The 72089-nt window shown below is 36.0% G+C and overlaps 1 protein-coding gene and 1 pseudogene across 2 annotated transcripts; both read right to left on the bottom strand.

The window, feature by feature from the left end:
- Positions 1–15210: 15210 nt before the first annotated feature.
- LOC142636846 (protein DETOXIFICATION 40-like) lies at positions 15211–44874 on the bottom strand (annotated as a pseudogene).
- Positions 44875–53697: 8823 nt separating this feature from the next.
- Positions 53698–59900, bottom strand: LOC142633366 (putative GPI-anchored protein At1g61900). 2 transcript variants are annotated; one of them, XM_075807590.1, is made up of 8 exons: positions 59672–59900; positions 57119–57298; positions 56377–56982; positions 55652–55897; positions 55498–55509; positions 55115–55258; positions 54919–54963; positions 53698–54209 (listed from the first exon to the last, which is right to left on the bottom strand). In XM_075807590.1, the coding sequence occupies exons 1-8, from the start codon at positions 59739–59741 to the stop codon at positions 54139–54141; spliced, it is 1374 nt and encodes a 457-aa protein (XP_075663705.1). In that variant the 5' UTR covers positions 59742–59900; the 3' UTR covers positions 53698–54138. The 2 variants fall into 2 exon arrangements, with proteins under 2 accessions (XP_075663705.1, XP_075663706.1); XM_075807591.1 differs by lacking the exon at positions 55498–55509.
- Positions 59901–72089: the final 12189 nt, after the last annotated feature.

Genomic DNA, 72089 nt, shown 5'->3' with positions numbered 1-72089 from the left:
TGGTAATGGTCAAAAAGTCAAATGGGAAGTGGAGAATGTGCGTTGATTTCACGGATCTAAATAAAGCGTGCCCTAAAGACAGCTACCCGCTCCCACGGATTGACGCTTTAGTCGACTCCACTGCAAAACATGAGTTGTTGAGCTTCATGGACGCCTTCTCGGGGTACAACCCAGTTAAGTTGGAAGACGAGATCGAGAAGACATCATTTGTGACGAGTCAAGGGCTTTTTTGCTACAAGGTGATGCCATTCGGGCTTAAGAATGCAGGAGCCACGTACCAACGATTAATGAACAAGATGTTCGAGCACCAGATTGGCCGGAACGTCCAAGTCTACGTAGATGACATGTTGGTAAAAAGCGTAAAGGCGTCGGATCATCTGAGGGACCTCCAGGAGACTTTCGACACTCTTCGAACGTACAGAATGAAGGCGAACCCAAGCAAATGCGCATTCGAATGTAACTACGGAAAGTTCTTATGTTTAATGGTGTCCCAGCGGGGCATTGAGGTCAACCCCGAGAAAGTTAAAGCAATTATGGATCTATCTCCTCCAAGGACGGTGAAGGAAGTGCAAAGCCTTACGGGAAAGATAGCGCATTAAATAGGTTCGTATCAAGAGCAACCGACAGAGTGTCTCCCTTTCTTTAGAACGCTAAGGAAATCTTTTGAGTGGACGGACGAATGCCAAAGGGCATTTGAAGAGTTGAAGGCATATCTGTACGCCCCGCCATTACTTAGCCCGTCTTACGGGGAGGAATTATTCCTATATCTTCTGTCTCGTCGGCGGCGGTAAGTGCGGCTCTCATTAGAGAGGAAGGGAAGGTCCGGGCCTGTGTACTTTGTAAGCCGGGCGCTACGAGGCGGGGAGAGGTACCCACGGATAGAGAAACTCACCTTCGCACTTGTAACTGACTCGGAAAACGAAGCCGTATTTTCAAGCACACACGATAACAATCCTGACGGATCGGCCATTGCGGAGAGCAATGCACAATCCAAAACTAGGACAAATGGCTTTGTGGGCTATCGAGCTAAGCGAGTACGATATCCAATACCAGCCACGAACAGCTGTGAAAGGACAAATATTGGCAGACTTCATTGCGGAATTCACTACACATGAGGAGCCGGGGGCAGAAGAGACGCCTACATGGAGAATTCACATAGACGGATCCTCCAATAAACATGCGGGAGGAATCAGGGTTGTACTCCATACCCCGGAAGGAGATAAGATTGAATGTATGATCCGTCTGGAGTTCCCTGCTACGAATAATGAAGCGGAGTATGAGGCCCTGGCGGCGGGATTGGAGCTTGCAATAGCAGCTGGGGCTAGGAAGGCAATGGTCTACTCCGATTCCCAAATCGTAGCTAGCCAAGTTAATGGGAGTTATAATTGTAGGAATGAACGAATGAGAAGGTACCTCGAAGAAGTAAAGGGTCGGACAAGTGCCCTCAAATTCACGATAACTCAGATACCGAGAGAAGAGAATCAAGAAGCGGATCAACTCGCAAAGGCTGCTTCGGCCGAACCTATGGTCGTCCCAGAGCAGGTATTGTCCTTCGTCCAATATTCATCGTTACTAGATAATGTTCAGGTGCAGGAACTAATCACTAGAGATGATTGGACGGTTCCAATTGTGGCGTACCTCAAGGACGGCAAGCTTCCAGACGCGAAGGAGGACGCAAGAAAATTGAAGGTTAGGGCTGCCCGATTCATGCTGATCAAAGGCATCCTCTACAAAAGAGGATTCTCCCGCCCTTATCTAAGATGCCTGGGCCATGACGAAGCAAACTACGTAATGAGGGAAGTTCATGAAGGGATCTGTGGGAACCACTCAGGATCAAGGTCTCTGGTACACAAGCTAATCAGAGCTGGGTATTACTGGCCGACAATGCAGAAGGATGCCCATGTATACGTGAGAGCCTGCGATAAGTGTCAACGGTTCGGCAATCTTATTAAGCAGCCAACGGAGGAACTAACACCTATGACGGCCCTATGGCCGTTCGCACAATGGGGATTGGACATCATGGGTCCATTTCCAATGGCGGCAAGACAACTGAAGTTCCTGGTAGTAGGAATCGACTACTTCACCAAGTGGGTGGAAGCGGAAGCTCTTGCTACTATCACGGAGAAAAATATTCGCAACTTTGTATGGAGAAATATTATCTGCCGATATGGGATTAAAAGTACTCGTGTCGGACAACGGGAAGCAATTCGACAACGATGCATTCGAGACTTTTGTTCTCGGCTAGGAATCAAGAATCACTACTCGTCGCCCGCTCATCCACGGGGCGCGGACAAGTTGAAGTCACGAACCGGTTCTTATTAAAGATCATCAAGACCCGGCTCGAGGGGGCAAAGGGCATATGGCCAGACGAACTACCAAGTGTCCTATGGGCGTACAGAACAACGGCAAGAACGCCAACGGGAGAGACACCGTTTCGATTAGCGTTTGGTGCCGAAGCCCTCATACCGGCAGAAGTTGGGTTGACGAGCTACCGTGTGGAAAGCTATGACGAGAGTAAGAATGCTGAAGCATTACGCCTACAGCTTGACCTTGTTGATGAAGTCAGGGCAACAGCGGCTCAAAGACTGGCTCGGTATCAGGACATGATGGCAAAACATTACAACTCTAAGGTTCGGCACCGGGACTTCAAAGTTGGAGATCTAGTGTTACGAAAAGTGCTTGGCGCTACGAAAGATGCATCCCTGGGAAAGCTGGGTCCCAACTGGGAAGGCCCGTACCGAATCATTTCATGGCACAGGAAGGGAACGTACTACTTGGAGACACTAGACGGAAGGAAGCTAAGCCATCCCTGGAACACGGAGCACCTGAAGAAGTACTACCAATAAGTGCAGCAGTCACAATACCAACTGCCTTACTTTCCAGTTTAATTTTAGACAGTTATAGCTTTTACTTTTTAGAGCTCAGTTTTTTCTTTTTCATAAACAATTTGGTTTATTGAACTTATGAGAGGAATTTTTTCTAAAAAATGCATGCTGATGAAAATCTACAAGTCCAGGAGTGAACGGTCTACGAGTCCATATAGTGGACGGATCACCCAAAGGGTGAAGAACCTACAAGTCCACATAGTGGACGGATCACCCAAAGGGTGAAAAACCTGCAAGTCCACATAGTGGACGGATCACCCAAAGGGTGAAGAACCTACAAGTCCACATAGTGGACGGATCACCCAAAGGGTGAAAAACCTGCAAGTCCACATAGTGGACGGATCACCCAAAGGGTAAAAAGCCTACGAGTCCACATAGTGGACGGATCACCCAAAGGGTAGGCTTTATAGTGGACGGATCACCCAAAGGGTAAAAAGTCTACAAGTCCATATAGTGGACGGATCACCCAAAGGGTAAAAAACCTACAAGTCCACATAGTGGACGGATCAACCAAAGGGTAAAAAAACCTAAGAGTCCACAAAGTGGACGGATAACCCAAAGGGTAAAAAAAACCTTAAGTCTAAAAAGTGGACGGATTATCCCATATTACAACTCCATAAAATAAGGCAGACTACACAAAAAGATTAGAAAATCTAGTTCATAAAGTGGACGGTTAGTAAAAAAAAAAAACTCATTTGAAAGTCCGTTCACAAATGGACGGGTTATCTGAATATACGACGGATAATAAGCAAGCAACATGCCATTTAAGATTTGATAAGTCAAGTTTAAAAATTACAAATGACGGTTCAAACAAAAGTTCACTAAACAGTGATAAATTTTTACAAAAGGGAAAGTGTTCTATTCGTTCTTCGGAGATGAGTTCCCGTCCAATGGACCGTCGTCTTGCTGAGTAGGAGGTTGAGCTTCACCTTCATCGGCTGGGCTTGATGACGGCGAACACTTCATCTGTACTCTCGGCGGACGGATTGCGCGAGTGTTTGCCCTTGAGCATCAATGTTGATGTGAGATACGTCGACTCGGGGTACGACGACTTAACGACGGATAGCGTCGTCGAACCCGTCTGCAAAGGAGTTTCCAAGCTCCGTTTATAAGATTCTCGAATCACGGTATTCTTGGACGGCTATCTCCTTGGCATTGTCAAGCTTCGACACCGTCTCCGTCAATGGCTTATCTTTATTATTCAAAAGTTCACGAAGATGCCCGTTCTCTTTCTCCACTTCGCCTCTAACTTGCTCCAGGAGCACTTGAGCTTTCTGTCCATATTAATCTTATAGGTCTTCAGCTCATGTAACTCCTCCTCCATCGTCTTGTTTTTCTGTCTCAGACGGTCCATGGATGTCTCGTGATTAAGGCAACGGCCAAAAAGCCCCTTCATCATCACCATAGCCTGGAAGCAAAAGAAAAATGATGTCATGATAATGACGGGCGTAAAGGAACTTAGCAACAATACTAGACGGATCCAAAATTACCTGAGCAAGGGTGAAGAGTCCCGTTTCACCCATCGCTTCCGTCGAGTGGTTTCCAAGGTCTGCGTAGTCGTCAGCAGTCAGCATGGATGACATCTTCTCGAGAGCATAGCTCGAGTCTTCCCGGAAGAGGACGGGTGGTTTCTCCCCTGGAGGTGTTGGACCCTTCATTAAGCCTTTGCCTTTCCCGTGTTTGACGGGCGTTTTCTCAGCTTGTAAGGCTACGACGGGTTCGACGGTAGTCCTCTGTTTCTTCTGAGGACGGTCCGTCTTCTCATGTTGAATTCGTTTTGACGGTACCGTATGGGTCGTCCCCTTTGCTTGACCCCCGTCCTGCTTTTTCTTTGCTGCTTGCTGTTTAATAAGGGCTCTCCTCCTGGCGGCGTCCATTTCTGCAAATCATAGACGGATGAGAGAGGAAAGGTAAAGTAAAGCAAAAGAAAAAATGAAAGACGGGTATAGTTTTGACGAACTTACGTTTTCGAACTTTGTTATCGTACGACGGGCGGCGGATGAAGGTTCGGGTCCGTCACAATACCAATTCGGAAGTATCAAGCGTGACGAGTTGAGCCCAAGTTCTTTCCTGAGTTTTGTCTTGTTAAAAATTCTCTCCAAAAAACTCCTTGCTCCAAGTCAACCTGAGGACGGTCCCGAGCTGCAATAAAGGACGGTTAGACCTAGAAAATAAATTAAATTGACTTCAAAGATCGGACGGAAGCAAAAAAGGGTACACATACCCAACGGAGGCATTATGCCCCATGTTGTGTCGACGGGCATGTTAGTTACATCTCCTGGACGGCACATCCATTCGTCCCCTTCTAAAAAGAAGTAACGACTCTTCCAGTCTCTATTTGAGTCTGAGGTGTCCGCGACGAGCCTCGATAAGGGACTTCTAGCTACAAAGCTATACATCCCCTTGGACTTGACGATCTCTGTTGGACGGTAACAATGGAAAAATTCTTCCACCGTCAACCTTCTGGCACCTTCAGACATCGCCCCATACAAAACCTCAACCCCAATGAACACTCTCCAGGCATTTGGGGAGATTTGGGTGACGGACAGACCAAGGTATTGAAGAAGTCGACGGTGAAGAGAACTCAAGGGAAATGCGAGCCCCGCCTTTAAAGCTTGCTCGTAGATCCCAACACCGTCTACCCCACTTGTAGTAGCATTTCTCGGATTTGTTGGGAAGACGTAGACGGATGTTATGCAGTATTTGGTACTTTGTCCTAAGTGTGTTGAGTTGAGATTCGGTCATGGACGACCTAAAATCGTTTACCGTCCGAGAGAGGCGGCATGACGAACTCCCTAAGGCCATCTGGGCCAATTCCGATTGGACGGGAGGATCCACACCGTCCAAGCTACTACTGGACGATTCTGAATTCTCCGTCTCTAGACCACCATCAAGGGAAGAAGAGGTACTTGACGGATCCCTCTCTTCACTTGAAGTGTCAAGATCTCTTGGACCTGACGGAAACTTTTCATCGTAGCCCGCCCCCTCGCGGACAAACGACTGGTTACTTGACGCACTAGACATTACCTACATTTATGACGGTACAACCTAAGACACCGACGGTTCTAAAGAAAATACATATACTAAAACAGCGAAATTCAAAGAAAGACGGAGAAAGGTTTGGAATACGTACCAGATCGAAATGGTTTCTGACGAGAATCTACGGACGGATCTGCTGAAATGACGGGAAGGCACGATAGTTGTGACGGTTGTGCTCTGCTCACAAGTTTTTGATATGAAGGAGAAATGAGGGGAGAAAAATTTGGCTTTTTATAGAGCAGAGGGCGCGGAATACGAAGCGACGCCTCGGTTTGGGTAAATAGCCAATCCATGAGGGCCACGTGCTCTTCGCCAGAAATGTAGGCCACGTGTCATCCGTCATGGTATGCCCAGACCGTCCCCATTTAATACATTGCTTTTAGTCATTCCATGGATCCGTCAGATTATAAGGACGGGTCCAAGGAATGAAGGGGGCAACTGAAGGGGATAAAAATAGTAAATGGACGGAAACAGTGAGGACGGATCGACACCATGATTGACCCAGCTATGACGGTTAGGTGTTCTTTGAATATCCATTCGGTATAAATTAATTATGGATGCCACGTGGCATGTCGTTTGATATGTTTCAGATAAGCTTCTGCTTTATCCCCACGCAAACGTGTATATTTAGACTTCTTGCGGCACACGTTTAAGAAGACTCCTATATGGAAAGGAACTTGAGAAGGAAGTTGTATCCTCAAAGAAAGGTAATTCTACCCACTATAAATACCCCAGAAACCCTAAGTATGAAGGTACGCATAATATTCTTAACTCTAGCACTCTAGGGTTAAAGGAACAAGACTCTAACTTGACCTTCGGAGGGGATTCGGCCGACACCACACCGGTGCTCTCTTCTAGGTCCTTTGTTTTCTTTTTGCAGGTGTTGCTTTCGTTTGAGGAGCGCTTACAACTCACTGGTGATATTTTCGGCATCATCAAAACAGAGGGTTGAAACTTAATTGAATTGACAGCCCTAGACTCATGATAAGAAAGAGCCCTTTAAATTTTGATGGACCAGCACAAAATTGTGAAGGGAAAGTTTGTTTGGAAGCACATGTGGAGTGCCAAAAACATTGGTGGAAGACACCCATGCACCTCTCTCTTTCTCAACATATTTTTGTTTTGTTTTCCCTATAAAATAAAAATATAATAAAATAAAATATTTTTTGTTTTTGCTTTTAACAATAGTATTGTGCAAACTAGAAGTGTATATATAAAATCTCTACCTTCTAATAATAATAATAATAATAATAAGATTAAGGGAGGATTTTATTCCTCACTTAGAAAAGGGCAACCAGTTGCAACAAAACGATGCTGTTTTGGTGTAATAGGTACTCTCCTACTAGATATGTTGCTCCGTTACTGTTTTTTAACAAATATGGGCAGAATGTTTACATTATCATAACTTATAAAATCTAGTATGGCAGAATCTTTAGATTATCATAACTTATAAAATCTAGTATTTGATATTAATATATATATATATATATATATATAAAAGGATTGAATTTGTGAAAACAAACATACATCTATTCAACATTAGTTTCTTATGATCATAACTATACTACTTTGATTAATTTTTAATTATTTAAGTTACATGTCTCGTGTGTACTAGTATTTATGATAATTTTTTAAAGAAGTAGGATTTTAATTACATGTATAATTAAAATTAAATCCTAACATGGGGAAATTGAAAAAGAAAAAGAAAAATAAGAAGCTGCTATTTCAAGTCTAAAAATTGTTATTTAGGCACCATTCTATCATACTTCCACAAGCATTTGCATTCCCTCAAAATATTTGTAACAAGTAATGAGAATGCTTGGGAATTTTCTAAGTCCCTAAAAGATTATCCTAAGCCAAACGACTAATAACCCAATAACACTTTTTTCTTCTTCTTCTTCTTCTTCTTCTTCTTCTTCTTCTTCTTCTTCTCTTGCTGAATAACCCAATAACATATATTTAATTAAAAATTAATACTTTTTCCTCATTACATGCGCTTCACGCATGCGATGAGACTCATTTTTGTTTAGTTTTCAATTTTTTATATATTTTTAAATAGGAACTTGGGGTAGTTTTTATATATATAGAACATGTGGCAGTTTTGGTTGTGTTCATAGGGTAGTTTTATAGAACATGGAGTAGGTTTTTTGTTTTTAATTTTTGTTGATTTACAGTTTTAACCTATTTTTTATATTTTAAGAATAATTATAAATTAATTAAATTAGAGGCATTTTTTAAAGTAAAAAAAAAACTAAAATTTTGAATCCTTTTAATATATAGAGATAACATCTATCTAATTTAATTATAAATTAATATTTTCTTCTCGTCGGTTTGGGAATCCAATTTTTTGACCAAAATATGAAACACCTTTAAGATCCCATTAATCCATAAACGTTATTGTTTTTCTCATCCAATGAAACAAATATATATCAAGATATATATTCAATTAGCTATTATTTATGTTATTGACAAAACACACCAAGAATATGTATATAAAATTTGCATAAAAGATGCACAATAGCCAATTTTCATTGATAATATGACTAAAACTTTGGTTTATTTTTAATTATTAATGTATGATATAAAATCAAACCAATTGGAAGAAAACATGACTCTCAAAAAAAAAAACTGGAAGAAAACACAGATTACACCAAATTTATGCTTTTGAAATCACTCTTTATAATCCGTTTGACTTTGATCGTTTCTATGTGCCTAATAAATATTAAATAAAACATAATTTGGCTGTTCTCTACTTCTCGTCTCCATTTCTCACCCATACAATCAAATCCATTATCCATATATTCTTGTCTTCTTATTCTCTTAGACAGATTCTTGGTTTCTTCTTATATTTCCTTTTTTCCCTGTCAAGATGGGATTCCAAAAGCTAGAACCCATCATTTTAATCTGCAAGGGTATTTCTAGTAGTTCACTCAAAATTTCAATCAAATTTAGTTTAAAAATTTGTTTTTTCTAGACTTCATTTTTTTAAATAAATTCTTCAACAACCTTTCCTATTCTCTCTATTTCAGATCTTTGCTTATTCCTTTTTTTCTCATTTCTAAGAACTTTTCCTTTGTCTCTTTAAGTTTTTTTTTTTTTTTTATAAAAAATATCTCTTACCTATATACACAGATTGGTTCATATAGCTCTTTGTCATTATTCATATTTCTTTCTTTTTTAACCCTGCTCACACTTTGTTGCTTTTCAGCTTTCGAGTTGGACAAATTATGATACAAATTATGATTACCCTAGTAATAACTGGGAAATCATGACTGCAAACGCCAACAAAAAAGGACCACCACCACCACCCCTCTCTTCTCTCTTGCAGTAATATGACAACAAGACATGTTATCCAAAATGACATAAAAGAAACATTGAATTAGAATGAAAAATATAAGAGATAGAAGGCATGCTATCAACTAAACAATTAATTGGACCAGCCAAGCGTCAGCACTGATGACATATTAAGGATTATAAACCCTTTCTTCTTAACTTGATTAAAGTTATTAAATTGGAAGTCAAAATGTAAATTACTTACTAGGCATGCCAATTTTGCTGTCAAGTCTATGTAAGCGTTGGGAAAATTTTACAAAACCTTTCACGATCTATAGTGACGAAATAAATATGACCAAAATACCCTCTGAAACTTAAAAATGACAAAAATACGTCATAAACCTAAAATGGCCAAAATACTTCCCAAAACCAAAAAATTACCAAAACTCATGAAATCTAAAAATGACCAAAATACCCTCGAAATATGAAAACTACAAAAATACCCCCCTAAACCTAAAAAATAACCGAAAATACCCTCGAAACCTTAAAAAATGACCAAAATACCCCTGAAACTTATAAAATAACCAAAATACTCCCTAAACCTAAAAAATGACCAAAATAGCCCGAAATTATAAAAATGAGTATTTTGGTCATTTAGGGGTATTTTGGTCATTTTTAGGTTTGAGGGTATTTCGATCATCTTTTAGGTTTAGGGTGTATTTGTATCATCATATAGGTTTAAGGGCCATTTTTGTCATTTTATAGGTTTCAGTGGTATTTTGGTTATTTTTAAGGTTTTGGGGGTATTTTGGTCTTTTTTTTAGGATTAGGTGTATTTTTGTAATTTTCAAGCATCAAGTCTATTTCGTTCAGTTTTTAGGTTCCGGAGGTATTTCAATTATTTTTTAGGTTTTAGGGATATTTTGGTAATTTTATGTTTTGGGGTATTTTTGCCAAATTTTAGGTTTCGGGGGTATTTTGGTCATTTTTTAAGTTTCGTGTGTACTTTGGTCATTTTTTAGGAGTTTTGGGGTTTTGGTCATTTATTAGGTTTAGGGTTATTTTGGTAATTTTTAATGGTGTTTTTAGCATATTTGGTGATTTTGGGGGCATTTTGGTCATTTTTAGGTTATTTCATGGGTATTTTGCTCATTTTAGAGATTTTGAGATATTTCGGTCATTTTAGTGATTTTTTAGCATAATTGGTGATTTTAGAGGTTGTACGAGTATTCTGGTCATTTTAAAGGTTTCATGGGTATTTTGCTTATTTTAGAGAGTTTGAGGATATATTGGCCATTTTAGTAGTTTTTGAGCATATTTGATGATTTTATAAAAATCAGCATTGGGTGGGGTATGGATATCTATGGATAAATAGACCAAGTAATAATTGGATATGGATACTAATTGGGTAAGGTAATCGAATATCCATGGATAAATTAATTGGGTCGGATATATATGAGTATACCCTGCCCATGACCATCCTTAATTATTTGTAAACAATAGGTGACGAACACTTATTTCATCACCAAAAACACCTCCATCTTAATATTGGATGATTAATTTGGAATTTCGTCACCTCTAGTTAATCTTTGGTTAAACAATAGGTGACGAAATAAATTTTCGTCACCAAAAACACCTACATCTTAATATTGGGTGACGAATTTAGAATTTCGTCACTTTTGGTGAGTCTTTGGTGATGCGAATATTTCGTCACCCTAGGTTTGTTTTTTTTTTCATGATCTATAGTGACGAAATAAATATTTCGTCACCAATTTGTACATCTTTGGTGACGAAATATTTATTTCGTCACCAATTTTAAAATTTTTATAATATTTGGTGACGAATTCTTCTCTTCCTCATTAAATGTTATCATTTTGTGACGAAATTGTTTATTCTCACTAGATTTCGTCACCATAGCCCACTTTTGTTGTAGTGAATAATAATAATAATAAGTAGATTAAGGGAGGATTTTATTCCTCACTTAGAAAAGGGCAACTAGTTGCTACAAAACGATGTCGTTTTGGTGTAATAGGTACTCTCTCACTAGATATGTTGCTCCGTTACTGTTTTTTAACAAATATGGGCAGAATGTTTAGACTATCATAACTTATAAAATCTAGTATTTAATATATATATATATATATATATATATATATATATATATATATGTATATATTATAAGGATTGAATTTGTGAAAACAAACATACATCTATTTAACATTAGTTTCTTATGATCATTACTATACTACTTTGATTAATTTTTAATTATTTAAGTTACATGTCTCGTGTGTACTAGCATTTATGATAATTTTTTAAAGAAGTAGGATTTTAATTACATGTATAATTAAAATTAAATCCTAACATGGGGAAATTAATAAAGAAAAAGAAAAATAAGAAGCTGCTATTTCAAGTCTAAAAATTGTTATTTAGGCACCATTCTATCATACTTCCACAAGCATTTGCATTGCCTCAAACTATTTGTAACGAGTAATAAGAATGCTTGGGAATTTTCTAAGTCCCTAAAAGATTATCCTAAGAAGAATTTTCTTCTTCTTCTTCTTCTTTTGAATAACCCAATAATATATATTTAATTAAAAATTAATACTTTTTCCTCATCACATGCGCTTTACGCATGCGATGAGACTCTTTTTTGTTTAGTTTTCAATTTAAAAAAAAAAAAAAAAGGAACTTGGGGTAGTTTATATATATATAGAACATGTGGCAGTTTTGGTTGCGTTCATAGGGTAGTTTTATAGAACATGGAGTAGGTTTTTTGTTTTTAATTTTTGTTGATTTATAGTTTTAACCTCATTTTTTATATTTTAAGAATAATTATAAATTAATTAAATTAGGGGCATTTTTTAAAGTTAAAAAAAAAAACTAACTTTTTGAATCCTTTTAATATATAGAGATAACATCTATCTAATTTAATTATAAATTAATATTTTCTCCTCGTCGCTTTGGGAATCCAATTTTTTGACCAAAATATGAAACACCTTTAAAATCCCATTAATCCATAAACTTTATTGTTTTTCTCATCCAATGAAACAAATTAGTATCAAGATAAATATTCAATTAGCTATTATTTATGTTATTAACAAAACACACCAAGAATATGTATATAAAATTTGCACAAAAGATGCACAATAGCCAATTTTCATTGATAATATGACTAAAACTTTGGTTTATTTTTAATTATTAATGTATGATATAAAATCAAACCAACTGGAAGAAAACATGATTCTCAAAAAATAAATAAAAAATAAAAAATAAAAACTGGAAGAAAACACAGATTACACCAAATTTATGCTTTTGAAATCACTCTTTATAATCCGTTTGACTTTGATCGTTTCTATGTGCCTAATAAATATTAAATAAAACATAATTTGGCTGTTCTCTACTTCTCGTCTCCATTCCTCTCCCATACAATCAAATCCATTATCCATATATTCTTGTCTTCTTATCCTCTTAGACAGATTCTTAGTTTCTTCTCATATGTCCTTTTTTCCCTGTCAGGATGGGATTCCAAAAGCTAGAACCCATCATTGTAATCTGCAAGGGTATTTCTAGTAGTTCACTCAAAATTTCAATCAAATTTAGTTTAAAAAATTGTTTTTTCTAGACTTCATTTTTTAAAATAAATTCTTCAACCTTTCTTATTCTCTCTATTTCAGGTCTTTGTTTATTCCTTTTTTCTTCTCTCTAAGAACTTTTCCTTTTTGTCTCTTTAAGTTTTTTTTTTATTTATAAAAAATATCTCTTACCTATATACACAGATTGGTTCATATAGCTCTCTATCATTATTCATATTTCTTTCTTTTTTAACCCTGCTCACACTTTCTTGCTTTTCAGCTTTGGAGTTGGACAGTGGACACCCATCAAGGGCCATTTGGTTAAACTGAGCTCAGGCTTTCTCTATTTTGTCTGTGGGGTTTAAAAAGAGAGGAGAAAAGCTAGCTTTGGAGTTAAGACACCCATCAAAGGCCACTTGTTCATATTGAACTCAGGCTTTCTATTTTTCTGTGGGGTAGTGAGAAAAAGAAAGGAGAAATGAAAGAGAATAAGAATAATTGTGTCAAAAATATCAAATATAGTTTGGAGATGCCTTGAGAGTCTCTGTAGCAATTACAAATTTTTCTAGCCATAGGTTTATAAGTTTATTGGAGCCTATTTTTTAACTCACCTTGTTGGAAGAGTAATTATATAATATTGCGGGTGTTCAAATGATGTCGTATTTCCTTCTTATACGACATGACTATATTTTGAGTAAGGCTATAAATGAACAACACAGTTAATTTTTTTTTTTTTCTTTGTATGCTTGTTGAAATAATATATATTTGTAATTTTTTTATACATATGTTATCGTTATAAAATATCAATACCTTAATTCATTCTTATAAAATTTATACAGCATATATAGAGACTGTAAGTGCACAATTGTACCCGGATCCAAAAACAAGTGTTGGACTCAGGCCCAATGAGCCTTATACAATAAAATTTGTAGAGTATGGATTTGAAATCTAGGTTCGGGATGTTGGAAGTTTGATTAATAGGCTAGAGTGTCACAATCTGTGTACATGATAAACGAATATGACAAAGAGACCTCCTCGGACGTAAGCCGATGACGATTTGTATATATATTCTCTTTCTATGCCAAAGTTTACAATTCTTAGTTCCTACTTTTCTCAGCAGAAAATGCAGATCCCTCTCTCTTTCCTCTCTCGTCTTCTTATATACTTCTTCTTCTTCACTGGTTCATCTACGTGTCATACAAATCTTCCCCTTAGATACTTGTCACATCTACCACATTCTTGAAGTCTTCAAATAATAACAGGAAGGCTGAATTCTACTATTTAGAGGTCATTTCCCCATTAATGCGGCCAGGGAGGTAGATGCAGGGCTTTTAATGTGGCGGTAGCAACTTTTTCCTTAAATATTTCTCACATGTCCCTGCTTCTAAAGGGTGCTTGGATCACCCTCTTACCCATCAGTTCTTGCAGGATTCTGCCTCTAACCCATTTAGCAAGTCCCAAGGTCACCGCTGGACATGTCCGAGGAGACACTCCTCCTCGGAAAACTCTTCGGACTACTACAGTGCGGATTGACTTGTGGGCCTAGAGGCCCTGATCAAAACAGACTGGTACCAACCGATCAGGCCCAAAACCCAAACGTTTATTCAATAGTTTTTACCCCCCACAGAGACTATGGTAAACAATGTAATATATATAATATTTTTAAATCGTTTTTCAAAGTAATGGGAAAAATATATTGTCATGAAAGCTTTAAATTTAAATATGACGTTTTATATATATATATATATATATATATATATATATATATATATATATATATATATATATATATATATATATTGATGAACAATATGATGTTTTATGACAATGTTAAAGATATTAGATTTATATATAATGACCTAAAAGACAGATTTATTTCATTCAGCCAATATATCTCTAATCCTAATCATAATCCCTATATATATATAGATTCATTGTAACATACGAATTGAGATTATAACTCCTAATTTTTTTATTCTCTCCTGATGGCATATTTTTTTTATGTTCGGGGTGGTGGTTGGGATTCTGTTCTTTTGTGATTTTAGTTGTATAGTATAAAAATTGGACTGTGGATGTTGTGGCCGATATATTCGGGAAGGTTTGATGTAGCTGGGTTGTTAATTAGAGCCTATTTTAAGTTAGTCGGACACAATAAACGCCATTTCCTTTTTCGGATGGACATTTGCCTTAATGACTGGCCTCTTTGTCCTTCAAATTCTCAGCACGAATAAATGACTAATAATGAGGCAAATTCAAATTCAAGAACAAAAAATTAGAAATTGAAATTCAATGCAGTGTTAATAATCTGACTAAGCCAGTGGCACCAAATTTGGTTAGGCTGATTGAAAATTGAACACTTTGACGGTTATTGCCTTATTGGTTGGAAAATATCTCATTTTCCATGCACGCAAAGGCTTGTTACTTGACACAAAAAGAGTTGGTTAATCCGTCAAAAGAGGTTCCTTCTTGTCTTCCCACTTATCCAAACGCATCTTTGCTTTTTCAACCTGAAAGGTTTTAGAGTTCAATATACAAATGATCACCAATTTGGAAAATTGAATCACCTACTTGTCAAAAATACATATAATTAATCGGCATCACAATAAATATTTTCTTGCTAATTTTAATAATTCAATAACAACAACAATATAGAGGAAATTTACAAATATTTTTATTAGAATATTAAAAAATGTCAGCTGAATTACAAAGTCTTAGTTTTTTACCAAGATTTGAGCAACTAACAAAATAGTCAAAATTAGAATGTTAGTTAAGTCTTTATCTTTCATTTTATATTTTTTTTGAAGTCATCATCATAATTATTCCATTAAGCAAATCATTGATTTTTTCCCCCCTTTGATTGATAAGTAAATCATTGTTAGTCCTTGTCATTATGAGTCCGCCGAAATTTGGACTGGTCTTAGAATTTCTTGTCATTATCACTTGTAGACCTGTAGTAAAACCCAAGTTGTTTTAATTATTATATAAAAGAAAGAGTTAAAAGTTAATATTGTATTATGTTAATGTGATTATTACTAAATTTGGTTGTTGAATTTACCTCTTTAGTCCAATCTGTCCGAAATGTGAACCAAATTAAAATGAGAGTCTGTATAAAAGTGCCTCCTATCATCCCAGACCAAATGCCCTACACCAAAAACATAATTGAGAAAACAAAGGAACTGTGAACTCAAAAATAAAGGTAAAAGGAAGAGTAAAAAATTGGTCATACCTTAGCTCCGAGGTCGAAATAAAAGCCAAGTACTGCACCCAATGGGATACCAATAATGTAGTAACACCCCACGTTAACGTACGCAACAAATGCTTGCCATCCACAGCCCACAGCCACTCCTTGAAAAATATGAAAAATGCTATTTACATTTCCATTTTCTACATTTTTTTTAGTTTATCTAATAGTTGCTGACATACCCAATTTGTGTGGATATATAATAATAAAGATTAATTATATAACAATTTATGGGTAAGTTGTAAGATTATTTAAATGTTAAAAATATTATAAATTTTACTATATAAGTCTTACAAGTTAATGTATCACTAATCACCAAAAAAAAACAATTCAAACAATTATTTAATATGTTAGAATGGCACCTATTGCCTCCATTATCATATATATCTTTAAAAAATTTCTGACATCTATATGTTATGCACATTTGACAAGCAAAGTATGCAGCAATATACCTTTTAAATGCATGTCATTGTCTCAATTTCTCAATGAGTCTTGTAACTCAATTGATATTTTTTAATGTTTCTATCGGAGACGTTCACAGTTCAAAACTTTAAGTCTCTCCTCCCTAGTTATCAAATTAAATATATATATATATATATATATATATGATACACAAAACATTCCGTGTGGCATGCACTTCTATAGTCCTATGTTCTGCATATCCATCCAGCTCATGTGCAGCTCGATTACCTTCCTCTTTACATGAATTACTTATTTCACAACATTTGGAGTCACTTATTTCTTTTAGTCTCATCAATGATGCCTCCTTGCTTATCAATAAAGTTTTGTTTAATGATTGTTTAGCATTACTCTTAGGAATAATATTAGTAATAATAACCATCTTTCATTAAAAGATAACTTCCAGCAATGTGAGAGAGATGTTCAACAACTAGTCCATCACTACCATTAAAAGGCTTGACAGTAAGATTTCTTCATTATCTGTGTTAGTTTAATGAGTATTTTTGTCTGTTTACTAGTAAAATGTAGATCACTCAGTCGAGAAAAGGACAGACAATAGAGTACAAGAACATGTTCATCGAATAGCAAAGATAGCATACTTCTTTTCAAGAATTTGTACAGCTTGTTGGTCAGTGCAAGTTTCGGTTCAGCAAAAAGCCAAATTTTTTCATGACAAATATTGTTATGAAGTAATAGATAGACTGGGTGCATTGCATCCTAGAATCATTTCTAAAGCTAAATGACTCTTAATAACCTGAGAAAGCTGTCATGCATGCAGGCTTTACATTATCAATCTCATCGGAATTTGTTTTGGATGAGTTTATATATTTTAATAAACTTGTTACATTATCAATCTCATCGGAATTTGTTTTGGAGGAGTTATATATATTTATAAACTTGTTTTATTTATGTTCAACTTTAAATAAAAAAAAACAAAAACAAAAACAAAATAAACTGATAAAAATATGCTCATGCATGCAAGCAAACACATAATCTCGTATTTTAGTCACTTACTCAAATTTTTTTTATTAGTTAGATAAAAGTAAGATAGAACAAACATACTTGCTGCCTGGCTACTAGCTACGTACTGCTTCCAATTGAACTCACTGATTTGTCTGCTTGTGGTGATCCAATTGTATGAATTGCAAACATCACTGTCTTGCTGAGTAAAAATAAACTTGAACTCTGTAAAGTTGTGATTTACAACTATATTTTATGTTGGTTTTAATTTGTTCCTTGTATTTTGTGGAATTTTATTGTATTGGGTTTAGTATTAAGTTGGTGAAGAATCGAGCATAAAATGAAGAATCAACGGATTTCGCGAGTGTCTCGCTAGAAGCTAACCCGCGAAAGAGCCACGTGAGAAGCACATGCTGGAAGCTGAAGAGTCGTGCTACCCTGGAGGATTTCACTAGTGTCTTGCGGGTAAGGGCTTCTCGCGAGATACCCGCAAAACTCTCTACTTGAAAGATTTTTTAAGTGTGACTTTCTTACCTTTCACCCATACTATATATACTCTCATTACCCACAAAAGTAAAGGAGGTCATTCAAAGAGAAAAACCCTAGATAGGTTTTCTACAACACACACACCCATCTATTAAAGAGAGAACTACCCATCCTTAGTGAGAAATCATTATAGCCTCTTCTCATTCCCTCTCTCATTGTCACACCTTGAGAGGAGACTTGTTTCCAAACACAATTCACACCTATTTAGAGTGTAGAGAGTGTTTTGGAGCTTAAGAAGCTTTGGGAATTTGCTAAAATAAGCCAGTGAGGCTTGGCAGATGCAATCGGGCGTATTGCGGGATCTAAAAAGCTAAACAAAACACAGTTCCAAGAAGCCTTGTTGGAGTAGGAGCTTGGAGGGCTTTGATGCATTGGGTAAATTAGGCATGGAGGGTCTCTTACTATTTGTGTATCCCAACTTATTGTCTAGTGGATCAATTTACAGCTTGGAGGGCGGCGGAGAGGTTTTTCGCCGAGTTCTTCGGTTTCCTCTTCGATAACACATCGGCGTGTTATCTTGTGTTTGCATCTCTCTTCCCTACTCTTTTAGCTTTCATTTTACTGCTGTGTTGTGATGAATATGGCTTTAAGTTAGAGTAAAATTAATCGAGCCGTAATTTAATTTTTTGGGGTCTAAACAACTCTTGTATTTTTAACACAAATCCGAGCTTTCAATTGGCATTAGAGCGGGTACACTTGTTTTGGTTTCATTACCTAAGTGTGATCCTTGACCCCTTTGTGTGTATTGTCATGGATAATGTTTTGTATGCTTCTATGGATGTTGTTGATTGTAACATGCCATGTGTTTGTGAAAATGCCTCTATGAGTGTTAATCCTCATTATTGTGAAGACATGTTACATGAATCTATGGGTCTTATTGTTAATATTCCAAATGTCAAACTCTTGAAAAAAAAGGCTAAGAAGGTTCATGAGAATTTGAGCAAGTTTATATGTGAAAAGGATGATTTGATTGCTAATCTCAATGAATCCAACAAATTGGTTGAAAACTATAAGAAACTTGTTGAACATTCTCTTGAAAAACTAAAGGAGTTTGAATATTTGAATATGAACTTGGATGCTAAACTTGTTTTGTCTAACAAACTAGTTGATGGGCTAAAATGTGAAAATGAATCTCTTAAGATGCATGTCAAGTGTTTAATTGCTGAACCTATTACTAAAAAGAATGAAAATATTTGTTACAATTATGTTTTAGTACCCCATTTTGTGCCTATTGTGTGTTCTACCTCAAATGACAAATTGGTGTACATTCCTCCACACAAAATAAATCAAAAGGTAGAGAGAAAGGCTCTTAAGCCAAAGCCTTCGTTTAGGTCTCAACCTAAGGTTTTGGATGAATATAAGTTTGTTCCAACTTGCCACCATTGCGGTGTGATCGGTCATATAAGACCTCAATGTCCTAAGTTGAAGAGAGAACAAAACCTTGTTGCTAGATCCCTCCTTAAAAAGCCTAGTGGACCTAAACCCATTGTTTTTCACCATTGTAGTACCTTTGGTCATCTTAGACCTCATTGCTCTAAGTTTCAAGCTCTTAAAATAATCAAAAGAAAAGAGAAACTTAAGCTTTTTGGAAGTTGTGCTATGAAAGCAAAACCGGTTTTAGGAGAAAATGGTAAATTGTTGAATAAAGTTTTTGATATTCTTACCTCCTTGTTTATGTGCATCTCCAATTCTCATTCTTCCAACCCTCGTCTCACTTCTCATAAGACACTCATTCCAAACAATCGTTCCGTTTGGATGAGGAAGGGTTCCTATGGTTGAATTTTTACTCTTTTGGTCCTTGATCTAATTCTTTCAATTTTTGCCGGACTCTTCATGCATTAAATGCTTCATTATCATACATTTGTGCATCATACATCTCTTTATATGCTTTTTTTTTTTTTTTTTGCATTTGATCTTACTTTTATGCTTTTGTTTTGTGTGTGTAAAAATCAAAAAACACATAAAAAGTGAAAAATTCAAAAAGTTTGATCGTATATGTTTGAGCACATATCACATATGAGTTTGGCCTAGTACCTTCATACGTAGTGCATTTACAAGCTTAGTTTGTTTTGTATGCACATCTATCTTTGTGGGAAAAATCTTGAAATCTATGTGTGATTATTGTAAATCGATCTTCAAGCTTGTCATGAATAATTAGTCAATTGTCTTGTTAGTCTTGATACATGTATAGACTTGTGCCTATATCTTTTTCCACGTTTTTATGTTTTTTGTTTATAGCTCATCAAATGTCAAATATCGAAAAGAGATATTGAACTGCAAAAGCCATCGCACATACTAGTATTTGACTAGGAAAAAAAGAAAGCGACTTGTATTGAAATGTATAGTGTCTCAAAAAGCCAAAGGCTCGCTCTTAAAATTGATATATCAAAAATTTCAGGCATCGATCTCAAAATGAGATGTATTGTTCAAAAATGATCAAATGTTATGATTTTTAAAAAAGTCAAATGAAAAGCTTCAAAGAGATGTAATCATTTTCTTGTGGGAGATCATATATGTTCATTTCTATAATTGAGATAGACCACTTGACTTAGTACTAGTTGTGTATGATTTGATTGAATTGATCATTGAAGTTTCACTCTAGACTAAGGACTTTTCCACATTTGATACACACACATAACACACAAGTTTAATGTTCAATGAATGCCTATTTCATTTGTGTGTTTGTACATGTTCAAATGTGATGTATATATGCTCAACTATATGTGGATCAAACCAAAAAGATTTTTGTTCTTTTTGTTTGCTTTTGGAAGTGATTTGTATCACCCATGTTTTTCAAAGTTTTTCAAGTTTTTTTGTGTGAAAAACATGTTTTCTGGGTGTTTTCGTGACTTATTTCATGTGTAAGCTCAGTCATGAGTTAAAGGGTCCAATTTTCAAGTTTTTCAGCTTTGAACAAAGAGTTTGACGACTGTTTTGCAAGTAAAGCTTACCAGCGAAATACTAGAGAAAATTCGTGGGATGCTAACCAGTGAAAATTTCCAGCTTCTCACGAAAATCTCCAGACCAGCTTTTTAAAGGGCATTTCGTGGGACATTTGTTTAAACTTATCACATCTTCTTCCAAACCCCTATTTTCATATTTCTACATCAAAACCCAACTATATTAAAGTGTTTTTCATTCCATTAACATCTCTAAGGTAATCTTTAACTCCTTTCATTGATTTTGATCCTTAGATTATGTTTTTGGGGGTTTTATGTTCATAGTTGGAATTTTCTCAAATGAGGGTTGAAAAACTTAATTTTTATCAATCTTTTTTATTGGGTTTTGTTTTAAATGATAATTTGCTCTGGATGTTGGCCCATTGTGGCAAAAATAACAAGTATTTAGGTAAGATTTCATATGTTCATGCATTGTTTAACATACATGTGTAGTGTGTGCACTCTATGTGTTTGATAAAATGCCCAAAAGACATTTTCTCGCTATTTTGGACTTCGATGAGTACCAATTTTTGGAGATCACCATAATTATTCATGTTTATCATATTTTGATCATTGGTGATGTGTTTTATACATTTTACCCCGTGAGTGCTTATTCATGCATTAGTCATGCATCTCACATGCACAATAGATGCCCACTAGATGCACATTTGCTGCACACACTCTAACACTTAACATGTTTTGCATTCACTGATGCTAGTTAAGTATTTTTAGACCCTTTTAGCACATATAACATGTTCTTGTGTCTATGTCATGCCTTGGTCTATATCATATTTCATCATCCTTAGCATGTCATGTTTACTTTATGCTTTATAGCATTGTGTGTTTAAGATGTTTTATTTTTTTAGCTTCATTTTGTCATTCATCTTGCACCCTTCATGCATTATCTTACCCTTGTTCATATCTTTTTTCTTTCCCTCCTTCCTCCTTATTCTTTTGTCTATTTGTGACAAAAAAAGGGAGAGTATACCGGAGTGTATTGTTATGTCTATATGACTCATGTGCACATTCTTAGGGGGAGAAATTCTACCTCGTGTACATTCATAGTGTGAGAAAGTCATAGGGAAGATGCATATACCAAGGGGAGAAAACAATTTTTTTGAGAAAACCTAGTTTTGTTTGCTTTACTTTATGCTTGTTTTCTCGTTACTTTCTAGTGCTTTGAGTTACATTATGTATCTTTTCTTGTTGCTCTCATTGCATTGTATTTATGTGTTGGAACACACTTGTGCCCTTGTTGGATCTTGTATCCTTGATGCAATTCCTTTTGTGTTTTGCATTGGTTGTGTGTTGGATATGCATAAATCCTTATGCCATTGTGCTTTATTGGTTGCATGTTCGGATGATCATTTGCTTTACTATGTGATCATTGTAATCATTTCTATGACTGTTTTGGTGTATGATCAAGTTACTCATATGTTTCACATCATATTAACTTGATCGCAATTTACTTGTTACATTATATTTGTCATTTTATCACTTGATTTACCTTGAGGGTCTAATGTGTTTTGTGCAAGTGTTTCAAGTTACAGATATATATGTTCCAAGTTCATCACAACTTCTAGATTTAGGTGTGAGTGAGTTTTGTCATTGTTCCCAAACTCACATTTAATTCTAGAGTCTGTTATAGGGTGTTTTGTCACGGAATAGCCAAAGGGGGAGATTGTAAAGTTATGATTTACAACTATGTTTTATGTTGGCTTTATTCCATGACAAAAATTGTTGTATTTGTTTTAATTTGTTCCTTGTATTTTGTGGGATTTTATTGTATTGGGTTTAATATTAAGTTGGTGAAGAATCGAGCATAAAATGAAGAATTAGTAGATTTCACGAGTGTCTCACTAGAAGCTAACCCGCAAAAAAGTCACGTGAGAAGCACAAGCTGGAAGCTGAAGAGTTGTGCCAGCTTAGAGGATTTCGCGAGTGTCTCGCGGGTAAGGGCTTCTCGCGAGATACCCACAAAACTCTCTGCCTGAAGGATTTTTTATGTGTGACTTTCTTACCTTTCACCCATACTATATATACCCTCATTACCCACAAAAGTAAAGGAGGTCATTCAGAGAGAAAAACCCTAGATAGGTTTTCTACAACACACACCCATCTTTTAGAGAGAGAGCTATCCATCCTTAGTGAGAAATCATTGTAGCTTCTTCTTCTTCCATCTCCCATTGTCACACCTTGAGAGGACACTACAACAAAATGTATTTTTAGTGACGAATTTTAGTGAGGAAAAATTTTTCGTCACTGAAAACCACCATTTAGAGACGAAATTTGAATTTTGTCACAAAAAATAATAACCTTTAGCGACGACATTTGAATTTCGTCGTTAAAAATGAAAAACTAATGACCTTTTGCGACGAAATTCAAATTTCGTCACTATTTATTGATTTGGAACAAGGGCGCCAAAAGGGAAAAAATTGGCGCTAGTTTAATAAGTCTACAGTGATGAAATTTTTCGTCACTGAAACTCTAAGTTTTTAGCGACGAAATCATTTCGTCGCTGTAGATTTTACAGGGAGATTATCAGCGACGAAATTTGTTTCGTCGCTAAAAGAAACTAACAGCGACGAAACTATTTCGTCGCTAAAAAATCAGGCCTATTATCTTCAGACATTTTACTAACGAAATTTGAATTCTTCACTAAAAATATTTACAAAATCTGAGTTTTTTAGTGACGAATTTGATTTTCGTAGCTAAAAACTGAAAATCCAAGCAATAGAGACAAAATAATCCATCACTAAAGAGTTAACTATAAATACTCCCAAAGAGTTCCCATTTCAATACCCATTTTAGTACCCAAGCTCATTTTGGTCACCAAAAAAAAAAAAACCCATGCTCATTTCAGTACCTGAGCTCATTGTCGTCGTTTGAAGCAAACCCGTTGCCGATAGTTTTGTGACCATCGCTAGTAAAGCAAGCTCACCGTCACCGTTTGAAGAAAGGTCCAACCGTCGCCGAAAAGGTCCAACTGTCGCCGATAATGTTGTGACCGTCGCTGGTAAAGAAAGCTCATCCTCGCTGATTTGAAGAAAGCCAACGGTTGTCGTTTGAAGAAAGCTCACCGTTGACGATTTAAAGGAAGCGAACCGTCGCCGATTTGAAGCGAACCGTTGCTATTCCAGCCACCATCGCCGATACATACCCATTCGCGATGGTTGTGTGTAAGCCCCCTAACTTCTCTGTTTCTTTTTATTTTATTTATTTTAATTTTCAAAAATAAAATACGGGAACTATGAAAAATAAACAAGTTGTTGGCAAATGTTTCTTATATAGATTTAATAAGAAACCCATTAAGCTTCAAATCTGGGATAAATGCGAGTTTGATGAGTATTACGAAATGGGTTGCTTATTTATCAAGTGTATTTCCTTAGATTTCTGTGAGTTTGTGATGGAATTCTATTTTGTACCTTAAGTGACTAAAGTTGTAGATGCTAAAGTTTCCTTGGAAATATTCCAGGCGGGTCAAGAATCCTTCAGATTACGAGGTCCTATTACAGAGGGGCTGCTAGTGCATTGCTTGTCTATAATATAACTAGGTATTGTTTTCATTTGAATTTGATCATTTGTTTGCTTATAGTCTTATACAGAAAAAATTAATTGTTTTAAGTTTGTTCTACAATGTGGGCTTTCACTCATACCCAGTGAATTTAAATATTTTTTAAACCTTACCATCAATAGGAAATTCATCATTGTGTGGTGCCCATATAACATTCCAATAATCATTTTTGATCTAGTGAATCATCAGAACTTGTTTCTTTACTAGTGAATCATTAAAAAAATTTCTTTACTACATAAAATTCATGAAATTTTTTTATATAGATTTAATGTTTATAAAAAATGTATTAAATATAGGAGATGTTTTTAATAAAATTTGTGTAATATATTTATAATTTTGTTTCATTACATTGTTGTGTCCGTGCTACTCATATTGATATTCATTTTGTACGCTGTAGTTGGAGTATTTGGTGGCTTTGGTAGCAAGGAGTGGGAATTGTATATGTGTGTTTCTATGAATAGTGGGTGGCTATTAGAATAACCAAAACATATGGCTCATTTATGGGTTCGAGCCATTTCAGTCCCGAAAAGGAAATGTGGTCTTGTTGGTTTACTTCATAGAAGCACTTCTCTACACAACTGTGTGATTTACCCAATCCCATATATTTATAATTTAAGATTAATGCATCATTTTATAGATACAAAATTATATCTTTTTTATTTATTAGTTTGAGTATTATTAGAAATTTAATGGTTTTTGGTTGAATGTGATGACAAGGTTAGTGATTGTTTGGGTTGCTGTGGGGGAATAGAAAGAGGCTTAGACTTATGAAAATCAAAGACCAAAGCTTAGCCAACAAATCAGACGTGTACTCTTAGCTTGATCACCGTAAGTAAAATCTGTTCATATATCTATAAAACTCTATACTTGTGATGTTTGTGATTGGTTGTGGTGGGTTATTGTGTTGTAGCAAGCAGGTGGCTTGCATAGTGTTATAAGGTGATTTAAATTCATATTGGGAGTGTTTTTAGTTTCTTGCAAATGTGAATAGACTTTGTTGGTTAGATGTGATGAATAGTACTTTAATTGATTTCATTACTTGTAAAAACTCTATACTTGTGATGTTTGTGATTGGTTGTGGTGGGTTATTGTGTTGGAGCAAGCGGGTGGCTTGTATGGTGTTATAAGGTGATTTAAATTCATATTGGGAGTGTTTTTAGTTTCTTGCAAATGTGAATAGACCTTGTTGGTTAGATGTGATGAATAGTACTTTAATTGATTTCATTACTTGTAACAACTCTATATTTGTGGTGTTTGTGATTGGTTGTGGTGGGTTGTTGTGTTGGAGCAAGCGGGTGGCTTGTATGGTGTTATAAGGTGGTTTAAATTCATATTGGGAGTGTTTTTAGTTTCTTGCAAATGTGAATAGGCCTTGTTGGTTAGATGTGATGAATAGTACTTTAATTGATTTCATTACTTGTAACAACTCTATATTTGTGATGTTTGTGATTGGTTGTGGTGGGTTGTTATGTTAGAGCAAGCGGGTGGCTTGCATGGTGTTATAAGGTGGTTTAAATTCATATTGGGAGTATTTTTAATTTCTTCTAAATATGAATGAAACTTGTTAATTAGTAGCAATTGTATTCTTTTATTCTATTTCAATACTTGTAAGCATCGGACTGTGATGTTTATGATTGGTTTTGTGGTGGGTTGTTGTGTTGGTGCAAGCGGGTGGCTTGCATGGTGTTATAAGGTGGTTTAAATTCATACTTGTGATGAATAGTACTTTAATTGATTTCAATACTTATAAACACTCTATACTTTTGATGTTTGTGATTGGTTTTCTGGTGGGTTATTGTGTTGGAATACATTATGCATGAGTTGTCCTTATTTTACTAAAGTAGCATTTACCTTATTGTAGTTAAACATGGATAAAAGTTGGATGCCAATGGGTAAGAAACCTGATGGCAGATTAAGTCGTCCATATATTGAAGGGGTCAATACATTTATTAATTTTACAAGACCGGTTGTGGACTTGAGTGGTAATATTCTATGCCCGTGTATTCACTTGAGTGGTATGTATATCATTTCATCCCTATCATGTTTGTGAAGCTATAACATATGTAGTATTAATGTTGTGATTGTTTGTTTCTTTCTCTTTCAAATGATAGGAAACTATTTTCAAAGTGCAAGAGGATTTTCTTATAACATAGTTACTAGTTTTACTTTACGATTTTAATGTAGTATTGTTTTTATATTTGTGCAGATTTCTTATTGGTGGCCTTTAAGGGATTTACTTTTCGCATTACTTGAAGACATATGATGACATCTTCCGTTAGTTCTGATTATATTATGCTACACTTTTTATATTGTTATAAAACATCTTGAGTTATTGTATGTGTTGCAAACAATTATTGTATAGAAAGAGTTTGAATTGGTTACTTCTTTTATTTTTTTACTTGTGGAATGTATAAATCTTTTTTTTATAAATGTGTTGTTGAAATAAATGTGTTATTCAAATTCGAGATTTTAATAATGTAATGACAAGTTACATGTTAATATCAAAGTTATGAAAAAAAATAAAAACAAAAAATATGTTTTAGCGACGAATTTTTTCGTCACAAATATAGCAACAAAAAATTGTTTTAGTGACGAAGTATTTCGTCGCTAAATGTAGCAAAATTTTGTAAGAAATGGTTTTAGTGACGAAAATTTTTGTCGCTATATGTGCCTGCATTTCTTAAAATTAGTTTTAGTGACGAATATTTTCATCACTGAATAGTGTTTTTAACAAGGAAAATATTTAGCGACGAAACGTTTTCGTCGCTAAAAGTTTTTTCTTTTTAAAACAAATTGGACTTTTAGTGACGAAATTTTTCGTCGCTAGGACTTTCAACGACGGGGTTTCAGCGACGAAATGATTTTCGTCGCTAAAAGTCCAATTTCGTTGCTAAAGGTTCTTAGTGACGAAAAATTGGACTTTTAGTGACGAATTTTTTCCTCACTGAAAATACATTTTTTTGTAGTGAGAGATTTGTACCAAAACACAACCCACACATTTTTAGAGTGTAGAGAGTGTTTTAGAGCTTGGGAAGTTTTGGGAATTTGCCAAAAAAAATTGGTGAGGCTTAGCAGATACAATCGGGCGTATTGCAGATTCGAAAAGCTAAACAAGACACGGTTCTGAGAAGCCTTGTTGGAGTAAGAGTTTGGAGGGCTTAGGTGCATAGGATAGATTAGGCTTAGAGGGTCTCTTGCTATTCGTGTATCTCAACTTATTGTCTAGTGGATCGATTTACCGCTTGGATGGTGGCAGAGAGGTTTTTCGCTGAGTTCTTCAGTTTCCTCTTCGATAACACATCGGCGTGTTATCTTATGTTTACATCTCTCTTCCCTACTCCTTTAGCTTTCATTTTACTGCTGTGTTGTGATAAATATGGCTTAGAGTAGTTGTATTGTTTGTTCGCTCGCATTTACTCTATTCCGCACTTAGTTTAAATTAAAGTAAAATCAATTGAGCCATAATTTTTTTTTGTTTTTTTGTTGGTCTAAACAGCTCTTGTATTTTTAACACAAATCTGAGCTTTCAAGCTCTAATTTTCTTTTCCCAATATTTTATTGCTTTGAAAACTACCATACCTAATTAATTTTGCCTAGATAGCTCTAACTTGGTTATTTAATTCCTTATAGCAGTGACAAAGTGACTAAATCAGATTGGAAAAGTCAAGACAAGATCGTACATACATGACCTTAATGGGTTGATCTATTGGGTTTCAGTTCTTCTTTTGTTTTTTCTTTTTTTCCTTTTTTTTTTTCTTGGAAATAGGGTTTTAGCCTTTTAGGTCTTAGTCAATGAAAGTATTCTTGTGTGCATGTGGAACAAAGGAACTACACTCACCCAAAAGTCACTATATAGATCATAAAATTGTTTCAATTATTAGGGTTTCCAATTAGGCATGATCTGCGTGGTGACTCACAAAAGTCAGGTGTTACTGCATGTGTTACGTACACATTTGATTAGAGGGTGCTCGGCTTTTGTGCTTACACTATATATCTTAATGGACCACATGAAGTAATATCAAAATTTGTATTGCATGTGCATTTTTCAACAGTGCAATGATTTAGCAAAGTGGTAGCTAGAAAAATTCTGTTTCCTTTATGGTGTATCGTACTATTGGTTGTCACACTTTAATGTGCCGTCTAGCTAGATAATAACAAGTACAAGAAAATAATTACCTAAAACAAATAGAGAATCACATCATTACCAAACACAAGAAAGTCAAGAATGATAAACTAGTTACAAGCAATTTATTATTGGAGAGACCAAAATTCTTACCAGACAAAACGGGTTGGATTCCATTGAGTATAATAGATATGGCAAGGAAGGGAGAGAGTTCTGAGACAGCTTCGGCCACAGTTGAACCACTCGTGAATGCATAGCTCATGACATGCCTCAAAACAAGAACAAGGATGGCGCAGATCACCGCGATGACGGAAGAACTTAGTGTTACTATCACCACAGAAAATGCTGCTGATTTTGGATGTCCAGCCCCTAGCTCATTACTCACCCTTACACTAGTAGATTGTTTATATATTTTGCAGTAAACGTACAGTTAGATATCAATTTTTTCATTAATTTTGTTAGTTGTTACTATGCATACAATAATATTTGTCACAAAAAACACATCTAAATTAATAAGAACCACATAAATACTAACCTTGCAGCAGCATTGAAACCCACTGATATCATGAAGAACAATCCTGAAACGATCATGTTGCAGCCACAAAATCATGCTACTCATTAGTTCCTATCATATTCTTCTTCTTTCTTCTTTTCTTTTTTACTTCTTTTTTTCTTTTTATTGACCTCACAGTAAAACTTCTTTTTGTTGAAATTGCGTATTTGTTACAGTCAAAACTCAAAAGCCTTCATGTTTTAGATTTCCACTATCCCATTCAATTAGCACTTTTCACCATCTTTTTCACCTTTCTTGTATAGTATATACTTTTTTGATCATCTAAACCATAAGTATATACATTATAATACATATGTCAAATTTGATAGAGTAAGGTGATAAGTAGTTATTAGTATATAATAAAAATGGAAAAAAAAAATACTAAAATACTATAAGTTTTATTACATAAAACTTATAAACTGATGTAGTAATGAATATAATTGGTGAATTTCAATTATCTCATAATTGAATTTCAAATTGTTTTTTCTAACTGATGACACATTATTTTGTAAAACCAATGTGGCAAAATTTATAGTACTTATAATACTACTTGTAAGTGCACAATTGCGCCTGGACCCAAAAACACACGTGGGCTCAGGCCCAATGAGCCTTAAACAATGAAATTTGTAGAGTGTGGGCTCGCAATCTAGTTTAGTGATATTTGAAACTTGATGAACAAGCTAAAATATTACAGTATTTGCAAATAATAGACAAACGGGGCAAAATAAACCTCCTCGGACGTAAGCCGATGACAACTTATATATTATTTCTCTTTTTTCTCTCAAAGGTCACAGTTCTTAATCTTTTTCCCCCCCTTTCTTTACTCTCTTTCCTCCTTAAATACTTCTTCTTCTTCCCTCTTTATCCACGTGTAACACAAATCACCCTATTAGACACCTGTCCCATCCACCACTCTCTGGAAGTCTTTAAATGATAGTAAGAAGGCTGACTTCTACTATTCAAGAGTCACTCCCCCATTAATGCGGCCAGGGAGGTAGGTGCAAGGTCTTTAATGTGGAGGTAGCAGCCTTTTTCTAAGATATTCCTCTCACACCGTTGCGTCTGAAGGGTGCTTAAATCCCCCTCTTAACCAACGGTTTTTCCAGAACTCTGCCTTGATTTTTTTGGAGAATCCCAGGGTCATCATGGATCTGTCCGAGGAGATATTCGTCCTCGGACGAATCCTCGGACTCTTGACTCATGGGCCGACCTACAGTTCTAGGAGGCTTTTAGTCTAAAACAAACTAGCACCCATCAACAAAGCCCGAGGCCCAAATACTTACTCAGATCCTTTTAGTCCCCACAATAGCCCCTCAAAACTTTATTTTTGCTCATCCGAGGAGAAAAATAGGGTTTTGATCCAAACAGAGCTCCCTTCACACGTTTCGTACATCACCATGCGTGTGGGGGTCGTTTCATTCCTGGAAAATGCCGTTTGGCGCTTCGATTTCCAGAACGCGCGCATTTATGACTGCAAGTTACACCATGTTCCCCACGTTCAACGGTGAGATGAACATCCAACGGTCCTCATCACCTCCTGAAAATTTGGGCGGGAAGAATCCAATTTCAAGGCCGCCTCCCGCACGTCATGACGTTTGGAAATCTGCGCCCTCATTCATTTCTTCAAAATTCAATCACATCAGAGCGTCAATCATCATCTTTTCTCTCCAGAAACCCGTGGAAACTCGCATAACTACAAACTCGTAAGTCCTTACTTTCTCTACTTTTTTCTCCTCGGATTCTGTCCTCGGCTTCCTTCTTAACCACATTCCTTCTTAAAGCTTGCCCTTTCATTTCTCTTAGATGGGTAGATTTAAGTGTTTAGTTGATACCGCCACTGGGATGGAAGGCTTTAGAGCCAAATACCATATTCCTAGTGATGTGGGTTTGAAATACTGTCCGGCAGAAGCCGTAGGTGATTCTAGGAAAACGGGAGAGGTCGTTATCCCCATGATTGCCTTCATAGAAGGTGGGATGACCCTCCCTATGAGAAGCGTAACTAGGGAATACCTTCGCAATCACAGGTTGTGCCCAGACCAGTGGGCACCCAATGTATTTAGGGTCTTAGGAAGTGTCGATGCTCTAAATGAGCAGATGGGCTTGAACCTCACTTGGCATGATGTCGTCTTCATGTATGAGTGTCACAAACTTACAAAAGTAGGTTACTACATTAAATCCCGATCTAGTGTAGTTAGGTTAATTTCCTGTCTGCCCAAGTCTAATAAAGGCATGAAGGACGACTACCTCATCACCTCAGGCAACTAGCACGACGGCCTTCACTGCCCAGTCGTATGGGGAGACCCAGGTGTGGCTCTTTAGGAGTTAATTTCTCTACCCCGACCTTTAATCTAAAAATCTTCTAATACTTATTTCCTTTCACACATTATCCATTTCGATTTCTCATATGCATTGCAAATCTGACCATACTTGGCTTCTTTGGTATTCTTTCTTGCAGATAAACAACTCGTATGCCCCCGTCTGAGCCACTGCAACGTTGCTGATCTGAACCGCATACTGCACTCAGAAGTATTTGTGAGTGAAGACCTGTAACTTAGAGCGGCTCACTTAATACTAGGGTACGACCCAATATCCTCGGATTTCCAGGAGATAGAGAACGCAATTATAGCGGGGGATAGGAGGCGTAAGAGAATAAACGTAGCAACGCCGCACTTTCTTGCCGACCGCGACATCCCCGACGACCCCAACACCATCCTATACACACAACCTATCGCGGCGATCACTCTCTCGACGCACTCTCAAGCAACTGCTATTTCGGAGGAGCAAGTATCCTCTTCGCACACGTTGGACGACGAGATAGATCGGTTTTAGCTCGAGGACGTTGAAATACCCCGAGGGAACCAGTTTGTCGTGCTATCTGACGAGGAAGAAGAGCCCGCCGAGGCCTCCGGAGTTGCAGGCTTAATAGTTGCCCATCCCGACGACGATTCCAAGGAGGAGGATATGGACGTGCTCCACGGCCTTTTGACCAAGAGAGGCAAGAAAGTTGCCCAAAAAAGAGCAAGAGGGACCTAAGCTCCTCCGTCCTTGCCACCACCTCCACCTCCAACCGACCCTAAACCTCCGGTTGAGGATCCCAAGAAGAAAAGAAAGGGGGAGGCCGAGGAGACTGGTGGCAAAAAACAGAACAAGCCAAGACAGCAGCCTCAGCAAGCTTAGCAGCAGAAGCTGGACAAAGGCAAGGGACGTGCTCGTTCAATTGAAAGTGGAGAAATTAGGGACATGGCCGAAGTGCGCCGAGCACCGGCTACCTGGTCTCCAAACTTGAGATTGGACGGAGCACCAATCTCTTGTCAGTCCAGCATCAGGGCATTCCAACAAGGCCACACCCACCACCTGGCCGAGGCGTTGGAACGTCCCCTTCTGCGGCCCAAGGATATGGACGCCTTGGAAAAAATGAGCCAGCCTCAGCTGTTTCTTTCTTTGAAAAGGGACTTAGCCCTGGTAAGTTTCACTTCTTACGAATATTTCATTTTTAATGATATCGGATTATTAGTAAGTGTTTTCCTGCATCTAACTCTCTGACACTTTGCCACAGGCCATTCAAGAGGTCTTTACTGCCGAGAAATTCGCGGAGGATTCTCGGAAGAAGGCCGGAATGGAGCTAGAGATACGACTGGAGACTGAGAAGTCCCTGGGCCAGGCCCTCGCAGAAAATGAAAAACTCACCTCTCAGCTGGCTAACCTAAAAAGGGAGAGAGACGACGCCGAGGCCAGCCTGAGATCGATGAGGACTCAAGTGGAGGGGCAGCGCAAGCTTCTTCATCAAAAGGACGATGAACTCTCCAAAGCCCAGAAGGAACGCTCTGACTTGGAGAAGGAGCTTGCGCAGATGAAGAAGGAAGCTCGCACCTTCAAAGGTTTACTAGAGACTGAGAAAAAGGCTAGCTACCAAGAAGGGGTGACGGCGACACAAGACCAGCTGACAGAGGCGTTCGCGGCCTTGTGCCGAGAACATTGTCAGCAGGTCTGGGGCGAAGCCCTAAACATAGCAGGAGTTCCTTCAACTTTCGAGCTGAGGAAGCTCAAGAACGTTTGGCTTCCCCTTGACATACAGGAGATAGAAGAGGCTCCTAGTGTCGTACCTACCCCTGAGACAGCTCTTTCTACTCTCCCTCCTGTGATCCCAGAACCCATTCCGGATCCTACAGAACCTTCAGGTTCCAATAAAGAGAAGGAAGGGTGTGGAGGTGCCGAGAAAGACCCAAGCCAAAGTGTGGAGCCCATTGTCCCTCCAACAACTACAGCAGACAAAGGGAAGCAAGTTCTGTCTTCCTTTGAGTTGGAGCTAAGAAACACTGAGGCAACCAGCACTTCTCATCAAGACCCCCCTCCAAAAGTTTAGGGCCGAGCCTAGGACTTCACTTTCTTTGTAATTAAAATTTAGCATGTAATGTATGTCAAAATAATTAATGAAAGACAGTTTCATTTGGTTTTCATTTGACTTGTATTTATTTAATCTTTGTGTTTGCCATAAGAATTCCTCTCAAACTATATTTCATGAATACATCAAGCACGAAGTAATAACGAACGCCTAACAGACTAACTTAACTATTTGCAAACATTTAAAAAGTAAAGTGTTTAAGAATCTAGCAAAAACAAACTTGGTTTAGATGATAAGTAGTGCCACACTTTGCAAACCCATGTGATACTTAAAGTTTATAACTTAGAACGCTAGTAATAGTAAAGTGTGGGGTCCGAGGATCCTACCTTATCAAATTTGTGCTTAATACTTAAAGATGTATGACTTAAAATTCTATTTAAACATGATTCTGTTTAACAAATGATAAGACATCCATTTCCACAAGGTATGTGGTCCGAGAACCCTACTTACCCAAATTTTCTGTTTGACATTTTAGGACATATCAATTTCCACAAGGTATGTGGTCCGAGGACCATGCATTACCAAGTTTCTGTTTGATATTTAGAATATATCAATTTCCACAAGGTATGTGGTCTAAGGACCATGCATTACCAAGTTTCTGTTTGATATTTTAGAACATATCAATTTCCACAAGGTATGTGGTCCGAGGACCATGCATTACCGAGTTTCTGTTTGATATTTTAGAACATATCAATTTCCACAAGGTATGTGGTCCGAGGACCATGCATTACCAAGTTTCTGTTTGATATTTTAGAACATATCAATTTCCACAAGGTATGTGGTCCGACGACCATGCATTACCAAGTTTCTGTTTGATATTTTGAGAGTTGTAATTGATAAGCCCATATACATTTATAATTTAAACCACAAACGACAAAAACGCCCTTTATTAATAATAATACCATCGAAGGTTGTTTACATTCCACGGACGTTGTACAACTTTTTCATCTAGATCAGCTAGTCGATATGACCCTATACCTGCTACAGAAATAATCCGATATGGTCCTTCCCAGTTCGGTCCTAATTTACCCCAGGCTGGGTTTCTAGCAGTACCTACAACCTTTCTCAGAACCAGATCCCCAGGCGCGAGTGGTCTGAGCTTCACATGGGCATCATACCCTCGTTTAAGCTTCTGTTGATAATAAGCCATTTGGACCATAGTTGTCTGTCGCCGTTCTTCAACTAAATCTAGGCTCTTCTCCAGGAGGCCGTTGTTATTTTCTGGGCTAAAAGTACTCGTCCTCAATGTGAGGAAGCCAAACTCTAAAGGTATCACTACCTCGGCCCCATAAGTCATAGAGAATGGTGTTTCTCCTGTGGATCTGTGCGGCGTAGTTCGATACGTCCATAGAACGTGTGGTAGTTCTTCTACCCATTTGCCCTTCGCATCGTCTAGCCTTTTCTTGAGTCCACTAACTATAACCTTGTTAACGGCCTCGACTTGCCCGTTTCCCTAAGGATAAGCTGGAGTGGAGTATCTATTTATGATGCCCATGTCACCACAATATTTCCTAAAAGCTCTACTATCAAATTGAACGCCATTGTCCGAAATGAGTGTATGTGGTACTCCAAATCTAGTGATGATGTTTTTCCAGATGAACTTCTTGGAATCGGCATTCCTAATATTTGCCAAGGGCTCAGCCTCTACCTATTTGGTGAAGTAGTCGGTCCCCACAAGAAGCCATTTTATGTTTCCCACAACCCTCGGGAATGGTCCTACTACGTCCAATCCCCATTGAGCGAAAGGCCAAGGACTAGAGAGAGGGTTAAGGACTCCTCCAGGTTGATGGATGTTAGGAGCGAACCTTTGGCATTGGTCACACTTTCTTGCATAGTCCTGAGCTTCCCTCTGTATATTCGGCCACCAATATCCTTGAGTCAGTGCCCTATGAGCTAGGGACCTTCCCCCAGTATGGCTCCCACAAATTCCCTCATGCAGTTCTTCCAAAAGCGTCTCTGTTGATTCGGGGTGCACGCATAACAAATATGGTCCGGAGAAGGATCGTTTATACAATTTCTGATCCTCGGACAACCAGAAACGTGGTGCCTTTCGACGGATCTTGTCTACTTCAGACTTGTCATCGGGAAGAATGTCGTTTTTCAGAAAAGATATCATAGAATCGATCCAATTAGGTCCAGGCCTTATCAAATGGATCCGGGCTGCCCCAACAGTGGTAAGAGCTGGCGCTAGCAAATTTTCGACAAGGATAATCCTAAGCGAACCCTGAGCCGAGGACGTCGCTAAGGTAGCCAAAGAGTCTGCATGTGTATTCCCACTTCTAGAAACGTGAGACAAGATAAAGGAGTCGAATTTGGATTGTAAACGTTTGACCTCAGTCAAGTATTCTTGCATCCTAGGGTCCCTAGCCTCCATGGTCCCCGTCACCTGGCCGACCACTAACTGAGAATCCGAGAGCATATGAACTTCCTTTCTGCCCATCCTATGTACCATGTTCATGCCGACCAGGACTGTTTCGTACTCGGCCTCATTATTAGTAGCCGAGAACGCCAACCTTAAGGATTTTTCGAAGACAATCCCTTCGGGGGATACCAGGACAAGTCCGATGCTAGACCCTCTCTGGTTAGCTGCCCCATCAACAGATACGTTCCAAGTCAAAGGTCTTTCGTTTGTAATCATGCCAACTAACTTCTCATCCATGTGTGATTCCTTCAAAGTTTCTTCCCACAATGGTTCAGCAAACTCTGCCACCAAATCTGCAAGAACCTGGCCCTTCACCGAGGTACGTGGCCTGTATTTGATGTCAAAAGCTCCCAAAATAGTTCCCTATTTAGCCACCCTTCCAGAGTAGTCGGCACTACGCAACACTGACTTGAGAGGCAGTTGGGTCAAAACTACAATGGTGTGGGACTGGAAATAATGAGGAAGCCTCCGCGTGGCATGAACTACGGCTAGAAGTGCTTTCTCCAAAAGTAGATAACGCACCTCGGCGTCATTCAGTGTCTTGCTGACGTAGTAGACCGGTCTTTGCACCCTACCGTCGTTCCTTATGAGGACCAGGCTGACCGCATGGACGGCCACTGCCAGATACGCAAATAGGACCTCATCTACTTCAGGCCGAGACATAATGGGTGGTCGGGAAAGATATTCCTTAAGTTGTTGGAAGGCTACAACGCACTCTTCGGACCATTGGAACCCCTTCCACTTATTCAACAGTTGGAAGAAAGGCCTGCATCGATCAGCTGACCGCGAGATGAACCTGCTGAGAGCAGCGATCATTCCGGTTAATTTCTGAACTTCCTTTGGATTCCGAGGTGGTTGTAAGGTTTGAATGGCTCTGACCTGTGCCGGATTCACCTCTATCCCTCTATGAGTGACCATATAACCTAAGAAATTTCCAAAACTCACACCAAAAGAACACTTCGAGGCATTAAGACGCAACCTATACTTTCTAAGTACTTGAAAAGTGTCGTCCAAATCTTTCATGTGCGCAGATATCGCCTTGCTCTTCACTACCATGTCATCCACATATATTTCAATGGTCTTTCTAAGCTGCAATTCAAACATCCTGGTCATCATCCTTTGGTAAGTAGCCCCAACATTCTTCAACCCGAACGGCATCACCTTATAGTGATAATTCCCTGTTGGAGTAATAAAGGCAGTTTTCTCCTGATCTTCTGCCGCTAGTGGAATTTGGTGATAACCCTGGAAGGCATCCAAAAAACTCATCCAAGGATGTCCGACTGTGGCGTCCACTAGCTGGTCGATGCATGGCATCGAGAACGAGTCCTTTGGGCAGGCTTTATTTAAATCTGTGAAGTCTACACATACTCGCCATTTTTCATTCTTCTTTTTTACCACAACCGTATGCGCCAACCACTCTGGATAAAAAACTTCTTTGATAGCCCCAACCTTCTTGAGCTTGAGCACCTCCTCTTTAACGGCTTCAGAATGCTCCTTCAAGGAATGCCGAGGGGGCTGCCTTCTAGGAAGAATAGCAGGATTGACGTTCAAATGATGACAAATGAAGCTTGGGCCAACACCTGGAGCCTCATAGGGGTCCCAGGCAAAAACATCGATGTTGTTCTTTAGAAACTCCACTAATTCCATCTTCTCCTGGTGTGGTAAACATATCCCAACCTGGAAGAACCTTTCGGGATCATCCGATATCAAAAAATTCTCAAGATCTTCGCATACGGCCTCCTCTGTTGTCACCGCGTCGGGCGCATCCAGAGTCGTTAATTGCTATAAGTCTTTCACAGCCGAGGTCGAGGACTGCGCTTCGGTCTGATGCAACACTACGCCCGATATGCATTGCCTGGCCATCAGTTGGCTGCCGAGAATCTCTTCAATGCACTCCCCCAAAGGGAACTTCACCTTAACATGCAAGGTGGAGGAAACAGCCCCCAGAGCGTGCAGCTAGGGCCGGGCAAGGATGGCTGTATATGGGGAGTATGCATCGACTACAATAAAATCCACCTCAACCATCTCCGAGCCAGATTGCACTGGCAACCGAATCTGTCCCTTTGGTATAACGGCCTTCCCCTTAAAACTTATTAACGGTGAGTCGTAAGGGGTGAGGTCCTCCAATTTCAACTTCAACCCCTTGAACAAGTCAGGATACATGATATCCGCGCCGCTGCCTTGATCAATCATCACCCTTTTTACATCATAATTCTCTATCCTCAAGGTGACCACTAGGGCGTCGTCATGGGGTTGGATGGTTCCAGCCTTATCTTCCTCTGAAAATCCCAAGACAGGCATATTCAACTTCGATCTCTTCAGCTTGGAGCCCCACTCCTCGGCTTGGAGCCCCACTCCTCTGGTTAAAGTGGCTCATATGTTCCACCGGGTCAGTCCGGCAGTTATAAATGGTAAAGGTGGGCTGGGTGAACCTTCTGGGGAGTCTTCCATTCTCAATCCTGCGTAAGAATGGTGATTTGGAGAGTTGGTGCAACGCCCGGCTCATAGCATCGTTCCCCAAGCCCCTAGAGGGGAGCTTCCTATGCCTATGACCTGGCATGCCATTCTCTTCACAAGAGGATGTTTTGCTGGGGGGCGACCATGACCTTAAACTATAGCTACTTCCCCGGGATCTCCCTGAAGAAAGACTAGATGAGGATGGCGAATGCCTCTGTCTGACGCGGCGTAACTTCCTATTAAGATGATTGATCTCCTTCTGCATGGCTTTGGCACCATCTTCATGGGTGGTACTATCTCCTCCACCGTGAGTATGACTTGCTCTAGGATACTCGATGTGAACGTTACCCTCTCGATCCCTCCGGCGCTCAAGATGCTCGAAAAGATCCTTAGGTTGCGATCCTTGAGATTCTGCATGGTGTGAGCCTAAGCCTGCCATGGTGTTCCAGTTCCTTTTACACTAGATTCCCACAGACGGCGCCAATTGTAAGTGCACAATTGCGCCTGGACCCAAAAACACACATGGGCTCAGGCCCAATGAGCCTTAAACAATGAAATTTGTAGAGTGTGGGCTCGCAATCTAGTTTAGTGATATTTGAAACTTGATGAACAGGCTAAAATATTACAGTATTTGCAAATAATAGACAAACGGGGCAAAATAAACCTCCTTGGACGTAAGCCGAGGACAACTTATATATTATTTCTCTTTTTTCTCTCAAAGGTCACAGTTCTTAATCTTTTTCCCCCCCTTTCTTTACTCTCTTTCCTCCTTAAATACTTCTTCTTCTTCCCTCTTTATCCACGTGTAACACAAATCACCCTATTAGACACCTGTCCCATCCACCACCCTCTGGAAGTCTTTAAATGATAGCAAGAAGGCTGACTTCTACTATTCAAGAGTCACTCCCCCATTAATGCGGCTAGGGAGGTAGGTGTAGAGTCTTTAATGTGGAGGTAGCAACCTTTTTCTAAGATATTTCTCTCACACCGTTGCGTCTAGAGGGTGCTTAAATCCCCCTCTTAACCAACGGTTTTTCCAGAACTCTGCCTTGATCTTTTTGGCGAATCTCAGGGTCATCGTGGGTCTGTCCGAGGAGATATTTGTCCTCAGACGAATCCTCGAACTCTCGACATATGGGCCGACCTACAGTTCTAGAAGGCTTTTAGTCTAAAACAAACTAGCACCCATCAACAAAGCCCGAGGCCCAAATACTTACTTAGGTCCTTTTAGTTCCCACACTACTCATAAAAGTGAGGTCAATTATGATCCCGTTTAAAATTGATACTATATAATTATTGAAGAAACATTACTTTTCATATGTAGGAATCACTAAAAAAAATCATAATAGACCACTTAACAGATGTGAAAAAAAAAATCATTAATTATACATAAAAATAAAAACCTAACAGACCAATCACTCACTACTTTTTTTTGTGTTCCTAATCATGTTCACATTAATTATATATATATATATAAGATATAAAATCATTTGTCTTAATCATAGTCAGGGACGGAGCAATTGTTGGACATGGGGGCAATGCCCCCCCCCCCCCCCCAAGTTTCTTAGTTGACTGTTGTTGTACGGGTAGCCAGCGGATCCATTTAACCCTCAACCAACAACCTCTTTTTCTCTATTATTACACTTGTCATGATCTTCCACCCTTGCTTCTATCCTCTATATTCGAAAAGTCCAAAGAGACCAAAACTGGTGGTCCAAACCAAAAGGGAAAAAACAAAAAAACAAAATTATTACCAAACCTTTTTATTTTATTGTGTCACAGTTTTATCATGTGGCAGTCATGGGTGGTTTATATAAAAGTAGCAGACAACTATTTATAATCTGTCATATAAACTATAAATAAAAAAGAGTGTGGTTATTGGAATTTGGAATAGAATTACTCCCAAAATTCAAGACACACTCAATTGAATGTTTTTTGCTAAACTCTAAACTATAGGCATATTCTAAGTTCCTAGACAACTAGGGGTGGCAATTTTTATTCATATCTATGAACTCACCCATTATCCACTTTATTTGGATAAGTCTTAACCCAACTCATTTAAATATTTGGGTTAAATGGGTAAAGACTCATTTGGTTATTTAATTAGATGGGTCTAAATGGATAAATCCACTAATACTCACTAAACCCATCTAAAATTTAAATAACATAACATAAAATTTAAATTTCTAAAAAATGACCAAAATACCCCTAAAACCTAAAAAATGACCAAAATACTCCCAAAACCCAAAAAATGACCAAAATACCCCTGAAACCTAAAAATTACCAAAATACCCCTAAAACCCAACAAATGACCAAAATACTCCCGAAACCTAAAACATGACCAAAATACCCCAAAACCTAAAAATTACCAAAATACCCCCAAAATCCAAAAAACCCAAAAAATGACCAAAATACCTCCCAAAACCCAAAAAATGACCAAAATACCCCCAAAATCCACAACATGACCAAATACCTCCAAAATCTCTAAAACGAGCTAAATGCCCCCCCCCCCCCCCAAACCTTTAAAATGTTCAAAATATTCCCAAAAATGACCAAAATACCTCTGAAACCTAAAAATGACCAAAATACCTCTGAAACCTAAAAATGACCAAAATACCCAAAAAATGACCAAAATAACCCCAAAACCCACAAAATGACCAAAATACCTCCAAAACCTCTAAAATGAGCAAAATACCCCCCTAAACCTCAAAAAATTCCAAAATATCCCCAAAACTCAGAAAATTACCAAAATACCCCCAAAACTCAAAAAACAACCAAAACGCTTCCTAAACCTAAAAAATGACCGAAATACCCCCCTAAACCTTAAAATAACCGAAGTACCTCTGAAACCTTAAAATTATCAAAAATACCCCCGAAACCTAAAAAAATGATAAAATACCTCTGAAACCTATAAAATGACTAAAATACTCCCGAAACCTGAAAAAATTACCAAATTACCACGTAACCTAAAAAATGACTGAAATACCTCTGAAACCCATAAAATTACCAAAATAGCCTCTAAACTTAAAAAATGACCAAAATACCCTGAAACCTAAAAAAATGACTAAAATACCCCCCCCCCAAAAACCTAAAAAATGACCAAAATACCCTCAAAACCTAAAAAAAATGACCGAAATACCCTTGAAACCTAAGTGTAATGACACAATTCAAGCCCGGACCCACAATCAGAAGGGAATGGGCCTAAAAAGCCTTTTTACAATAAAATTTGTAGAGAGTGGGCTTGGAATCTAGGTTCTAATGATGTTTAAATAACAAAGAATGATGGGTTTTGGTCACAATGGCACTGACAAGGAGTTGTTTATGTGAATACAAATGAAAACTGCTCCTCGGACATAATCCGAGGATAATTTATATCACTGCTTCTCAAGATAGATTACAATTGTGGATATTTAGGTTTACAATGTACTTTTTCTTTTCTTCTTCAAAAAATCTCCCTCCTCTAACGAAGGTCCCTTCTCTCTTTTATACTCCCTCCTTCTTCCCTGTTTCATCCTCCACCTCATGGTTTGGACCACTGGTTTAGATACTTGTCTCATCCACATTCCCTAAAGTCTCTAGAGATAGGGGCCAAGTTTCAAACCTGATGTTCAGGTCTCACTTCTCCATTTATGCGGCCAGAATATCAATTGCAGAGCATTCAATGCGGGGGCGGTGGTAACAGCTTTATCTTAGATATTCCACCGCCCTTCTTCTTATCCTCCACGTGTACCGTGTCTTCCCTAACCTATAGGAATTTCTAGAACATAGCTTGTGGATATCAAACAACCCTTCTCCTACCTCAGCTTCACTTAGCTGAGGACACAATCTTCTTCAGACATATTTATTCAGACATTATCACTTCTTTACCTAGTATTTTCTTATGAGTTAACATTCATACACCCTCAGACCATTTGATGTCCTCGAATTGGGCCTTTATCCCAAAAGATATTCTTGGGTCATCCTACATAAATTCTTGGGCCCAATGACCCTACACTAAGAATTACCAAAATTCACTCTAAACCCAAAAAATTACCAAAATACCCCCTTAAACCAATAAAATGACTGAAATGTCCCTAAAACCTAAAAAATTACCAAAATACCCTGAAACCTAAAAAATGATCGAAATACCTCAAGACCTAAAAAATGATTAAAATAACCCCAAAACTTAAAGCAATTATCAAAATACCCCAAAACCTAACAATTACCAAAATACACCCTAAACCTTAAAAATTACCAAAATACTCCCTAAACCTAAAAAATGACTGAAATAACTCCAAAACCTAAAAAATAACTAAAATACCCCTGAAACCAAAAAAAAATTACCAAAATACCATGAAACCTAAAAAATTATCGAAATACCCCCAAAACCTAAAAAATGACCAAAATAACCCCAAAACCTAAAAAAAATAGTCGATAAAAACCCCTGAAACCCAAATTATGACCAAAATACCCCTAAACATGTAAGATGACCAAAATACACCTGAAACATCTAAAATTACCGAAATAGAGGTTTAGGGTATTTTGGATGTTTCGAGGATATTTTTGACAAATTAAAGGTTCTAAGAGTCTTTTAGTCATTTTATAGGTTTTGAGGGAATTTCAACAATTTTTTAGGTTTCAAGGGAATTTCGGTAATTTTTTTGGTTTCGGGGTTATTTTGATCATCCTTTAGATTCTAAGGGTATTTAAGTCATTTTTTAGGTTACGGGGCCATTTCTGTCATCTCTTAGTTTTAGGGTTATTTCAATAATTTTTAGATTTTTTGGTTATTTCGGTAAATTTCTAGGGTTCAGAAGTATTTTGGTAATTTTTAGGTTTTGGGGTATTTTGGTAATTTTTTAGGTTTTTGGGGTATTTTGGTCATTTTTAGGTTTCGAGGGTAATTTGGTCATTTTTTGGGTATCAGGGGTATTTTGGTTTTTTTTTTTTAAGTTTCAGGGGTATTTTGGTCATTTTCTGGGTTTTAGGGGTATTTTGGTCATTTTCTGGGTTTTAGGGGTATTTTGGTCATTTTCTGGGTTTCGAGTGTATTTTGGTCATTTTTTGGTTTTTGGAGGTATTTTGGTCATTTTTTGAGTTTTGGAAGCATTTTGGTCATTTTTAGGTTTCGGGAGTATTTTGGTAATTTTTTGAGTTTTGGGGGTATTTTGGTCATTTTTTAGGTTTTATGGGTACTTTGGTCATTTTTTGAGTTTCGGGGTATTTTGGTTATTGTTTGGATTTCAGGGATATTTTGATCATTTTTGGAATTTTGGAAATATTTTTTGAGGCCCTCAACACTCGCAAGCACTACACAGGTGGGGTCAAGAAGAAAAGAGTATGGCTTTTCTTGCCAAATGGATAGAGCGTCCAAAGCAATCTCAGCATCTTGAAGCAACCCAGCAATCAACACAGGTATCTGATAATACCAAGCCTCCAGACATATCATGATTCATGATAGCTGATGCAGTAGATAATTTCAAAAAGTCCCAGAGCCCAGAAAAAGCTTGCCAGCTAAGTCCAGTCCATGTGTATTTGCACCTGTCACTCGCCAATATGTACACAAACTGCGCAATCACTATGATCCACCATGAAAAGCTCAACATCAATGCCGCACCCAACAATCCCCAGCCCAGTTTGTAAATCACAATCCAGCTCAATAGTAAATGCACAACTAGTGTAGCTGCAGAGATGTACGAGCTAGGTGCCACTATGCTTTGTGCTTGCAGAAACTTCTGTATGGGAAAATTAGCAGCATAGGCAAAGATTTGTGGGATAAGACCATAGACAAAGATTGCAGCCGCGGATGCAATAGAACTTGATTCACCTAAAGCAAGCAAGAGGGGCTTGGAGAAGATGTAGATGAACATAACTAAGACCCCAGTACACATGAGTAGGATCATTGATCGCTGGAGACATATTTCTAGCATTTCAAACTTGTGAGCACCATAAGCCTGTCCACATAGTGTTTCCACTGCGCTTCCCATTCCAAGCTAGCCAATCAACAGACTAGTCAGTGTCGATCACATATGACTTATTTTTCACTTTTATCAAAATTGTATTATCTTATAAGTGTAACAAAAATTTGTACATAATGAGATGAGATTATAGTGCTTTAGTGTTGAGGTACATATATACCATGAGGCCATAGGCGAATATTTGGATACCATTGTTACCAAGAGAGGCAGCAGCGAGCTCAAGATTGCCTAGATGACCACAAAAGATTTGTGTGGACAGGGAAGTAACACTGTTGAGTAAGTAAACCACTACCGCAAGTGCTGCTAGGCGAAAGAGAGTTTTCAGTTCAATCCATGTACCGGATTTTAGGCGGCTAAAGTTTGAAATCTCGGTGTTGGATAGGGTATCTTCTAGTTCAGAACTCACTGTCTCTGGTGTTGGTGGTTTTGATTGTAATATGGGTTCATGGAGCTCATTATCAATGGTGTCCATGCTCTTTCTCTCTCTCGCGCGTGCGCACACACACAATGAAATCTTGAGTTTGTGATAGCTAGTCAAGTTACCCTTTGTTTTTATACTGCTTGATATATAAGATACAAAGGGGTTTCTAAACGAAGAACATTGATGGCCTGTTTGGAAGTTTAGCGAGAGAGGAGAGTAGAAGTGAGTAGAGGAGAGGAGAGTAGTGGAGAGGAGAGTAGAAGAGAATGGTTATCATCCACCTTATTTGGATGTTTTTTAAATTAACATCTTGTTTGAATATTTTTAAAATTAAGTAAGGGGGAGATGAGTAATTAACTCTTCCTCTTGTTTAATTAGAATGGAAAGGAAAGAAAATGATTAAATATTTTTAAATAGACAAATTTACCCCTATTTGAAAATGAACTTGCAACATTGGCCTATTATTAATTTTGTTAATATAGTGAGGGTAAGTTGGGTAATTCATTTTGTCAATAATTTATGTACTCTACTCTTCTAAATCTCTCCAATTTTGGAGAATTAAAAATGAGAGGTTAGAAGTAGTTAAAACCCCTCCAAATTCCCCCCCTCCTTCCTTAAAAAATTTTCAAACAAAGTAATTTATTTACTCTCCCTCCCTTTACTCTACTCCCCCTCCTTTCTCTAACATCCAAACAGAGCATGAGTTTGTGAGAGCTAGTTATATGTATAACCAGTTTGCTTATGATTGTAAGTGCTTAAATTAGTATATATAGTAAGGGTTTTCTAGATGATGAGGGACATCCACTAGAACATGGATGACGGTTATGAGGCCATTTGAAAAGTTGAAAGTAGGGATGGAGCTTTGAACTACACCACAAAGGGGATTAAAAAAAAAAGAAAAACAAATACTAGAGTACAAACATGTAAAGGAAAAATAAAATAATTGGAAGGGTTAAGATATGCCTAATTAAGTAACAGATTTAAGAATTCAGACAACTTTTAAATATAAGACTGCAGGTTGATAAATCAAATCAATACCAAGGTACAATAAATGCCAAAGGCCTTGTAGCTAAATTGCACCTCCCCATGCACAAAGTGCTTTGGGGTCTAAGGGGGAAAGGGTTCGAACTGCGAGGTTAGCAGCATGTTGTATTTATTTCTCAAAAAAAATACCAAGGTACAATAAATAAATAAATAAAGAGCAATCGTTATGGAATGAAAATAATAAGTATATATATGACAAGTCAATATATAATTTTATAAGATATAAAAAAAAAAAAAAACAAAAAACAAAATGAGCTATTAAGCATTACGTAATGAATTACGTAACAAATCAACCTGATACTTTTAATTTAAATATATTTCTTTCCTCTTTAATTAGGACATCCTAAGATTTTTTTTAACAGGAAAATTCTTATGTTATAACCTTTTTGTTTTCAAAAACCCAATAAGATTTTTTGAAAAGATTATGTCACAACTAAAATATTAAAAAATAATAATATAAAAAAAAAGTTTGTGAGTTTTGTATAAAACTTTCGTTTTTGTAAGACATGAGAAATGATTAATAGGTAACTTTACATCTAATTTTGGAGAAGACTGATTCATGTGCAACATATAACTTATGACCATTTCTTATTTAAATATTCAAAACTAAAAGAATTATTTTACAATAAATGGAGTATAGTCAATTTAAAGGTCAATAATTGGAATTTTAGGTCCTAGAAGTCGGCAAAAATAGTCAAATACCACTATTTTTCTAAATTATTTGTGTTTTACCACTATTTGAGAAATATTTAGCAGTGTATTACTTTTTTGAAACTTGAGTTTGACATAGAACTTGAGTTTACGAAAATCGAGTTTCTTTAGAAAGTTTACTTGGAACTCGAGTTCCTTGTGATATATAACTTAATTGCCTGTATTTCAAACTCTTCCACTACCTTTTCCCACATGACCCTAACAAAAGAAAGAAAAAAGAGAAACCCACAACCACAATTGTTGTCTGTGTGAGACAACCACAATTGATGACTGTGTGAGTGCAATCACACAATTGTTGACTCGAGTTATGGAACTCGAGTTCCTTGTGATATATAACTTATTTCCCGTGTTTCAAACTCTTTCGCTTCCTTTTTCACTACCTTTTCCCACGTGACCCTAACAAAAGAAAGAAAAAAGAGAAACCCACCACCACAATTGTTGACTGTGTGAGGCAGCCACAATTGTTGACTGTGTGAGTGCTGTGGAAGCGGGAATTGTTCTTACATAGTGCTCGAGTGTCTTAAACTCGAGTAACACATTGCAACGGACTCAAGTTTCAAATGATCGAGTTTCGTGTGGCATCACTTCCCTGTCAAACTCGAGTTTCAAAAACTCGAATTTTAAAAAAGTGGTAGATTGATAAATATTTCTCAAACAGTAATAAAACACTAATAATTTCGAAAAATAGTGGTATTTGGCTATTTTTGCCCCTAGAAGTCATTAGTGAGTAGTCATAGCAACAATTCCTATAGAGAACAGAACAAGCGAATCCGAGTCAATTTTCCTTTAATAGGGCATATATCCTTTGTTAGGATAAGCTAAGGCATATTTGGTTGTTCTCGATAGGACAACATGTGAAACTTTTCGCACATCAAACACCAAATGCTAAAATTTTGGTGAGAGAGAGAGAGTGAGAAAAGAGGTTTCAAGTATTAACATTTTGCATATCAAACACCAAATAACATGCTCCAAAAAATGTTCTGAATGCCAAATATAATGTTTTTTTTTAGAACATACTACGTTTACAATGGTGTTCTACTCATAGAACGGCACTGTAGCATATTAAAATATTAAAAAAAATTATTCACTGGCTCTTAGAGTATTTCTTTCTCTCATGCATGTTGTTTGGCAATGCAATGCAGTTGCACATGCCTTAGCCCAGAGAGCTGGACTTTCTTTCCCTTTAGTTGTTTAGATGGAGTCTGTTCCATAGGACGTTTTGTCTTTTATTTTGTCTGATTTTCACATTCATGAATAATATGCAACAACTATCTCTCGGGAAAAAAGAAAAGAAAAGAAAAGAGAGAGAGATTACAACAACATTTTAGATCTTCCAATAATTAAACTAAATTATCTAGTTAAATCGAATCTATTGCAGAGTTTAACTACATGATTAACATAGTAATTTTAATTGATGACTTCAAAACATACAAAAGATTCTTTGTTAGAACTCAAAATCATTATTAAAGGTGGTGGAGTGGGTACTGTATGCAATTACTTAAGTTAAAAATGAAAACAAATTAATTAATTTTTTTTAGCAATAGTTTTTAAAACCTCATTTATTTTTAGAGTCTTTTGGCTGAATATTGCATAAAACTGAGTTTATTAGTGTTATAAGTACTGTTCAAAGTTATTTGGCAAATTGAGGAAAGAGAGTGAATTTCAGCAACAGCGTTGCCAAAATTGCAACAAAAAGTATGAGAGAGAAAAAGCATAGTGACATGATGGGAGCATTTGAATTTCAGTAATCTCATTACTGAAATTCTTGCTGCCCAACACTCCTGCCCAGAAGTGTGCCCGAAGTGCTATGCAAGGTGGAGTGCTCAAAGGAAACCAATTGTGGCAACCAAGCGGGTGTTTGGTAGCTAAGTTCTAACACATTTTAAACAATCTTACACACATTTCAACAAACTTTTTCACACACACGTATATCAAAAACACTCAAACAACATTACTCAAACTAACCAACCAAACAGGTCCCAAGTTGCTAAAATTGCAAGGGAGTGAGGAGAGAGAAAATATGAATTGTGGCAACCAAGTTGTTGAAAATGGAGGGGAAAAAAAAACCAATTGCAGCAACTAAGTTGCCGAAAATGGGAGGGAAAAAAAAAAGGAGAATTGTGGCAACCAAGTTGTCGAAAATGTGAGGGAAAAAAAAAAAAAAAACCAATTGTGGCAACCAAGTTGCCGAAAATGGAGGGAAAAAAAAAGAGAGTGAATTTTGAAAATTAATAGTAATTTAGGAAATGAAGTTGTCGAAAATTGAAGGAAAAAAAATTATAGCAATTGATTTGTGGCAATGTTGTTGCTGAAATGGGATCATTAGCAGCTCTCTAAATGATAGTTTGGTCATACTAAGCTACAAACTCTAGTGCAACATGCTCAATTGGGTTATCATAGTCAACATCACCGGTGTTCATTGGCTGATAAGGAGCATGTTGGTCCTCAGTGGTAACATGGGTATATGGAGGATGATAGTCAACACCACCAACATTGATTGGGGAACGAGCCACATCTTTAGAATAATGACTGGGTATGAGTAGCATATGGATCATGAAAGTGCCCGCCATGTGAAGAACTAAACGTGCACTCAGTCCTTCATTGGCATATCGAATGGGAAAAACATCTCGATGGCTTCTTATGGGCTCTACACCCACATATAACTCTACACTTACAAAACCATATTGGTAGCCTAACATATCGAATATTGCATTGACACCATTATCATCTTCTACCAAAACTTGCTAGTAATTCACAAGATGTGGATGACATTGAAAATGAAATTTATACCAAATAGTAAGTTTTGAATCTTCTCTGTTTATATGAAGCGTGGATGCTACTCTATTACATAGATCTTCAAATGTCACACCCCTGCTTAATGGAAGCATAGAAGGAGGTGGTCATTCGTAATAAACTTCATTTTTGCCATGTTTAATTATTCCACCGGAATGGATAAGAAAAATGAACAATTTTTCTGCCATTCACACTAAAATATAAAAGTAGTATTAATATATTAACACTACACAACCATTAAAATGCAATACAAGAAGGTAATCTATCAAAAATATTCAATGTTTAAATAGCTAGAGCTGAGAGAATTCTATTAAAGAGGATTCTATTAAAGAGGATTGGTTCACTGATAATTTATTATTGTCCATCAAAGTAGTTAAAATTATTTAGAAGGATCTGTTATGGTTACGTAAATTATTTTATGTAGCTCTTCATTTTGCTTCTTCTAAAACAAGATAGATTATATTTCTCATGCATTCATACGATAATAGATAAATATTTCTAATATCGTACAATTTTCATTATTATTATAACAAAGTAAGAATTTCTTTAAAGAAAATTTATGTCAATTTTGAAATATATTTTTGCTATATGTAATTTTAGGCAAGAATTGATGGACAAATAATTTAAAACATATCATACAAATCAGTTCATGTTGCAAAACACATAATACAAAAACAAGATTTTCATAAACAAATAATTTAATAAAAACAAGATTTTCATGCTTAGCTGTGCCCCTAAAACATATCAACATGAATATTATCAAAAAAAAAAAAGTAACTACTTAAGAGATGTAACTCACCTTGTAAGAGATAAAAGAACATATAGGTATTTGCAAGTGTTGTTCCTTATAGTTGTTTGTAGAATGTATGGCACGCATGAATTGAAAATGGTTGATAGAATTATTAGGGGAATAATAGTGGAGAAGAACGCTGATAGAATTTTTAGGGGAAAAAGAGTAGAAAATAAGAACCATGGAAACTAAAGTAACATTAGTGCTGTTTAAATTGGATGCAAATTTTGTGTAAGTTAAATTCTTAGATTTTAAACTGTATTACTAGATACGCAAATTGACCAAATACAACACAGACCAAGATGGGATAGAATCTCTGCCAAAATCTTAGTGTCTTTGTTTTTTTTTTTTTTACAATGTGCACATCAATCGTTTATAAATCTCTGCAAATAATCCTGCAAAGAATCTCTACAAAATTCTCATTTTTTTTTTTTTTGGATTTTACTAATGTGTGCCTTATGAGCACACAATAGTATACCATTTTTAGAAAAATTTTCTCAGGAATTGAAAAAAATTTGACAGCTTTTTCAATTCTCAATAAAAAATTTTCCTAACACGGATTTGTTAATATATGCCCTAAGGGCATACATTAACCTGACCCTTCTTTTTTACATTGTACACATCAATCATTTTTTCTTCCATAAATTTCTCTAATGCATGGACAAGAATCTGAATAAGAATCTATGTACTTTTCTTAAAACAAGAATCAATGTACTTGAATCTATATTATTTGTTTAATAGGACAAATGAAAGAACATGACATTGCCTAAATTACTACTTCGGTCAAAAAACTTTTGTATGTGATATCAGTAGCTTATGTTTTATTAAAAATGAACAAAGAATATATTCTAGGTACTTTGGAGAGGAAGAAAGGAAAAGATGAAGTGATATGAGTGACTCGTCCAATTTTTTTTTTTATTCCGACAATTATCTATCTTTCTCTCTCCTCCAATTTTTGGCAACATCATTGCCATAATTTTTTTTTCCCACGTATCAATTGGAACAATTATTTTTCCTTCCATTTCGGCAACAATATTGCCACAAATCAATTGCTACAATTTTTTTTTTCCTTCAATTTTCGGCAACTTCATTTCCTAGATTACTATTAATCTTCAAAATTTACTCTTTTCTTTTGTCTCCATTTTCGGCAACTTGGTTGCCACAATTCTCTTCTTTTTTTTTTTCTTTTTTCTTTTTTCCTCCCATTTTCAGCAACTTGGTTGCCACAATTGGTTTTCTCTTCTTCTTTTTTTTCCTCCATTTTCGGCAACTTGGTTGCCACAATTGGTTTTTTTTTTCCCCCCTCCATTTTCAGCAATTTGGTTGCCACAATTCTCTTTTCTTTTTCTTTTTTCTTTCTTTCTTTTTTCCCCCCATTTTCGGCAACTTGGTTGCCATAATTCTTATTTCTCTCTCCTCACTCCCCTAGAATTTCGACAACTTGGTTGCCACAATTGGTTTCTTTTCTGGTCGCCACAATTCTTGTTTTCTCTCTCCTCACTCCCCTAGAATTTCGACAACTTGGTTGCCACAATTGGTTTCCTTTCTACCACTCCTCTTTCGAGCACTTCACCTGGCAGCTGGGCAGCAAATTTGGGCAGCAAGAATTTCAACAATGAGATTATCGAAATTCAAATCCTCCCATCACATCACTTGATTTTTCTCTCTCATACTTTTTGTTAGAATTTCGGCAACACCATTGCCGAAATTCACTCTCTTTCTTCATTTTTCCAAGTAACTTTGAACCGCCTATAACTCCAATAAACTCCATTTTCTGCAATATTCAACCAAAAGATTCTTGTTTTTGTTGTATGTCAATAAATTAATAATAGATCCACTTGAAAGTGATATTCTTTAATCAAAATTTATCATTTTAATAAGTTGTGAGAAAATAAATAAGATTATCTCTAACATTGCACTAGTTTTAAGCTTTTAAATGAAATTACCTTTCTAAACTCTAGATCTTGTGCATGTGAGAGGGAACAAAGTCCACCAGAGGGACCTCAATTGTGTTAAAAATTTCCTGACATGTTATTGTTAAGCTGTACAAAGTGTCAGACTATACAGAAATTTACATTTTAAAATTATTCCAACGCATGTTGACGTAGTATCTGACATTTGGTGTATGTATAAAAAATTATAAATTTGGTGTATGTATAAAAATTAGAAAATGCTTAAGTTAGTATCAATTTTAAGTACATAGCAAAAAATGAAAAAAGAGTAGTGCTATCAATTTTAGTGTTGGGTGATACAAACACTTTTGTTGACTATTATATAAAGAGAATGAAAAATTCTTTTGTTTGGTTAAAGAGAAAAATGTAAAGATAGAAAATGTAATTTATATAAATTGACTATTATACCCTTATTATATAATAGGTAAGAAATAGATTTATTTGCACTCATTAAATAATATAGAATTTACCACATCATACATATAAATTTTTATTATTATTTTTATTATTATAATGTAAAAATTATTTTTATTATTATTAACTTTACCACATCACACATTAAATAATATAAAATTTAGATTTTGTTGACCACGTTTTTGCACTAGGCAAGCTTTCAATGTGGCCAGAAACTTACAACGTGAAGAAATTTACACTCATTTTTGTTGACCATTCAACGTGAGAAGAGGCAAGTCATCAGGTATTGAAGGGAGGTGAGAGGGTATTGGTATAAAATGCATACTTTTCCCTCCTCATTTTCCTTCCAATTTGAAATAATTAAAAAGTGAATTTAAAAGGAAAAACTTTATCCCCTGTTTTTCGTCTCTCCTATTTTCTTTCCTCAACCAAATAATAGAAAACATTTTTTATCCTATTTTTCATTCTTCATGTTTTCATCCCAACTAAAAACACCCTTACAGTAAGAAAGATATCCAAATAGCCAATAATCAATAGCCTTATAGTCAAGCATGCTGGGATGATCTAATCAGTGACGCTGGAACATTTCTGGCTTAGAAATTGGAATAAGAATAATGAACATTTACTTTGATGCCTAACAATTTGATTTACTTTTATGCCTAACAATTTGATTTGAATTTTAGGTGCACCATCTTACATAACTTTTATTATACACCAATTACAATTTGTCACGTTAATAACTTTGAAGAATATTGTGAAATTTATTGTATTATATGATATATTGTTCTCCCTAACCCATTCCTTAATAGCTGCAGTTCTTTCACGACCATAACTTTTTTGCCATAACTTTTGTCACATCTCTTATATGATTAAATGTGAATAATTGTCTATCACTTTCATATTATCCCACCACTAGTTTTTCATCACTCAAAACCGCATCAGAGTCGTGACAACAATTGTGATACAAGAGTTGTGTCCAGACTTTCTGTGATGTGATGGTTGTACAGAAGCCCAAGCTTGGCCATTCAATACAATCTCTACACAAACTTTTTCGCTCTTTTGAATATTAATTTCATCATAAAGAAGATACAGGTTAAGCGCTCAAGCATTTCAGGTTCAAGTAACTCTAGAAGATAACAAAACATTTGAAATGTTAAAGAGATACAGAATAGCATTATTAAAAGCACTGGCAAGAAAGGCATTGGTCATTAGGTGGACACTAGATTAGAAAAAAAGTACTTACTCCCAAAAAAAAAAAAATAAAAAAAAAATAAAGGTACTTACAAGTTACAATAGAGCTTTTTCCTACTAAAACCTAAATTTACATGGCAATCTCAATATAGGTAATTACAATATCACTTTCCTCATTTTCCTAATTTCCTTTACAAAAATTTTATTACACCAGCAAACAAGAATCAAGAATCAATAGGATCAGAAACACAATCCTAAATTACCTAAAACCAAGATTCTCTGCCCAATAAACAATTGACTTCAATTGACAGGGCTCAGATCAGATTAAGAGAAACCTTCTTGGAAATAACTTCATCTAGTTATCCTTTTCTCTTTGAAGACTCTGACAAGGTGCAATGTGCAAGAAAAAGCTTCTTAAGATTACAATAGCATTAGAGGGACCATTAAGGAAGCAATGAGCATAACAGGCATGACATCGTCATTATAAATTCCTGCAAAGCAAGTTTGCATGAAGTCAAGGAGGGTTAGTGACCAAAAAGAGAATTGATTGTGTTCCACAATTTAAAGCAACAAAGTATATTTAGCTTTGGATGCAAAAAGTTTTGTTTTCAACTAAGAAGAGTTTCATCCAAGTTTTTTGCTAAATAAGTTGTGTGTTTGTAAGGATAGAGAAAGTGGGTGACAGGAATTCTTTCTCTATCTTGGTTAGCTCCCCTCTAAGGGAAAATGGTGCCCATCAAACTTAGGAATAAGACAATTTCACAACTCTTTCCTTTCCATTCTTCTACATGTTCTTTTCATGAAGTAGACGGGAATTGATACTTTCATAACCCACTTGATAGAACCAAATTGGCATACATGCCTGACTATTTTGTATGACAACTACCTCAATTAAGACAGCTCCCATTCTTGAAGATATACAATTAATGGCGTCTGGCCTCCACTCACATGATGGTGGACCCCATCCATGGTTCCCATGCAAGTGACAGGCAGACTCCGCCAGCTATACCTATCAATTTCTTCCATCCTTGTAAGCTAAAAAACCATGAACCTAGGCATCTATTCCAGGTTAGTCACATTTTAGGATTGCACAAATCTAACTCACATTGAGAGCTACACCACACCACACCTTCACACAACACCCCCCCCCCCCCCCCCCCCCCAAAAAAAAAAAAAAACACATTCAGAAGGGGTACTTACCACTTTGGGCAGATGTGGCTGCTGGAAGTGCAGGAATTTTAATAGCTGAAATTCCAATAAGTCAGTTTGATAAATATAACAGAAACAAAATAAGCCTTTAGCAAAAAGCAATTTAATTTTCAGAAGGAACAAGTAACATATTTACAAGACTTGGTACTACATATTAATGAATAAAATCTAATAAGCCAGGACATACTTTTATTGCATGAAGAAGCTTGCACTTGAGATGTAGTGGGCCATGGAGCTGCAATGTTATCATTTAGATCACAAAGGAAGCTTATTCCTGAAGTCGGGTCTAATGTTGCATCAGAAGGCAAGCTAGGCAAAAGACATCCAGCCTCTGCTTCGGCAAAAAGGAGAAAGAAATGCAAGCTAATTACATGAATGAAATCAGAAAATAATAACATTTAATCAATTCAGTCACACAAATCTAGATTAGAAACTAAAAGGTTCTATTTGCAAACCTTTTGTAGAAAAAAGGAAATAAGCTAGAAGGAAATGAATAATTTCTGCACCATACTAAATGATTTTTTGCCTTTAGTTTATTATTCCACAATGCATATGAATTATGCACATTACCTTGAGTTCCAACTGAGACATTGAATTGTTGTTCCATAGCATTTCAAGATGGAAAAATAACAAAAGAATCATTTATTAGAATCAGCTTAAAGTCAATGTGACAGAGAACATATTTAGTTTAATTATGAAAAGGGAACCCAGAAAAAACATGAACCTTGAAGGGAGAAATCCTTGAGGCTTATATGACAGAGGCTATATACATCTTTTGTAATATTTGACTTCCTTAACTTTGTTCCCAATGATGCAGCACAATCCAAAGCTTGCAAGTTGGTTATAAAACTCTGCTTTTGCAAGTGGGAGACATAGCTTCCCATGGCACTACAGCATGCCGTCTGGTTACTTATCCCATGCCCACAGCCCGTTGCAACATGCTTCATGTCAGGGAAATTCAGGGGGCAAACTGATGCACAAATCACAAGAGAAGAAATATGAGATTGATGAGGCCACCTGAAGGGATTGGCATACAAATCAAAAATCAAACATGTATAAGAAACAGAGCAAACAAGAATTACCACCCAAAAAAATGTGGAATTAATAAATTTCCGTGATAAAAGGATTGAGGAAGTCACAAGGACAGATAGAAGAGACCATCTAGGAGCTATCAATGTTGCCTATAAGTTTACAGTCCAGTACATGAATAAGGAAATGAACCCAAAGTTAGATTTTGCACTAACAAAAGAATCTTCTAAAGAAATGGATGCATAGTGACTTTCAAAAGTATGTTGTACTCCAGGTACTCCCACATGTAATCATATGCTTCTAACACAAGTACTCAATTCTTTTGGGGAAACTTTTAAGTGTCAGAAGGTGTCTTAGACAAAAACCTAGACAAATAATCTGGAGAGGTTATTCTACATCCATGTTTTACCCCAAACTCACCTTTATTAACATTGCAATTTGATAGTACTCTGAGAACATGCTTCGCAAGAGGAGGATCAAGTTTACTTGCCAGCCATCTGTGGACAATACTTCTACAATCATTTATAGTAGTTGAGTGCTCAGGTAAAACATGGGGCCCATCAATGCTCAATAGCTCAGAAGATTTCAATGCAATCCTCGTAGCAGCTTCTAATATTGCACCCTGACAAATTTGGTTACAGCATTCTTTCACAGAATCAATCTCAGCACAAGCTGCCAGAAGCTTAGAAGTATCTACAGTGTTCTCAAACTCATTAACATCAATGACCGGGCAGGAGCTTTGAGTGAGATTTGAGGCATGAGTTGAACATATCTGTGTTACATCAAAATTAGCACCGTGACCAACCAAAATCTGCTCAATGTCTGAGAGGCAAAATTTGGCAAGGGTCCCATTTAAAGCAAGGACATTGGTTTCTTTACTCGATTGACCAATGATAATTGCAAGAGTGGCTTCCAACTGCGGACAACAAATGACATTAGCCAGGAAAGGTGCAAAAGCAGACCAGCAATCTATTGATGTTATACTCAGCAAGCTTTCAGCAGCAGTGAAGTTTAACATACAGAGTCCTGCATTAGAAGAGAGAGAGAGAGAGAAAGATCACAAAGCACAACATGTGATCAAACTTCTTAATCCATATAACTTTAAGAATGCAATATAAATAAAGATTTTACTATAATTTTTAGGAAGTATATTTAAATAGACCTGATAATTTTGGAGTGGTTGTATTTGTGAAGGGTATCAATGGTGAAGGTGCAAGCATAGGAATAAACGGCTGAGGAGACCCACTAGGAGAGATCTCAGGCAAAAAAGCATCCCTTCTTTTATCCATCAAAACAGGACCCGTAAGATGATCTAACTGGCTGCAGCAAGATTCATGAAAACCTGTACCAAAAGCATAAGGAAAATGAGGATATCAGAAAAACTTTCATTTATGTTTTACACAATAAACGTTTTAACTTTTAAAGCTTAGAAATACTATAGGAATGTATGCAAAGAGATGTCAGAAAATATACTTGAGAAAAGGTGTTATGTAAACTAACATATCAGTGGAATACTAGAATCTTTTTTTTGATAGTTAATCAGGAAATTTTCTTAAAAGATAGAAAAAATAGTAATACAAGAAGTTCATGATGATGAACGGCAAGCAGAAAAAGGAACAAATAGCACAACAAACAGAGAGAAATCAGGAAACTAAGCTAAGGGAGGACAAAAACTCAGAGAGAGAAGAGCGATCGGTGAAACCCCAATACTGAGACCACTCAAAAAGACTACGATGGCATAAAAGCTTTAACTCATCCAACATATTCCCTTTGTCCTCAAAGGATCGACGATTTCGTTCCAACCACATAATCCACATTAAGCACCGAGGAACCAAGTTCCAAATGTCAAAATTGTGCTTCCCAATCCACTGATGCCAGCAAGATAATAAACCCGCCATCGAACCTGGCATCACCCAAAGAATACCAAAGGCCTGAAGCATCGAAGACCAAAGGGAGTGGGTAACAGGACAATGAAGAAGAAGGTGATTAACTGACTCCCCATCACAGCAACACATACAACACATATTAGCCAAAGGGCGGCCCTTTAGCATTAGATTATCTAAAGTAAGGATCCGACCATGAGCGGCAATCCACAGAAAGAACGCCACGCGCTTAGGAATCTTTGGTTTCCAAACACCCTTCCAAGGAAACAAAGAATTTGAGGCACCTCGAATCACATGGTAGTAAGACCGAGTGTCAAATTTACCATCCCCTTTTAGCCACCAGTGACGAGTATCTCTCCTACTACCCTGAAGAATACTAGAATCTTTTGAGAATGGATAACATCTTGCTAATTCAAAGAAATTAAAATGTAACAATTGAAGCGTCCATTAACCAATTCAGGTTTTTTTTTTTTTTTTTAAAAAGGAATGGGAAGCTTATTTATTTATATAGGTAATGGAAATGGGAAGCTTAAATTTAAAATCACAAGCATACCTCATAAAAATCTGTAGAGGCAATTCTGTAATTCTATAGAAAAAAACTACAAGAAAACTAACCAAAAATGAAACAGTAACTACAAGCAAAACCACCTAGAAAAAGGAAATAGTGATAGAATGTAAGCTTTAACTGTCGTGATGTAAGGAAGCGCTAATGCACTACCATACCCCAAAAGGACTAGTCAAGCTGTAATTAAGGGTCCTTACAACCTAAAAAGGACTAGTCAAGTAACAATTACGATTCCTCATAGTCGCTTAGATCTACTTAGAAAACATCTGCTGTGGAACTCAGCTCATGCACGTGCAAGTGTGCAACACACACTCTTCTAATCCAATCCAATATCCAATCTATTTGGAGAATCGCACTAACCTTTAACACAAAATTTGACAAGAGAAGCTGAGTCATTAATTGGAGGCTCTACCTTCTATCAAACAAAACAAATAGCAGTGATATACTGAGTTGGTTATTCATCAGCCACTACTTTAGTTGGTTCTAACTTCTAAGTAGAGTACTAAGACAGGAATTTCCAACAGACATGGTTAACTTCTCCCTTGTTGATAATGTATGTTGGAAACCAATTCTCCAGAAATTGGTACTAAGTACAGAGTCTTTAGACTCACCCAAGAAGATGCTGTTTTTCTTAGCACCAGTTCCATGAAAAGCAAGCTTGCCCCATAATTCAATCTATGCAAAGTGATTACAAGTACTAATTGTGCAACAATGGTAGCCCGGGTGCTATCATAGAAACAAGTTATTAACATTTAACGCAACTCTGTACCTAAACTAATGACACCAATCAATTCCAAAATACTAACACTAGCCTCAATCTGGAATAGTGGGACATCAGTCTGAACCTTATGAAAAACAGATTACTTAATAGCAAACATCAAGTAAACTCAGAGTGTCAAAAATACAAGAGTATATTTTGTCAAAAAAAAAAGAAAAAAGAATACAAGAGTATATATGCATAGCCAATTGGTTGCCAGTGCACCATATTCTCAAAAGTTGAAAAATGAAACTTCAAGAGCTCCACCCAAAAAATAAAAGAGGGAACTTTGAAGTTAGAACACCATATTTTTATACCAATAATGAAATTCCACAAAACCCATTACATGAATCCCCAAAATACAGCAAACAAAAATACACTAAACCCACCTACATTTCCTCCAAAATAGAGCAATTCATAAATGACCCAACTAAAAAAATACTCGCAGATCATGTAAAATAGCCAAAACCCAGTTCAGGAATTAACAAGTAAATATGCTTGCATACTCACAGAGAGCTAATAGGAACACTTCCAAAAGAATGATATTGAGACTGAGCTTGAAAAAAACCCTCCCTTTCATGCCTGACACTTGTATCAAACACAGTAGAGCCCCGAAAAAAAAAATATATGAAAAAAAGAAAGAAAGAAAGAAAGAAAGCAAAAGAGAAAGAGTGGTTAACAAGAATCAGGCTGGGAATTGAAGAAGTTGTTGGCTGGTATGTGAGTAATAATAATAATCAAAGGAAAAGAGAAAGAGACAATGGTATTTAGAAGCCATGAATGAGCTTCAAAGTGTGTGGGGACAAGAAAGCAGTATAGAGAGTAATAGCTAGCTGTCCTCACTCACACTTATAGTCACTCTCTTTGAACGAGTGAGAGACACAGAGAGAGAGAGAGGTAGAGCCCACCATGAGCAAGAAACTCAGAGACAAACACCAACCAGTGCATTAATAACGCCATCAATTGCCTTTTCCCACTTTTGTATTGTATGTATGAGTAGTATGAGTATGAGTGCTAAAGTGCTGTGTCATTCACACGCCACACACACATTGTAGAGCTCTCATGCGTGTAAGGGGGACACGTGGCCTCTGCCCAATTGCTTGTTCTTCATCACTGCGGATTTGGAACTTTTTTTTTTTTTTTTTTTTTTCTGGTGCTGGTTAGTGGTTGTTTTTTTTAGGCCTGCAAAATAAGCAATGATGATAAAATCGGGACCAAGTTTTCTTATAGAATGATTTAATTGTGATTTCCTTTGTCCATTCCAATTAATTCAGTCGGTGAAGTTTTCCGTCGTATAATATATTAAATGCTAATAATTATTATTTTAGTCGATTTATTATATATATAAATAACAATAAAAAACATTCTTCTTTGATATATGATGGTTTGTAATGGGTGATAGAAATTTTTTGTCCCAATCAATTTGAAGGAAAATTCCCTCTATATAATATATATATTGTTTGCAATTTTTTTATACTTAAATTGTATTTAACTAATGACTTAATCAATTACATGAACATGATAAAATACAATTATTCTTATATAAATATATGGTTGAATCAATTGAAAAATTCTAAAGTACAAAATTGAAGAAAAGCATTCTTAAGTTTTATCATTTCCTTTTTCAAAGAAAATTATTGTAATTATATATAACTAAAGGTGTTAGACTTTTGGTTGACCTCATACTCATGGTATTATGTCATATAAAATTTTGATGTCTCATAAATTTACATGTCACGATTCTAATATATTTTTTAATTAAATTTAAATTATATTCTATATTTAAACTCTCACTTAGAGTATCTTGGTATATTATATTATATTTTATTTAAATAGTAGAATATATAATTTCATATACAAACACAATCATAAAATATCTAAAACTAAAATATATAATTCTGTAGGCAAAAAAAAATCATGATAAATGTTTATTTACAAGTATTATTATTATGAATTTCATATTTTTTTAAAAATCATATTATATTATGCTAAAGTTTTCTGTACATTGCACGAATTATCCACTAATATGCATATATATCCAAAGTAAAATAGCTATAAAGTCCTCCTATCCAAAACAAAGTCTCTGTCCAAAACAAACTTGTCAATTTTCCAATTGCTTCATAGTTTTCTTTCAAAACAACTTCCTTAGTTCCACCACAAATTTGGAATCGCCCTCACATATGGAATATTGGTACCCAATGTCCTTAGTTTTAAAAGGTTGGTTATAAGGTAAGAAAACAAATAGTTTTTGATTTAGGTGAAGTTTTCTAAATATTTTATTTAATGATAAGAGAATTTATCAATTAAGTTAGCTAAAACTCAAACTATTGAGAAATACGTAAACTATAATATATATAATCTGTTTTTTGGATGTTTTACTGATGCTCTACTTGAGTATCACACTTCACACAAGGGTTCAATCAGCATCCAATAAACTTGCAATCCTATCTTTATATTGCTTTTTCTCTCATGGATGGATCTGCCCTTTGCTTGATTATTACACAAGGGTCAGGCTTGCATGATTTGCATTCAATAAATTTTTGCACACTGGGCCAGGCATGCAAGATAAGTTGCATCATATAAATTTATCAGTGCACAAATAGATATACGATGACGAAGGGACCATATGGCATGAAAATGCCTTTGGATTTTTGGAACACTAAACATAAGACAAGCCCATACATAACACAACATTGGGCAAGGCCACAAGAGGCGGCTTAGCCCTGGTCAGAAATGGATGGGTTTAGTGGGCTGGGCTGACTATTCAAAGCTTAATCAAGACCAAAATTGAAGTTGGACTTGGACCAGGTTGAACTTTTCATTTGATAAACGTGGGTTTAATCTAGTCCTAATCAAACTGAGCCCCCAAGGGATTAGTGCACAAAAAGTTTGGTGGTGGCTTTTTCTTTCTTATTCTTGCACGCACCATTTGGTTAGTCAAGAAGAAGAAGTAGTATGGCAACGTGAAAATTATACTTGGTCAAGTCTTCATCTAGACGTGCTAATAGATAGGGTTTCATGATATATTCAATGTGCTAACCTATCATAGACATAGATGATGACATAATGACATGACAATTTTACAAAAATTAGAATACATGTACGATGGGGACATAGCTAGAATATATGTGCAAAAGTATTTTAAGTGTGTCCCGTGTTTGACACGTTACGGCACCTTCAAATGAATTCTACGTGCTTTCTATGTGCTATCTGCTATGAACTATAAAATAAATAAATAAAGATATATATAGTATGTCATCAATTCTCCTTTCATTTGGGTTTATTATTATTATTATTACTGTATTATTTTAGTAGTTTTTACAGTTTATATGATGAGCTTTATTTTAAGGTGGTACCTGGTAGCTTGAAGTTTTTGTGGAGAATATTTTTCTACTACACTGGATTTGAATTAAAGATAGGAGTAAAGTAAGCATGAATTGTGTTAAATTAAAAAACAAAAAGTTCCCTTGTTCTTCTTTATGAAAGTTAATCTGTCCTCTTATTCTTTAATTAATAAGATATAATATAGACAAGAATGGAAGATCTTACTTAACCACTTTAAGCAGATACTCTGCTTCTTCTTCTTTTTAATGCCTATAGATTTTCTATGTCTTGTGTTGTCGTTGAGGAAAGTCAAAATAATTATATAGACGCGTTGGGAATCTGAATCAAACACAAATTTGTATGCTTAATTTTGAGTTTTGAATTCAGTGTGCCTATCATTTTCGAAATTAATAATTAGCAAATGAAAAAATTAATTTTCTAATTTTTTTCTCAGATGCATCATATTGTAAAAAACTGGTTTTACACAAATCCAATTAAATGTAAATTAAGGAATTGGATCCCTAAAATCTCAACATACAATGAAAGTTAGATACAACAGACTTAAACTTTTTACATGCCTCTAGCTTCTCAAAAAAAAATAAAATAAATAAATGGCTCTCACTCTCACCCACTGAATACATTGATATTCTAACCTCTACATAAAATGACATATATATGCACAGTGATGAGCTTAATTGGCTATTAATCAACCTCTGGAATGCTTTGCAGGGCTGGCCTCCATGACCTTTGACGATCCAACTCATATTTACTATCATCAGCAGCTTCTGCTAAACGAGCAAGAACTTGTTCCATAGACAAACCTTGCATGTTTACCAACTCTTCCAGCTCCTTCTTTGAAATCTTGATCTTCACCTCTCTTGCATGATTATTACCAGCACTTGCAGAAGAGGAAGACGCGTTACCAAGAAGCCTATGCCTTTCCATGTTGTTGCCTTTATGGTCATGATCAGCTTCAGCAAACATTGCATCATGGTGGTTCTTTGAAGAATTGAGAGAACCCCAATCATCACCAGCCCATACCATTGAACTAGATTCACGTCTCAAGCAGTTTCCCATTTTGGGTTTTGAACAAACTTGTAAAATTTTCTCCCTTTTTGTGTTGTTGAAAACCAAATTTGTATATTTCTTTGTTGTGTGAAGAAATTGAAAGATAGAGAGGTTTGGTATATATATAGGTGTTTGAGTTTCATTGAAGTTTATCTAGGTTCCTCGAAACTACTACTACATGTGTAAAAGAAGATGTATGGGCACACGTAGGATTATATGAAGACAGCTATGACGTGGCTATCTAACAGCGCGGTTGGTTGACCAAATAGCACCGTCTACCCTTCACTTTCAAGAAGAAATGTAATGCTAATCCCTATAAAAAAATTAATTAATTGCTAATCTGATTTGACTTTCAAGTGTGAAATGGATCAGAAGGAGCATCTACTAGAACACAGTAGTGTGAACATAGATATCCAAAGGGCATCTTTTACTTTGCTTTGATTACATATATATTTTTCATTTCGTTTAATTCTAGTCTTAATTAAACCTTCACGTGTGGGTTGTTTTTCATAGACAATATACCCAATTTGGCCATTTCTTCTTCAATCCTAAGCTTCATACTTATTTTCCCTTATCCGGATTAAGCTTTATACTTATTTTCTCTTATCCGGATTTAAGTTGTCTAATTTTTAACCCTTTACCATAATAGTGTATTAGCAGAAATTATTTCATACAACAATGAATAGTTTCGAGTTGTCTATCATACGAGTCTTATAAATGTGATTCATTATTATATGAAAGAAAAAGGTAATATATATATGAAGTACATTGAATAATTTCAGTTTTTTTTTTTACACGGATGTCTGGAGTTCTTTGAGAGACCGCTTAATTCCCCCAAAAATATATAATGATATAATCTACACATCACACATGCACACACACAAATTAATTATATGAAAAATTGACTTGGATTGAGTCCAAGATATCGATCAAGAGTTTTAAACTCATGATCTCATGGAGACTGATCTCATAAGAATTTTCACATGTTATATCATTATACACGTAGTTGTCGTGAATATTTGAATACATTTATAAAAAAAAATACTTGAATACATTAATTATTGGTTCCTGTCCCTCCACGTGTTTCTTTATGTTTATGTTTAAACACGCAGATCATTTAATCAATTAAACAATTTCACTAGAATAAATACTAGTTAACTGCCCACATCTAATATTATACATTTATACTCTCACATACTTCTTTATTGTATAATTAAACACACGGATCATTTAACTGATAAACTTTCTGCTAGCTAGAACAAATTATGCTACTCTGACATAGTTAAATGTCCACATCTAATAATATACTCCCACGCGTTTCTTTTATCAATTTTTATATAAAGAGATTGTGTTTTGAAATAAAATCAAATAAATGGGACCAAAAGTTTTTTAGTTCAATTAGTGTTTTTAAAATAGACATTGAGGACCCTATTCATTCACCCCTAACTATCAATTTGTTAAAGAAAAAACACACACACACATACACCACATTGTATATTTGATGCATTGTTAGAATATATACGCATGCAAGTAGTGTAGTTGGTTAAATAATGAAGTAATCTCACATTGAAATTGAGTACTAATAAGAAAAATAAATAGTTAATATAATGTATTTGAACTCATACCCATTGGGTTAACTGCTCAAACCGTCTTCTTGAAGAATTTCTCTCCCCAACACGTACATGTACGTGCTTCCCTACTTTGTCTACGCAAAATTTTATGAATTTTTTTTTTCTGCTTGTTATACCTGCATTTCCTTTGGGTTGTTAACATGTAATGTTTTCAAATAAAAGTCAAATTTAAATGAAGCCCACGGAAATCATAAGATTGTTTAATTCAAGCCCACTGGAAACACATGCCACAGAGACAGAGACAGAGAAAGAGAAAGACAGAGATCGTTTCGCTGATAGATGTATCATTAAGGATAGAAAAGGCTATAGTTATGCTTCTCCACGTAAACAATTGGCTTTCATAGTCGACGGCTTGCAATCTCTCTAAAACTCAAACCAATAATAGAAGTTACCCAAATCCATGTCTATGAATTTCATTTCTGCACGCTTGGAACAATTCTTGAGGTCCTCATCATGAAGAATCCTTCAAAAATATGATACAATAATTTTTAAAATATGTCAAAAATATTACAACTTTTTGGAGGTGGTGGTCTAAGATCAAATCACATAATTTGAAACAATTGGAAAATAACTTCATACTCTCAGCTCATGCTCATTAGCGTCTTTAACAAGACTGGGTACACAGTTATGGATCATTCGGATCTTTTACTCCTGTAAATCCAAGCTCAACGGATTAGGTGTCACTATGGTTATGCCCAGGTGAAAAACACCAACTCAAATTGCTCCCTACCCAATTTTTTAGTTCATATAAAAAAAAAACATATATATTACAACTTTTACTACCTAAAATTTATAATATCCTTAATATCACTCTACTTTCCCAGTATATGTCAAAAATATTACAACTTTTACTACCTAAAATTTATATTATCTTTAACATCACTCTTTTTTTTTTTTTGTGGTGACAAATTTGAAGTCATTTTCTTGCACTTGTCACAAGAGAAATATGTTGCATAGTTAATGAAAGAGTTCCAAAGTAGCTTTCGGCATGCGTGTGTGCGCTCGCAAGGGTTGAAGCTATAATAAATTAATAATACACTTGTTTGTGATTTGGACATCTAAGATCGGCCGCCATATAAAAATAAATAAATATATAAGAAATGGTAAAGATGGCTCATCAAATGGAAATTATGTTACGTGGAATATATCATTTATAATTCACAACTAATTTAGTGTTAGTTTCATTCTCAAAATAAATAAATCTGTATTAGTTTTGTTATTTATTTAAAATTTAATTTCATTGTTGAACAAAGAAACCGTAATAACTAAACTAGACAAAAGATGTACAAATAGTCACGGTTACTATTTATTTCTTTGTTGTTCTTTTGGACTTCAATTGGGGATACTCTGTATTTTCATTCTACTGATAAAATTGCTTAAATGCAAATAAGTTTCACTTTTTTTTTATTGAGATATTTATTTGTTTGTTTTACATTTTTTTCTTGATTGAGGCATTATCAAACCCACTTGACATTGTAATCGATAAATATTAACCATAGTGCTCTTATGTCAACCCTTTTCATGGTATGATAGCTCTTAGATTGTTAGTATTATAGGAGGGCTTGTCAAACCCACAGGCCCAAGCCATGTGTTTGATCCAATTAAACCCGAAGGGTCACGAATGATTTCAACGAGTTGGGTGAACAGGTTGTAAAGTTGTAATTTACAACTATTTTATGTTGGCTTTAATTCCGTGCCAAATTTAATTGTAATCTTATTCAATATTTTGTACCATGTATTTTATGTGAGATTTATTTGTAAGGGTTGTGTGTGTGAGAGAGAGTGTGAAGACTCAAGGCATCTATTGAAGACAAAAGGAGTTTTCGCGGGTAGCTCGCGACTAGTCATCCCGCGAAGTGATGCATGTGCCCAGCACATGACTAGAATGTGAAGAGTCATGACAGATGGCAACAGTTGGTATTTGCGAGTGTCTCGCGAGTAAGGCCTTCCCGCGAGATACTTGCAAAATAGTCTGATTTGCTATTTTGTCATATTTACTACACTACATCCTCATACACACTATATATACCATCATTACCCACATATTGAGCAAAGAGCTTTTCAGAAGAGAAAGCCCTAGCCTCAAACCCTTGAGTGTGTGAGATTGTCATACCCACAATTCTCTACACAATCTATTGTGGTTTTCCTCTACTTTTACATCTCCATTTCCAAATCCTTGAGAGGTTGATAGCTCAAACACTTACCACACCAATACTAAGTGTCCAATGAGGTTTTGGTGCTGCTGGGAAGTATTGGAAGAAGTCAAGTTTTGGTGGATGCAATCAGGCGCATTGCAAGATCCGGAAAGCTAGACAAGACACGGTTCCGAAAAGTCTTGTTGGAGTAGGAGCTTGGAGGGCTTAGGTGCACTGGGTAGACTAAGCTTGGAGGATCTCTTACTATTCGTGTATCCTAGTGGATCGATTTACCGTTTGGAGGGCGGCGGAGAGGTTTTTCGCCGAGTTCTTCGGTTTCCTCTTTGATAACACATCAAAGTGCTATATTGTGTTTGCATCTCTCTTCCCTACTCTTTTAGCTTTCATTTAACTACTATGTTTTGTTGAATATGGCTTAGAGTAGTTATATTATTTGTTCGCTCGCATTTACTCTATTCTGCACTTAGTTTAAGTTAGAGTAAAATCAACCGAGCCGTAATTTTTTATTTTAGGGTCTAAACAGCTTGTGTTTTTAACACAAATCCAAGCTTTCACAGGTAACAGGTTTGGATTTTATATACACAAAAAAACAAAAACAAAATCAGATTAAATGGCAAAGTGGTGGGTTTGGAATCCCAAAAAAAAAATTCAACCTAGTCCAACTAAAATAAATAATCCTTTATATTTGAAACGTTCCAAATATAAGAGAAAATACGATAGATAGGTGTAGACACCTTATTTTGCAACTCCTTCATTCTCTTCATTTTAATGAGCTTGTGTTTCCTCATGTTACAAGAAGCTACTTTCTCCTATCTCTATTGTTTTTCTTCCCTGAAACAAGGGATTGTGTTCCATTTGTTTCATTCTGTTGTGCAAAATCCACATAGCTACCCGTGAAGCCAAACCATTAAAAATGGATAACAAAAGTAAATTTTTAACCAAATAATCCTGAATATAACACCAAAACAAAACTATGTGATAAGAATTAAGGGTTTGCGTTTTATTTAGGAAGAGGAGCAAAAAAGTAAATAACAAAATTATATAATATATTTTCTAAAATTTAAATATATATTAAATATAAATAGGTCAAGTTAGGCGAATTTGTGAATCTTATGATTTTTTTAGTTGAATGGTAACGCTTTCAATTATTTTTAAAATTATATATATGAAAATAAACAGTAGGTTAGAATATTAGGCTATTTATAACAATAAAATAAATAAATTATATTTAAATACACACAATGAATATTTCATGTTGATTTTTTGAGATCAAAGTTTTTGAGTAGGCTCTAAACTAGTTTTAAATTTTTGAAGATAATCTAACTTCATCTTAGTGTGTTGCTTTTTTACTTGTACTTTTGTTGACGGTGGTTTAGAGTTAGACATAAGGGCAAAAAAGTTTTCTTTATGATGTATGGAAACACTAAAAGTTTATAATATATTTTTGTTTATCTCAAAAGTTGAGAATATCTTGGTTGTTACACCTTAAAAGAGAGGTTTTTCATTGGTTGTAAAGCCTAAAAAGGAGCATTTCGTTGGTAAAATGAGAGTCGTAAGTGTAACTATCAATGAGAAAATGCACTCTCCATTGAGAAAATCTTTCTTGCAGAATATTAGGCATAGTCCAAAATAATTATGTAGACAAAATTAGGTAAACACTATTTTATCAATGGTGAAATGTAAAAACACATAAAATTGAATATAGGAAAATAAATATCAAAGAAATTAATAGCAAGAGGAATACCAGAATTATGTCTACTTTTTCTTTAAATACTATACTTAAAGATTAAAGACACTAGAAATTAAGCATCTCTCACATATATAGTTAATAATTGATTGGAATGTTAAAAAAAATAAATAAATAAAAAGAGATAGAGGTATAAACAATCTAATCAATTCAGATGTTGATTAGGTTTGTGGGCTTAAAATAAAAACATATAGTCTCTTCTTTTTTTGAGTGTATATTATTCTAAAAAACATATATTATTATGCTTATGTATATGTTTATGAGTATGTTTTTTATGTTTTGTGTAAAATAATAATTCTTAATTTTATATATTAGTAATGTGAGGGGACAAGTATCCAAAACTACGAATAAACTAATTAAGGACATCACCAAGGAAGAAAACCTCGGGAAACATCAGCAGAATGTCCTCGGAAACATACTAACGTCTTTATGCGAAGGCAGAAAGACTACAGTGGACAAAGACACTGAGGACGCCAACTTACCCTCAACAAGCCGAGAACCAAAGCTAAAAGAAGTTGGATGCAAACCGAGGGTGAAAAGGGTTGCTTGGCGCTAAGCAAAGAATAAAGGAAAGATGAGGGATAAAACAATCATCTTCTTTGCATTAAATGCACTGCAACCACTTAACTAGCATTAATGGGAAAATAACTTATGAACAATGTCCACACAGCTTATACCTCAGTGTAAAAACCTTCTAGTAAGGTTCTGATGGGACAAGTATCAGAGAAGTCCGATCCTAACCATCCAAATGTAGAGTTCAAATGCATCTTGACTGATTATATAAAGCCAAGAAGCCCCCAAATCTGAGGAGGACTTTTTGGCTGAAAACAGAGAAATTATTTGTAACCCCAATCTCGGACTAAATCCGAGGACATCAACATTACCATTTCAAGACTGTTCTGAATTAAGTATACTTTGACCTTGTTTGGAATTAGTTCTACTTACGTTATCTCTCCTGTAATGGGTATTTAAGGTTGATCAAGCATCTCATCTCTTAAAAATTAATTATGTGAGCAAAAGTAGCAAGTTAAAACCTATCAACTTCTTTGTTTAACTTTTTGCCCACCACAATTAATGTTCTGTATTTCTAAATTACGCATGAAAAATAAATGGTAAATTTGAATTAATCAATTTATTTATGAAAATAAAAATTACAAAAAAATAGATTTAAAAAAAATTTAAGCACACCCATAGTGGTTTGTTGTGAGTATTGTCGATACTGTATTTTGTTCGGCCCTAAATTTTTGTAGAAACTTCTTAAATTAATGGATTTTGTGGGTTCAATATACCCCTTCTTTTTTTTGCTAATTTCAATCAATTTTATGGAGTTGACCCAGATTTGAATGTGTCTAAATTAAAATCTGACCATTGGATCAGATTAATATTTGGTTTTATATTAAAAATATGAAATTCTCTTCAAATTAACTATTCACTGGAAATTTTGTGTTTGAAATTGTTAATCATCATAAGGTTAATAATGATAATGAAAATCAAGATTCATAAAGTTGTTATGCAGTGGTGTGGAGAGTTATTTTGGCTTGGGAAAGATTGAATTTTGAGTGCAAAGAGTGGTTGGAAATCGATCTTTAAGTTGTGAGACTTTTGTCTAATAATAAGTGCTTGAGGGGAATCAAGGTAATTTGGAGTGCAATTTTTGGTAGAAAAGGTTTGAAAAATATGTAGAGGCAAGGTTTAGTTATGGAATAGCTATATTTCTATATTTTGGAGCTCAAAATAGGAGGGAAACAAAAGAATAACATATATGATTTAGGAATCAAAAAAAAAAAAGTACGTTACCGTTGGGACTTAAGAAGCATTGTCTTGAGAAAAAAAAAAAACTAACTTTAGGTCCTAGAGCATTGTTGTATTTTGTTGTTCCATGTTTCGTAAAAGTTAAAAAATGGTAGAAACATAAGTAGTGTGTCTTTACTTCATTTTATAAAAAAGAAACCATATGGTTTTTTTTTTTCAAAATATATATATCTTTGTTTCATATTAAATATTGATCAATTTTCATTCATTTTAAACTAATTTTAGCATTGAATATAGTGAAGATATTTAATAATTGTTAACGATCGTTGCATTGCACAAGTTAGCCAATAATATTTATAAGTTAATAAAAATAAATAAAAATGGCAAAAATACTGTTTTGGTCTCTACATTTTAGTAACATTCTACAGTTAACTCACTAACAAAAAATATTTATATGGCAAACGGTGTGCATGCACATGTGGCTAATAAAATATTAAAACAAATATTTAATTGTTAGTTAAAAAAAGCCACAAAAGCAACTTTATGAGTAAAAAAATACACATCATAAAGGGAAAAAAAAATCCTCAAGCCCATTTAGATAAAAATGAAGCCAATCCACACCCCTTCAACTCACTCTCAATCAGCACCAAGAACAAATCTAAGCCCAACCATTGAACCCAAATCGAAAAACTAAAGGCCATAATCAAATTTTCTCAACCATAGAGCCCAGATCAGAAATGCGCATCAAGCCAACATTAGATACACAAGCCTAATCTCAAAATCAAACCCATTCAACCACATAGGCCCAATCCGAAATCCATACAACTCCCAGCCCGCTTCAATAAAAATGCACCAATAAAGTTTTAAACCCAACAATCCCAACTCCCAAGGTTCAAGCCCTTAGAATTATCAGCCCTTTACGCCCTAATCTGAATTGAAATTATTTCCACAAGCCCATTCACATTAAAAAGAACCAAAATCAAAATCCATCAAGCCCATACTCAATAAAGCTCATTTAAATACAAAAATTCATCAAGCCCACTCAAGGAATAAAATATCCAAACCCACTCCACCACAAAGGCCCAACCCGAAACTTCCAAAGATTTCATCCGGACCCCAATACTCTTCCAAAATTGTATTTCACCACCTAAACTTTCCCTAAATCACAAAAGTGCCCCAAAACTGCAAAATTTTCACAAAAAACCCTTAAAACTTCCAAGAGTTGCAAAATCACAATTCCAATCTTAAAT

The sequence above is a fragment of the Castanea sativa genome, chromosome 5 (genome assembly GCF_040712315.1).
Source record: "Castanea sativa cultivar Marrone di Chiusa Pesio chromosome 5, ASM4071231v1".
In the NCBI taxonomy this organism is placed as follows: domain Eukaryota; kingdom Viridiplantae; phylum Streptophyta; class Magnoliopsida; order Fagales; family Fagaceae; genus Castanea; species Castanea sativa.
Note: the sequence above shows the minus strand (reverse complement) of the source record. Positions and strands in the feature narration are given on the sequence as shown.

Coding starts and splice junctions, on each gene's coding strand:
- LOC142633366 (XM_075807590.1), bottom strand. CDS start 59,741: ATGAAAGGGAGGGTTTTTTTCAAGCTCAGTCTCAATATCATTCTTTTG. Junction 57,299..59,671: donor AGTGTTCCTATTAGCTCTCT/GTGAGTATGCAA, acceptor CTTTTGGTACAG/GTTTTCATGAATCTTGCTGC. Junction 54,964..55,114: donor AGCTTCTTCATGCAATAAAA/GTATGTCCTGGC, acceptor TTGGAATTTCAG/CTATTAAAATTCCTGCACTT.